The sequence below is a fragment of the Oncorhynchus keta genome, chromosome 20 (genome assembly GCF_023373465.1).
Source record: "Oncorhynchus keta strain PuntledgeMale-10-30-2019 chromosome 20, Oket_V2, whole genome shotgun sequence".
NCBI classification, from domain to species: Eukaryota; Metazoa; Chordata; class Actinopteri; order Salmoniformes; family Salmonidae; genus Oncorhynchus; species Oncorhynchus keta.
Genome location: NC_068440.1, coordinates 14,059,020 through 14,128,183, shown reverse-complemented (window position 1 = coordinate 14,128,183; position 69,164 = coordinate 14,059,020). Strand labels below are relative to the sequence as shown.

General features: G+C 41.3%; 3 protein-coding genes across 4 annotated transcripts; 2 read left to right on the top strand and 1 right to left on the bottom strand.

The window, feature by feature from the left end:
- Positions 1–3,728: 3,728 nt before the first annotated feature.
- Positions 3,729–19,927, bottom strand: LOC118399445 (LIX1-like protein). The gene is made up of 7 exons (XM_035795537.2): positions 19,388–19,927; positions 18,189–18,352; positions 13,867–14,007; positions 13,576–13,671; positions 12,556–12,633; positions 7,385–7,639; positions 3,729–6,828 (listed from the first exon to the last, which is right to left on the bottom strand). The coding sequence occupies exons 1-6, from the start codon at positions 19,707–19,709 to the stop codon at positions 7,385–7,387; spliced, it is 1,056 nt and encodes a 351-aa protein (XP_035651430.1). The 5' UTR covers positions 19,710–19,927; the 3' UTR covers positions 3,729–6,828.
- A 12,546-nt stretch (positions 19,928–32,473) lies between these two features.
- Positions 32,474–35,936, top strand: LOC118399444 (type-4 ice-structuring protein-like). The gene is made up of 4 exons (XM_035795536.2): positions 32,474–32,574; positions 34,032–34,098; positions 34,988–35,099; positions 35,362–35,936. Exons 2-4 carry the CDS (start codon positions 34,050–34,052, stop codon positions 35,561–35,563), a joined length of 363 nt encoding a protein of 120 aa, XP_035651429.1. The 5' UTR covers positions 32,474–32,574; positions 34,032–34,049; the 3' UTR covers positions 35,564–35,936.
- Positions 35,937–57,212: 21,276 nt separating this feature from the next.
- Positions 57,213–63,810, top strand: LOC118399442 (septin-10-like). 2 transcript variants are annotated; one of them, XM_052472116.1, is made up of 10 exons: positions 57,213–57,366; positions 57,910–58,018; positions 58,106–58,301; positions 58,402–58,588; positions 59,668–59,829; positions 60,221–60,317; positions 60,401–60,569; positions 60,642–60,774; positions 60,885–61,063; positions 62,986–63,810. In XM_052472116.1, exons 1-10 carry the CDS (start codon positions 57,337–57,339, stop codon positions 63,152–63,154), a joined length of 1,431 nt encoding a protein of 476 aa, XP_052328076.1. In that variant the 5' UTR covers positions 57,213–57,336; the 3' UTR covers positions 63,155–63,810. The 2 variants fall into 2 exon arrangements, with proteins under 2 accessions (XP_052328076.1, XP_035651428.1); XM_035795535.2 differs by lacking the exon at positions 62,986–63,810 and adding an exon at positions 61,276–62,682.
- The last annotated feature ends 5,354 nt before the right edge of the window (positions 63,811–69,164 follow it).

Below are 69,164 nucleotides of genomic sequence, written 5' to 3'. Positions count from 1 at the left end.
CATGAAGTTATTTAGGCTTGCTATAATAAAGGGGTTGAATACTTATTGACTCAAGACATTCCAGCTATTCATTTTTTAATTTATAAACATTTCTAAAAACATAATTCAGCTTTGATATTGTGTGAAGATCAGTGACACACATCTCAATTTAATCCATTTTAAATTCAGGATGTAAAACAGAATGTTTAAAAGGTCAAGGGGTGTGAATATTTTCTGAAGGCCCTGTATCTACAGTCTAGGAATCTAGGATTTAGGCCTATATTTATTTTTGACAACTGTTTGTCAGCTCAACAGCTCAACTGTTTTACCCTATCATAATTCCAAATAATGTTTATTATATTACTATATTGTTTACAAATAATAATAACGTGCCTAAACAGATAAAAGGGTCAAAACTGTTGTAATTAATACTCATTGAGAAAAAAAGTGTAGATTCACGCGCAGAGCGCGGCAGGTGTTTATTTCACCTTTGCAGAAGGCAAGAAACGTGGTCATACACAGGTAGGTAAACAGGCAGGCAATGGTCATACACAGGTAGGTAAACAGTCAGGCAATGGTCATACACAGGTAGGTAAACAGGCAGGCAATGGTCATACACAGGTAGGTAAACAGGCAGGCAATGGTCATACACAGGTAGGTAAACAGGCAGGCAATGGTCATACACAGGTAGGTAAACAGGCAGGCAATGGTCATACACTGGTAGGTAAACAGGCAGGCAATGGTCATACACTGGTAGGTAAACAGGCAGGTTAATAGGACTGAAGGCTATAAATGGTTTTCACAAACAAGCTAAGAAAATGATTAGTAGAGTCAAAATGAACAATACCTCACAAAGGCACAAACAAAATGAACTGAACTAAATAAGGAGCTGATGAGACCAGATAACTAACACAGGTGAAAACAATGAACAAAAATGAAAGACAGGGCTACGTTCAAGAACACAATGAAACAGGGCTACGTTCAAGAACACAAAGAAACAGGGATACGTTCAAGAACACAAAGAAACAGGGATACGTTCAAGAATACAAAGAAACAGGGCTACGTTCAAGAACACAAAGAAACAGGGATACGTTCAAGAATACAACGAAACAGAACACAAGGTTGACTAAGAACATAAATACAGAGCCTTACAACTGTCATGTGGATGAGGATGTTCTTGAATCTATAGCAGAGTGTATGAATTTGAGAGGGGTCACATGTATATGCAAATCTTGGCTTTAACATAGCATTCAATAAATACCAAATGGTCCGGATAAAAAAAAAGTAAACTACATTGGAACATTTTTCATAGGCCTATACATTTTTCTCTGCCTATTTGACAAAATGTATTATAATTGCATCTCTTATGTCTGACTTTTCTGGGTTCAGGCTATACACTTCTGTGTAACTGTTGTTCAATAGCTGTCTAGCAGTGACTGCATTTTAATGGAAACACCTGCAACAGTAAAACTTGCTCCTCAAGTTTACCTCTCACTTGAACGTGACATCCTGGATAAGATAAAGTGGCCACATATCTTGCTGTTCTGGTTTCAGAACAAGATTGTTCACTTAACTGGAACCGTAACTAGTTGTTTCAAGTCAATGTTACAGGAAAAATTAACAACTTGAGTTAAATGTACATTGAATGTAAGCACATGTGGCTTGGTGTCGTCCTATTGCCCTGCTTATTGGTTCAGTGAAAAACATGGACAACAAACAAGACAATGACTTCACCTCCAGAAAAAAGAGAGTTTAACATTTCTTCTGAGAAATTAATGTTGTTAACACATTGGACATCAATTTGCCTCTACTTTGGGCAAAAACAACTGCTCAAGGGTGAGTGGTTGCCACTTTGCGAAATACACAGTTGAAGTTGTAAGTTTACATACACCTTAACCAAATACATTTAAACTCAGTTTTTCACAATTCCTCACATTAAATCACGAGTAAAACTTCCCTGTCTTAGGTCAGATAGAGTCACTACTTTATTTTAAGAATGTGAAATGTCAGAATAATAGTAGAGAATGATTAATTTCAGCGTTTATTTCTTTCATCACATTCCCAGTGGATCAGTAGTTTACATACAATCAATTAGTATTTGGTAGCATTGGCTTTAAAATGTTTAACTTGGGTAAAACGTTTCGAGTAGTCTTCCACAAGCTCCCCACAATAAGTTAGGTGAATTTTGGCCCATTCCTCCTGACAGAGCTGGTGTAACTGAGTCAGGTTTGTAGGCCTCCTTGCTTGCACATGCTTTTTCAGTTCTGCCCACAAATTATCTATAGAATTGAGGTCAGGGATTTGTGATGGCCACTCCAATACCTTGACTTTGTTGTCCTTAACCCATTTTGCCACAACTTTGGAAGTATGCTTGAGGTCATTGTCCATTTGGAAGACCCATTTGCAACCAAACTCCAATATATCCACATAATTGTCCTTCCTCGTGATGCCATCTAATTTTGTGAATTGCACCAGTCCCTCCTGCAGCAAAGCACCCCCACAACATGATGCTGCCACCCCAGTGCTTCACGGCTGGGATGGTGTTCTTCGGCTGGTAAGCGTCCCTCTTTGTCCTCCAAACATAACGATTGTCATTATGGCCAAACAGTTCTATTTTTGTTTCATCAGACCAGAGGAAAGTTCTCCAAAAAGTATGATCTTTTACCCCATGAGCAGCTGCAAACCGTAGTCTGGCTATTTTATGGCAGTTTTGGAGCAGTGGCTTCTTCATTGCTGAGCAGCCTTTCAGGTTATGTTGATATAGGACTCGTTTTACTGTGGATATAGATACCTTTGTGTCTATTTCCTCCAGCATCTTCACAATTGAGTTATAGCTGGTGACACACAACCAAAACTAACAGAATGTATGGACCCTGGGTTAAAATGTAGTGCTTTAGAATGGAGGTGACCTGACCATCTTCTTTTTCTAACTCACTCAGACACTTTGTTGAACTAGAGGTGTCAAATTTTAAGGTGTGCTGTCATTTCTAAAACGGGAAAATAGTTAAATATGAAAATATCCTGAAAGTAAAGGTGACGTTTTGTACTGTCGCATCATGTAAAACATTTGATCTCACTTCCAAAATGCTGGAGTATAGAGCCAAATTAAAAGTTTAAGCTTCACTGTCAAAATAAATACGTAGGTGAGTGTATAGTGTGTACTATAAGACTGAAATGAATGGCAGTTTATTCATTTTTTTCCCCGCTGTACACTTTAAGAGGTAATGGACATTTGTTTCCTTCATCCTCCTGAAACAGCTTGCCAGCGGAGACGACAGTGGTACATGTTGCCAGGAAGGAGATTAGCCCTCAGACCTGTAGGCTTTCCCTGAGCCTCGACCCACCGCACTGCCAGAGCTGCATCTCCTCTGAGACTCAGCTGGTCTGCGGACACTTCAACTATGACCAGTGCAGGAGACGCATTGTTAACCAGGCTTTCAAGGACATCGAGGGCCTCTCGAGCTACCCCTGTCCTACAGTATGTGCAACTCTGTCTGTCAGTTAGGAGGCACAGTGCCTGAACCACGGATCTGCAGTAATAGCCCTCCCACTGTGTCTGTGGACTTCAACGATCCCCTCTGGGACTTGACGTAGGACAGGAGAAAGGCACTTCGGAGTCTGTTTTAGTGGAAAAACAGACTTAATCTGAGATAGTTTTTCTTTAGCAGAGCTGACTTTGTCATGAGGAAGTGTGTTCCAGCAAACTACATTTTCATTCATTCATAATGGAAGGCATTGGAAGCAGTGAGTTGTTTTTGACTGCTTTATTGCATTTTATGTATATAAATCGAAATACAAACCTACACGGAGTAAAAAAAAGTAACAATTTAAAATGGGTCATATAAAATACATAAGAACAGTATAAAACAAATAAAGGTTTATATAGATAACATTTTGTTATAATGGATTTATGAATCGTGCACATCTTGATAAACTAGAAGGCAGGGTAATAACAAAAAGATTGCTGCCTGTGTTAAAAGGAATTACACTCAAACGTTAGTCCCACGTTATATTAAGCGTCGCTTAATAACTCCGTTAGTAGAGCATGGCACTTGCAACACCAGGGTTGTGGGTTCGTTTCCCACAGGGGACCAGTATGAAAAAAAAGTCTGAAAATGTATGCACTCACTACCAAAAATCACTCTGGATTAGAGTGTCTGCTAAATGTCAAAAAAAATATATGTAATTACACAGACAGGTTCAGTGTAGGTACACATTTTATCAATCTGGATACAAATGACATGTTTGATGGGTTAAAACAGGCAACAGTACTCTTACAACAATGTGAACAATGTACCTGCCAATGTAATTACAACCAGGTAAGATTGGTAGTTTTAGTTATACTTTATATAAAAGTGAGTGGAAACCAAACATTAAACAACTTAATTCCTTAAGTACAACAGGTTTTTTTTTGACAATGTATATGTTAATGGTAGCCAGACAATTGCCATAACAACCATGGGTAACTCAGACATTTATTTTTTTGTCCTTTTTATTTATCTATGGAAGCGTATTACTGCCAAAATGCCTCAATTATTTGATTTATTTTTTTTACCTTGAGAGTAACTTGTAGTTCGGGGGAAAGTGCAATCCATATATTCCTACAAACACTTACATTTGTGCACTGTGTATGCTAGGTTTTTGTTTTGCACACAATTCTCACATTACAGAGTTGTTAACGCCAATGCACTGGTCAATCCGCATATCAGTATCGTCTAAATAATAGAGTTTAAAATGAATGATAACGCTGAACAATTAGTCATTAAGCTGCATTAAGATCAGTTTTTCCAACACTGCTGGATAACTGACATTCTTGTGAATGATCCATTCTAACAAGCAAAGCAAGGCAAATCAGTTTGAATCGGTGAAGCGGTTCTTTCTTTGCAAATAAGGCTGGCTATCACTTAAGATACTCTACAGATATAGGATCTTAATTTGACCTGTATTTTCACAGCAAAACAATCCTGCAGCAACAAGATATGAACATTTTGACCATAATATTCTTGATCAGTGGTTTGGCTATTATCTGGCCAAAAGTATGAAAAGTGCAATGCTATTAATATAACCGTGTGTTAGTTTGAATTTATGTAAATCACAAAGCTCATCTGCATTTACTGCAGTGCAGGAAAATTCTTAGCAACAAAAGAGTGATCAAATTAAGATCCAAAATCTGTATATAAGATCAGTAATGTAATAGCTATTCATACACACACACACACACACACACATACACTGTATATATATATATATATATATAAAGTCGGAAGTTTACAAACACTTAGTTTGGATTCATTAAAACTCATTTTTCAACCACTCCACAAATTTCTTGTTAACATACTATAGTTTTGGCAAGTCGGTTAGGACTTTGTGCACGACATAAGTCATTTTTCCAACAATTCTTTACAGACAGACGATGTCACATATAATTCACTGTATCACAATTCCAGTTGGTCAGATGTTTACATATACTAAGTTGACTGTGCCTTTAAACAGCTTGGAAAATTCCAGAAAATGATTTCAAGGGTTTAGAAGCTTCTGATAGGCTAATTGACATTTGAGTCAATTGGAGGTGTACCTGTGGATGTATTTCAAGGCCTACCTTCAAACACAGTGCTTTGGTGAGGAAAGTGCAAATCAATCACAGAACAACAGCAAAGGACCTTGTGAAGACGCTGGAGGAAACGGACACAAAATTATCTATATCCACAGTAAAACCAGTCCTATATCGACATAACCTGAAAGGCCACTCAGCAAGGAAGAAGCCACTTCTCCAAAACTGCCATTAAAAAAGCCATACTACGGTTTGCAATTGCACATGGGGACAAAGATCGTACTTTTTGGAGAAATGTTCTCTGATGTCTGATGAAACAAAAACAGAACTGTTTGGCCATAATGACCATCGTTATGTTTGGAGGAAAAAGGGGGAGGCTTGCAAGCCGAAGAACACCATCCCAACCGTGAAGCACGGGGGTGGCAGCATCATGTTGTGGGGGTGCTTTGCTGCAGAAGGAACTGATGCAATTCACAAAATAGATGACATCATGAGGATGGACAAATATGTGGATATAATGGAGCAACATCTCAAGACATCAGCCAGGAAGTTAAAGCTTGATCGCAAATGGGTCTTCCGACTCAACAATGACCCCACGCATACTTCAAAAGTTGTGACAAAATGGCTTAAGGACAACAAAGTCAAGGTATTGGAGTGGCCATCACAAAGCCCTGACCTCAATCCTATAGAACGTCTGTGGACAGAACTGAAAAATTGTGTGCGAGCAAGGAGGCCTACAAACCGGACTCTGTTACACCAGCTCTGTCAGGAGGAATGGGCCAACATTCACCTACATTATTGTGGGTAGCCTGTGGAAGGCTACCTGAAATGTTTGACCCAAGTTAAACAATTAAAGGCAATGCTACCAAATACTAATTGAGTGTATGTAAACTTCTGACCCACTGGGAATGTGAATAAATAAATAAAAGCTGAAATAAATTCTCTACTATTTTTTTGACATTTCACATTCTTAACATAAAGTGGTGATTCTAACTGACCTAAGACAGGGAATTTTTACTAGGATTAAAATGTGAGGAATTGTGAAAACTGAGTTTAAATGTATTTGGCTAAGGTGTATGTAAACTTCGACTTCAACTGTATTTGCGTAAATTATGTAATATTCAAATAACTTTCAATATCCTTCATGCATAAAATCTAGTGAGAGATTTAAGAGACAGACATTGGTCTATTTTGGTGTGTAAGATCTTTTCTGTGACAATATCCTTGAGATGATGTCATGTACAATCATTAGCAAAGGCAGGTCCTGGGATTTAATTCCACCCATGTGGTACAGTTGTCTACAAGTATAGAAAGGGAATGAGAAGAATGGTAACAGTTCATTATTCCATGTGAATTTCACAAACTCAACAATTTGGCAGCACAAAATGACCTCAATTACTTACATTTTTATGTAACAATTCTTCAGTCGTGGTCCCAAAGACCCATAGCATGTGCAAGACTTTGTTCTAAACCAGCGCTAACATATCTGATTCAACTAATCAACTTATTGTCAAGACTTTCATTAGCTGAATGAGGTGTGTTAGCACTGGCTGGAAAAACACTGTTTATAATTCAAAGCTCCTAAATGGCTGCCTTGTTAGCCTCTATCAAATCAATGGTATTGGCCACTGTTCCATCTCTAAGGCCAGATTCCAAACCAAATTCCTTCCATCTGCCCTTGACTCCGAACGGGCAGGTCTGTCGGACTGAATAGGTAAAAGCCATATAGTGGAAGCTATGCAGAGTTACTAGAACTTTTTCCACACCTATGGAGACTTTTGAGAATCACGAGGGGGAAGTCAATGTGGGAAGATAGAAATTAATCTAGTTATGGGGTTGTAATCCAGCATATACCTAGCAGGTTGAAGGCAGTGTGGCATTGTTGGCTGCACCCAGTTGGCCAACAGCCAGCATCAGGATGTCCTTCTTTTCCTTGTGGAAGCGCAGCTCTTGACCGGCCAGCCTGGCCTCCTCAAGTTCTTGATCTGTTGCCGCCACCTCCTGGGCGATGGTGCTAGCCAAGCCTTGCTCCCGGTTCACCCAATCAGCAGCCATTTGGGTACGCATGTCATCATCCAGCGCCCGATGGGAGTAGTGAGCCAGCACTTCCTGTTAGGGGAAAGCAAAATCAAACATTTGTTTGGCCAAAATGGGCCTTATTCACACCACGGCCTAGATCATTAGAAATTCAGACTAGCTGGGTAGGAAGTGGAAGTACTCCATTAAATCATATTTTTCAACAGTACTGGTTTCCTAGCAGTGCAGGTTTGATTGAGTTCCAGATGATGTTAAATGATCCAGAAATGCCTCAACATGAAATGACCTGGAACCACAAATTTTGTGCACAATAAGCAAGCTGCATGGCCAGCAATAACATCAATTCACATGAGGAATGTGAGACATCTGGAAGCGCTAATTACTCCAGTGGCTCAGCTCCTCTCCTTAACCACTGAGATGAAAGGCATAAGACCAGAACAAAGAGAATACCTAATCAGTCAAGGGACACACAAGGCGAGAGCACTCTGTAACCCTAGAAAAACACAATACAACTGAGTCGTATCTATCCAAATCATGGAGTTGCTGGCTGCTCTTCCTCTTCTTAAACTTCAGATCTGAATGGAGTAGATTGGCAAAAGCCAGGGTTGAGGCACAAATTTGGTTATTTAGGTGAATTAATACTAGAGGTCGACCGATTATGATTTTTCAACGCCAATACCGATACGGATTATGGGAGGGCCAAAAAAGCCGATACCGATCAATCGGACAATTTTTAGTTTTTATTTGTAATAATGACAATTACAACAATACTGAATGACCACGTATTTGAACTTAATATAATACATCAAAATCAATTTAACCTCGTAAATAATGAAACATGTTCAATTTGGTTTAAATAATGCAAAAACAAAGTGTTGGAGAAGAAAGTAAAAGTGCAATATGTGCCATGTAAGAAAGCTAACATTTAAGTTCCTTGCTCAGAACATAACATATGAAAGCTGGTGGTTCCTTTTAACATGAGTCTTCAATATTCCCAGGTAAGAGGTTTTAGATTGTAGTTATTATAGGAATTATAGGACTATTTCCCTCTATACCATTTGTATATCATTAACCTTTGACTATTGGATGTTCTTATAGGCACTTTTGTATTGCCAGTGTAGCAGTATAGCTTCCATCCCTCTCCTCGCTCCTCCCTGGGCTCGAACCAGGAACACAATGACAACTGCCACCCTTGAAGCAACGTTACCCATGCAGAGCAAGGGGAACAACTACTCCAAGACTCAGAGCGAGTGATGTTTGAAATGCTATTAGCGTGCACCCCACTAACTAGCTAGCCATTTCACATCGGTTACACCAGCCTCGTCTCGGGAGTTGATAGGCTTGAAGTCATAAACAACGCAATGCTTGACGCACAACGAAGACCTGCTGGCAAAACGCACGAAAGTGCTGTTTGAATGAATGCTTATGAGCCTGCTGCTGCCTACCACCGCTCAGTCAGATACTTGTATGCTTGTATGCACAGTCAGATTATATGCAACGCAGGACACGCTAGATAAACTAGTAATATCATCAACCATGTGTAGTTAACTAGTGATTATGATTGATTGATTGTTTTTTATAAGATAAGTTGCTAGCTCGCATTAAACTTAACTTACTGCATTTGCGTAACAGGCAGTCTCCTCGTAGAGTGCAATGAGAGGCAGGTGGTTAGAGCGTTTGACTAGTTAACTGTAAGGTTGCAAGATTGGATCCCCCGAGCTGACAAGGTGAAGATCTGTCGTCTGCCCCTGAACGAGGCAGTTAACCCACCGTTCCTAGGCTGTCATTGAAAATAAGAATGTGTTCTTAACGGACTTGCCTAGTTAAATAACGATTAAATAATGGTGTAAAATATGTATGTCCAGAAATACCGATTTCCGATTGTTATCAAAACTTGAAATCGGCCCTAATTAAACGGCAATTCCGATTAATCGGTCGACCTCTAATATATTGGAAGATGCCTGAATTGATCCTCATACTGCAATAACGATGTCAGAATGCTGCCATTTTTATATTAGCAAACATGAAGGGTGAGGGATTATTAATTATTGTCTGTAAATAAGAATTCTCTTAACTGACTTGCCTAGTTAAATAAAGGTTAAATAAATAAAAAGTTAGTGTGAATATTTTTTTTTTTGAGATCAGAAAGAAAAATGCAAACTTTTGTCAAACTGATCAAGGCTCATACTGTAGTTGACACCTTAAAAGTTGTTTGTTTGTTCAGTAAGATGCATGAGATAATGAGGTCTGCACACAAACGTTGAGGTCACACGACTCTGCCTGGAACGGAATACCTCCATAGGCATTTATTCAGCCCACACAATGTGGTTTAGAGATCCTTCAGCATGACATTCCATCCTACCTCAAGCCAGAGTGTAAATCAGACCATGTTACTCATTATCTTTAGTGAGTTTCACCCCCATTCTGTACTTTCTGTTGAACTGAGATACAGTGTTGGCTGTACCATTTGAGTTATGATTAAACACTATCACTGGCAGTGTGTAAGGATAAGTGCTATGATTTCTTCTCCAAAACTGCAGAGGGATTTAATGGAAACTGTCAATCACATTACTGTTTTTGCCCTCCAATAAATGTTTAGTTTGATCAGTTATTCTGTTGCTGAAACTCAGAGGAATGTAAGTTATGAGGATGTGTCCAGATCCAGGGCTCTGAGCTTGGTGTCAAGCTTGGAGGGAACAATAGTGTTGAATGTTGAAATGTAGTCGATGAGCAACATTCTCACATACAGTAGGTGTCCCTCTTGTCAAGATGTGTTAAGGCCATGTGAATAGCAATGGAAATGGATCTGTTGGAGCGATAGGCAAATTAGAGTGGGTCCAGTGTGCCTTGTGGGCCATGACCAGATTCTTGAAGCACTTTATAATGCCCGAGGTGAGCGGTAAGTGGCGTTTCTCATTTGGGCATGTCACCTTGGGTACTGGGACGGTGGTGGTGGACTACAGCCTGGGACAGAGTCAGGTTAAAGATGTCTGAGAAGATGCCCGGCAACTGGTCAGCACACACTCTGAGGATGCGGCCAGGGAAGCTATCTGGTCCGGCGAATTTGTGAGTATTCACTCAAGAGTTTTCCTCACATCAGCCTTGGAGAGCGAAAGCTGCTCCGGACGACCATGTGCGAGAGTCTTCCTGGATGGCTCAGTATTGTCTGCCTCGAAGTGAGCATAGAATGTGCTAAGCTTGTCTGGGATGGAGGCTTCGATGGGCACTACAGCTGGATTTCCCCTTGTAGTCTGTGATATTCTGTAGTCCTTGCCACATGCGACATGAATCTCAGTTGTCAAACATAAATTCAAGTTTGCATCTCTACTGTCTTTTATCGTCCATAATGGATTTGCGGAGCTCGTGCCTGCTTGCCTTGTACATGTTGCACATCACCAAGTCATTGTGGTTCATTCTGAGGACATTGAATGCTGCAGTACGGGCTGTTAGCACTTAACAGATATCTCTGTTCATCCAGGGTTTTTGGTTGTGGTATGTCCGGATTGTTATTGTGGGTACATCCTCATCAACACATTTCTTAATGAAGTCTGTGACTGATGATGTACAGTCAGTGGCGAGTTTACTAGGTACACCACCCGTTCACCAAAATTGTTAGCTTCTACAAACAGTGAGTCATGTGGCTGTGGCTTGCTATATGAAGCAGGCATACAGTATCTCTGAAACGTCCGGCCTCCTGGGCTTTTCACGCACGACAGTGTCTAGGTTTTACTGAGAATTTTGCGACAAACAAAAACATCCAGTCAGCGGCAGTCCTGTGGGTGAAAACAGCTCGTTGATCAGAGGTCGAAGGAGGATGGCAAGAATAGTGCAAGGTAACAGGTAGGCCACACACAGGAAAATAACGGCACATTAGAACATCGGTGTGCAGAACGGCATCTCAGAACGCACAACTCGTTGGTCCTTGTCACAGATGGTCTATTGCAGCAGAAAACCACACCATGTTCCACTCCTATCAGCTAAAAACAAAAAGAAGCAGCTCCAGTGAGCACACGATCACCAACACTGAGGAGTGGAAAAACATAGCTTGGTCCGATGAATCTCAGTTCCTGTTGCGTAAATGCGAATGGCAGAGTCAGGATTTGGCGTAAGCAGTCTATGGACCCATCCTGCCTGGTGTCGACCGTGCAGGCTGGTGGCGGTGGTGTAACGGTGTGGGGAATGTTTTCCTGGCACATGTTAGGTCTCTTAATACCAATTGAGCAACGTTTCCATGCTCTGAAGAATTCAGGCTGTTTTGGAGTCAAAGGGGGGTCTGAGATGCGTTTCGAGATGACCACCTTTGTACTGCGCCGTTATTTGCGTGTTCGATTCTTGCCATTCTCTTAGAACTCTCATCAATGATATGTTTTTGCCCACAGGACTGCTGCTGACTGGACATTTTTTGGTTAACCCTAAACACTGTCATGTGTGAAAAGTCCAAGAGGCAGGACGTTTCTGAGATAGTAGAACTTTCGCGCCTGGCACCGATGATTATACTACACTCAAAACCTGTCTGCCTGCTTTATATAGCAAGCCACGGCCACGTGTCTCACTGTCTGTAGGAGCAAACCATTTTTGTGAACGGGGTGGTGTGCCTAATAAACTGGTCACAGTGTATATTTCCACACTATGAGGAATACTTAAAATTGTGATAATGAGGATAAAGCACTAAGTGTAAGAGTTGTTTGAAAAGACTGCATGACATTTCAGCCTGTTTTGGTGGGAGGGAATTGTGGCCTTCCATGGTAACATCACCATGCGGTAAATTAGTTAAGACAAATAAGAATGTTCCAAACCTAATTTTCAGTTTTCCCCTCCTCACTCAGACCACAGCTATATAGACAGCTATTTTTGCTTTAAATTAAAATGGTCGAAAAGAAACAATCACAGTAAGGTACTTAATTGTTACCCAGAAATGATTTGATACTGAGATAAAAACAACTGCATTGGACCTTTTAATAAGTACTCTTATCCAAATGAGGTCTTACTTGACGGGAGCATTGTCTCTCTCTCATGGCCTTCAGGCTTCCATTCCAGTGCAGCAGCTGAAAGACTGTCATCAATTCCTGAAAGGAAAACACAGTTCAGCATCGACAAGAAGCAATTTTGTGTGCCTGTGCTGATGGAGAGCACAATTTCAAGTTTGATTGTCATCGCAAGAAAGCAAGTTTTTAATGTCAAAGTCACAAGATTTGTTGATGTTTTTAGGGGAAGCTAACAGGGAGAAAGGTCTATAGCTAACATTCATTTGTTTGCATGTATAGAACCATAAATCATGAGCTGTGGTTTAGCAAAGACCAATCCATACATTAGATCAGTGGATATGAATGACAAACAATGAAAGAGTAGAGGCCAGCAATACAGTTCAGATTTGTTTGGCGGACCCACAAGCTCTCATACGCAATTCCTAGAATCACAGAGAATACATGGTTTCTGCTACTATTCTCTTCTTCACGCATGATGGTCTCATCATCCCTCACATTCATGTAGCGGGTCTAATATTCTAGTCCTTGAAATCTACAGTTGATTCCTGATATGTGCACTTTGGAGTACAAACTCTAAGTGAGCTGCAGTTCTCAAGTCCCAGTTCAATGGCTGTACATTGTTAAATTTGCTCCTGAAACTGGCATGCTCTGCTTTAGTTCATGTGGTCATGAGTCTTATACCATTGCATTTATCAAGTTCTATTGTATAGTTTTTTCATTCAACCTGGGAAACCAGATGAATAGGTCATGAAGCAGAGGTGATTAAGCCAAACAACTTTGATAAACACTCAGAAATAACTTGTAGTTTTCTTTATGAACTGGAAATTCAAAGCTAAATGAGAATATAGTTATCTAGTGAGTTTGCTTAGTGTCTGCTTAGTGTAATTACCCATAGTTAGTGGCAGCAACATTCCTAAACTAGCCTCATATACAGTCCAACCTATTCATTTTCTTAAGTATCATTGCAGTAACATCCACTGTATCATTACAAGTAATCCAACTTTGCGTTCATTCTCTATTTACCTGAAACTCCAGCATTGACTTTCCTTTGTTGGACTCCAGCATGAAGCGAAACGCCCCGATACCTGTGCTGGGGTTGTCTGCCTCTTCTCGGTTTCCCTGTAATAGACAAGTAGAGTCCAATCATCCAGTCTTTTTCTCCTTAAGAGCCCAATCAGATTAAAATCTTACCCTCATAAGGACGTGACCTTTTAAGGAATAAGAGCTACAGTAAAGACTATATTAAATACCAGAGCTCACTGCTACTGTTAATGTCAGTCATTTTATCTGAAAAACACATTCAATGACACTCACATTAAAGGAGGCCAGCGCCTCACATACACTCTTCTCAATGAAGTCATCTGTGATGCGGCGGGAAGGATGCTCGTTGAAAACAGAGTTCATCAGAGCGATTTTGGCAGCACTACGTCTTGCCTCAGCCTTGGTTGGACAAAACTGCCGAAAGTAAAGCATATTTAGTACTTTTCTGAATGGTCCCCAAAAAATATATGTAGCCTATGGCACAAAGCATTATGACCCTGTGAGACATAGATACATGTAATATCATATCTGGAAGATGGTTAGGTCAAATTATTGTATGGATCTTCTGGAAGTCATTTAGAAGTGCATTTTAATAGTGACATTTTTTGTTGTTGAAAGATTATGCATTTGAAAATGTTAAAATTTTCTTATTTATATTTCATAATTACATTGAAGTAATATCGATGCTTCCACTTCATTGCTATTATCTCAAAGAAAGAAAGAGAGTTAGGAAGGATAGGGGCAAGAGAGATGAGGGGGAGAAGCTCAATGTTTGGCTCTAATAACAACCAGATGAGCCACCCACCAGATGAGTTTCCCATCCCAGTATGCATTGCAGCCAGGCAATTCGAAGAGGAAGAAATGGCAAAACATGTCATTCTCCCATGGAACATTCAGTTAGGCACAATGCTCAAGAACTCTAATATTTACTGTATGATTTAGAATTTAAAATGACATTTGAAAAAAATAAGAATGTACATTAAAGGAGTCTTTACTATTTCAATAATACTGTGGATTATTTAGCAAAGATAGGAATATGGCTTGTACTGTATGTAATTATGTATACAAGTTCATAGATAGATCATGAACTTGTCAACAGCCAAATGTGTTTTCCTACATCATGAATTCAGTTAAACTTGAATTTCCTTATACTTCCTTAAGTTTTTTTTAATGCTAAGCCTGAAGACAAGCAGGGTCCTACACCAGGGATCATCAACTAGACTCAGCCGTGGGCTGGTTTCTTCTTGAGCGGATGGTTGGGGGGCCGAAACATAATTACAAATAATTTGTAGACTGCAAATTGACCGCAAGAAGCCTAAACAGATATCATGTTTGACTAAAACAACCATTTCAAACCTTGTGACCGTATGCAAATGTAAACGGCTCTCTATTACGTGTGGGAATACTTGGGAACAGATTTCTTAAATTAAAATAACTTGGAGTTGATTTCCTGGTGTTTTTACAGTCTTTTATGTCCACCAATGAAAATCAGTTGGAGAAAGCTGTCCTACACCTTGCTAACATGTTTTTGATGGACCCAATTGCCTAGAGTTATTGATGTGGCAGTGTGTTTTACCTCAGCAAAGGTTCAGACCCAGGGATTATTATTTGAGATTTGCCAATGGTTAGCTATTGAATTTAATCTTGGTTTGTAATCCTGATGGGAGGCAGCAAACTGCTTTAATCTGGGATTCACAGTATACATAATATACCATTCACCAAGAGCAGCCTGAAGCTGGAGACTTATCACTCTCCATTTCTTTACTCTTCAGCTAACAGTTCTCTTTTTTTCTGTATACTGCAATTCAGCCATTAGCTGTGAGTGTGTTCAAGCTCCCCAACCAATAATAATAAAAACTTGATATATACAGTACCAGTCAAAAGTTTGGACGCACCTACTCATTCAAGGGTTTTTCTTTATTTTTACTATTTTCTACATTGTAGAATAATAGTGAAAACATCATCTATGAAATAACACATATGGAATCATGTTGTAATCAACAGACTGTTGGAAAAGCATTCAAAAATCCAGAAAATCACATTGTATGATTTTTAAGTAATTAATTTGCATGTTATGACGCAAGTATTTGATCACCTACCAACCAGTAAGAATTCCGGCTCTCACAGACCTGTTTGTTTTTCTTTAAGAATCCCTCCTGTTCTCCACTCATTACCTGTATTAACTGCACCCGTTTGAACTCGTTACCTGTATAAAAGACACCTGTCCACACAATCAAACAGACTCCAACCTCTCCACAATGGCCAAGACCAGAGAGCTGTGTAAGGACATCAGGGATAAATTGTAGACCTGCACAAGGCTGGGATGGGCTACAGGACAATAGGCAAGCAGCTTGGTGAGAAGGCAACAACTGTTGTGGCAATTATTAGAAAATGGAAGAAGTTCAAGATGACGGTCAATCACCCTCTGTCTGGGGCTCCATGCAAGATCTCACCTCGTTGGGCATCAATGATCATGAGGAAGGTAAGGGATCAGCCCAGAACTACACGGCAGGACCTGGTCAATTACCTGAAGAGAGCTGGGACCACAGTCTCAAAGAAAACCATTAGTAACACACTACGCCGTCATGGATGAAAATCCTGCAGCACACGCAAGGTCCCCTTGCTCAAGCCAGCACATGTCCAGGCCCGTCTGAAGTTTGCCAATGACCATCTGGATGATCCAGAGGAGGAATGGGAGAAGGTCATATGATCTGAGACAAAAATAGAGCTTTTTGGTCTAAACTCCACTCGCCGTGTTTGGAAGAAGAAGAATGATGAGTACAACCCCAAGAACACCATCCCAACCGTGAAGAATGGAGGTGGAAACATCATTCTTTGGGGATGCTTTTCTGCAAAGGGGACAGGACGACTGCACCATATTGAGGGGAGGATGGATGGGGCCATGTATCGCGAGATCTTGGCCAACAACCTCCTTCCCTCAGTAAGAGCATTGAAGATGGGTAGTGGCTGGGTCTCCCAGCATGCCAACAACCCGAAACACACAGCCAGGGCAACTAAGGAGTGGCTCCATAAGAAGCATCTCAAGGTCTTGGAGTGATTTTGGTTACTGATTACTGTATTGATCATTACGATCAACTAATCTAGGAACTTGATGGTATAGTAAATTGCCCTTATCATCACCAACACACAGGCCTATCACAGATTATTGTTCAGTATAAAGATTCAAAACACAAAACACGTACATTATACACAAAGAATAATGTTGATCTCAACATTTGGCATTAAATTGAATGAACTGAATGAAGCTGTCCGAATTGTGTAAAAAAAAAAGAAGCAAATTATTTCAATTGATGCTAAGCAAGTTGCTACACCAACTGATCTATTTTGTAAACAAAGCTTGAGTTTTGAAATATGGTCTGAGAAGAACAAGCCAGTCTCCAGACCTGAACCCAATAGAAAATCTTTGGAGGGAGCTGAAAGTCCGTATTGTCCAGCGACAGCCCCGAAACCTGAGGTTATCTGGAGAAGGTCTGTATGGAGGAGTGGGCCAAAATCCCTGCTGCAGTGTGTGAAAACCTGGTCAAGAACTACAGGAAACATATGATCTCTAATTGCAAACAAAGGTTTCTGTACCAAATATTAAGTTCTGCTTTTCTGATGTATCAAATACTTTTGTCATGCAATAAAATGCAAATGAATTACTTAAAATCATACAATGTGATTTTCTGGATTTTTGTTTTAGATTCCGTCTCTCACAGTTAAAGTGTACCAATGATAAAAAATTACAGACCTCTACATGCTTTGTAAGTAGGAAAACCTGCTAAATAGGCAGTGTATCAAATACTTGTTCTCCCCACTGTATGTAAAACATGCAACGATGCCTTTTAACTTGATTAGTTACTTAGGCCAGATTTATCAAGAGTGTGAGCCGTAAGTCCCAGCAACATCCGGGTCATGTTCATAAGGCACCAAACGGACTGAAACTCGGAGGGACTACATGGACTTCTCTAATAAGAAACGCACATTTTCGTGATTCAGAGGAATGACATACAAAAAATGCATGCACTCACTGTACAGTAAGTCCCTTTGGATAAAAGTGTCTGCTGCTGTAAGTGTCATATGCTTCCAGCAGAATATGGGTGCACATTTAGAAGTTTGCAAACAAAGACACTACATAAACATTGTTTTCAATTGCACAACGTTTTGCTTCAGTGTGCCCCAATAAACATGACCCAGGCCGAATTTTTCTCTTGCTCTCACTTGACATTTCTCAGGACAGTCCAGAAGAGGCTCCCAGTGATTGACATTTGATCTGAAAATCCGGGGCAATGTACTAAAGGAAATGAGGTCAGATTGGCAGAATTGATTTGGGTGGGAGCTTTAGTGCATGAGTAGAGTTGTATGGCCATATAAATCACTAATGTCATGTCCATATAAGGAAGTTAGGCTGATTTATGCAGCTACACCAACAGTCAAACCATTATATTGTACTGTTGTGGTGAAAATAAAGACAATTTTCAAGCACTTTCTCTAATTCAGTGATACTATACAGGGGGCCTTCCACCTGAGGCGCAAACCAACATTTTAGTGCCAACAACTACATTGAGAATACCTACGGCCACAGGTTAGCTCACCTGGAAACTCCCAAAGCAGCTTCCCCCTGGAAGACTGACGTAACAAACGTAGGGTGGGTTGTTTGATGGGACCATTTCGTACACCACCAGCGCTCCATTCCTGAGGTCTGCCCCTCTTGACTGCTTCATCTGCCAGAACTCTTGCAAGGCTTCCACCACATTCACTGGAGGAGACATAAAATGACACAGCTTAACGTTCACTGGAGGAGACATACAATTATAGTTTAACGTTCCTCTGCATGGTGTCTTAAAGGCTAACTCAGCGACATGACAGATGCTGAACGTAAACGGCATAGTGGGCTAATTTCCGCAACAGCTAAGACGGTTGAAGTGCGAGGCTCATCTTCTCCACTGTTTTGGTCCTGTGGCTACCACGCTGTGACGGCGTGAAGTGAAATCATGCACATGCGTATACCGTGTGTGACTGTGAGAGCCAAGTCTTGCATCTCACTCATGTCAATATCTCGAGTTCGAATTGCTGAGTTTACCTTTAAATATGGTCTGGTGTTCTTATTTGGCATGCAGGTTTGGATTTAGGAAAGGATAAAAGTGGCACAGTGGGTTATTACATACGAGTGAGCATTAACACTACTTTTGTACATATATGGATATAGCCAAAAACATCCTGTTTATTTTATAAGTAAACAACAAGGAACAACCCACTGACAGACACTGAACTGAATGAAGCTGTCCGAATTGTGTTGACTTTCAACACAGTTATAATAGTCCACATAAACTAAAAATGAAGAGTATGTAACATCATACTACTTCTGTAAATGAAAATTTAACAGGTCTATCTACTCACATTTAATTGATTGGGTTTTTGGATGATAGTATGACGTGTTGGCTAGGCCTAGTTTAAAGCATTGTGGGTGACTTGAAGTGTCAAATGTCGGATGGAGTGCCCAAATGCTATGTAAATTGAGCACACAACTGTATCCTGTAGTCATTAGGCTAGACATGACAAAAATATAGTCTATAATAAACTCGGTATGTTCATGTAGTCTACTGTTATAAAATGGTCAGTTTTGGTGACACAATCTGCATGTTGCACATGCACTACTAGGCTATTTTAATCCCATTTCTTATCCTAATCACAGTTCCAGTGGGTTACATTTTAACCACGACTAGTTGCATTTGAATCACGACCAGGGAAAGTCGGAGGACATACATTCTGCGACTCATTTTTTCCAGGTTACCTCTGCCATAGCCCTGCGTATGCTTAGCAAAACTCCGAACAACAGCCTCCACCGCCTCCTTCAAGACCGCCGGGTTCCCTGGATTACATAGACCGAATCCAGCCATCCCTGTTCCGAGCCCCGCACTCCCAATAGTGCCGTGAAGACTGTGCAGTTGAAGCGGCGGAGGCGGCCCAGAGGAAGCACATAAAGAGGCCGGGGGAGGCAGTAGAGGTGCGGTTGGCATTGTAACCCCAGGCCGGAGAGAAGACCGTAGGGTCCCAGTCGATCCAGCTCCAAATCCTATCCCTGGTTGAAGTCGCTGAGGGCGGATAGATTCCATTGTTGAAGCGTAAACGTCAACAGTATGGTGTAATAGAGAAATTTCGTGATGAAAATACTGGTTTCCCCGCTGATATTGTAATAGAAAATGAAAACAACGCAACAAAAAAAGACAGTGATAAATAAAATCACTGTTTTCCTCACGGAGAAAAATGTATCCTGCCAATCCCTTTAGTCTTTGTGAGGATTAGGTTTAGGCTGCTTGGCTGTCAATCTCGGAGTAGGGGCGGAGACATCAGAGACGTGAAAATGGGGAGCTGTGAATGGGCCATTTACTGTAACGGAATTCTGTGGCTAATGTGATTTAAATTGCTATACATTGGAAAAATAGTAGCTACACAAGTTTTTGGTAAATGACCGTGACAGCACGGTGGTAGATACCTTTAAATCATACCATTCTTTAACCATAAAAGCAACACACAATGTCTATCCATCCATTCATCCACCCACCCACACACCACCCATCCATCAATCTCGATCCATCCATTCATCCATCTTCCTAATTAGTCATCTTCACGATCTAGATCAACTGGGCATCTAAATATAACACAGTCCAGATCAAGCTGTGGGACTATTTTTTTTATTGAGCGGATGGTTGGGGGCAATGTTCCCTCTAATTTGTTTTGCCACTGACTGAATTTCAGGTCTGCTGATAGCAAACTTAAACGTTGTGAAAACTTCCAGCACACGTTTACTATGAACACTGAGGCTGTACCCACTTTAAGTTACAGTTTTACCTGTGGCCAAGTAGTGCTCTTGTAGGAAGTAATCACTCCCCTACTGCTGACTACAAATTATCTATAACTGGGCTAATAACTAACTAACTAGCAAAGGATATAAGCAAAATGTGCAGCTCCCACTTTGATTACAAAACAAGTGCATCTACTCATGACTGCTCATACTGTAAACACTGCCCAGTTCATAGTAAATGGCACAGATCCATATCTGGCAATGGTCTATTTGCATATAGGCCTACTGCAGCTCTGATTGTTCATGCCACACCGGTCTGTGTGGAGTATGGGCTGAGTCATGGGTGTTATTGCAATAGAATCCGACTCCAACGCATTCTGCCTACAACAAAATATCTTGCATACTTAATTTTGTTTACGATCACGTCTCTCTATCATGCGTGGGAGTACTTGGGAACAATAAATGACTTGGAGCTGATTTCCTTGTGTTTTTACAGTGCAGGAGAGGGACTCAGAAGTTGGGGTGCCAAATAAAGCCATCCGTGGTTGGGAACCCTGCCCTAGACCAACACAACATCTAACTTCCTACTGTAGATTTAGATCTACAGTACACCAACTAACCACTCCCTAAATTATAACGCTTGACCAGCACTAGACAGACCTTCTACTAACTAGACGATAGACTTAGACTAACTCGATTTTAGATCTAAACCAGCTATACCAATTATACATCTAACTAGACCATAGATCAAAGATGACTAACTTAAGCTTACATTCTCTTAAAGGACATTCACATTTTTTCAGTTCTATTTGTAGGCTATCATGCTATAATTTAAAGCTGGAGTGAACAAGCATTTCCTTCTAAGCAGTTCAAATATTAGTGCTTGGAGAACATAATGATTTAATAAGGCCTGGTCTATAGCCCAATAGGTTGAAACGGCCCTGCCAGAACCCATAATCTTTCCTCTGTGTTTTAATTATTTAATTATCTGTCACGAGATCCTATCCACATTACAATGACTCTTACCTGCCCCATATGCTGTCCCACAACCAATCGAGAACAGAAGTGAGTTAGAAGTGAGAGAGGTGAACAAGTTTTTCAAGTTCTCTGTCAGCAACGTGGTCTCAGGGCAATTTGTATTATTCTGTACGTAAATATGTGACCTGGGTATGGTAGTAGGTGCCAGGCACACCGGATTGAGTGTGTCAAGTTGTTCATGCTTAACAGTTTCCCAAATGTATCAAAAATGGTCCAATGTGACACAACTGTGGAAAGCATTGGAGTCAACATGGGCCAGCATCCCCGTGGAAAGTGTTTAACACCCTGTAGAGTCCATTCCCCAACGAATTGAGGCTGTTCTGATGGCAAAAGGGGTACAATCAGTGCACGTTATGTGAGGTTACATTATGAATGGAATAGCTGTCATACAGTATCATACGAATTGGATGATGTACCTCAAATCGGAAAAAAAGGTTATTGGTCGCATACACAGCAAGCAATGCAGATGTAGCAGCACAATAGAAAGGCAGGAACCTAGGAAGAAACCAAGAGAGGAACCAGGCTCTATTTAGACACTATTTAGGAGATGTTATTGCCGGCAAAATGCTTTTTTCCCCTAGCTACAATTGTTCAGTAATATCTAACAATTCACAAAAATACACACAAATCTATAGTAAAATAATGGAATTCAGAAATATACAAATATTAGGACAAGCAATGTCAGAGTCCGGAGTATAAATATACAGTACCAGTCAAAAGTCTGGACACACCTACTAATTTTCTACATTGTAGAGTAATAGTGAAGACATCAAAACTATGAAATAACGCACATGGAATCTTGTAGCAACCAAAAAAATGTTAAACAAAAAAACAAAATATAATTTATATTTGAGATTCTTCAAAGTAGCCACCCTTTGCCTTGATGACAGCTTTGCAAACTCTTGGCATTCTCTCAACCAGCTTCATGAAGAATGCTTTTCCAACAGTCTTGAAGGAGTTCTCACATATGCTGAGCACTTGTTGGATGCTTCAGGTGCATATTGGCAAACTCCAAGTGGGCTGTCATGTGCCTTTTACTGAGGAGTGGCTTCCGTCTGGCCACTACCGTAAATGCCAGAATGGTGGAGTGCTGCAGAGATTTTTGTCCTTCTGTAAGGTTCTCCCATCTCCACAGAGGAGCTCTGGAGCTCTGTCAGAGTGACCATCGGGTTCTTGGTCACCTCCCTGACAAGACCCTTCTCCCCCGATTGCTCAGTTTGGCCGGGGCCGGCCAGCTCCAACAAGAGACTTGGTGGTTCCAAACATCTTCCATTTAAGAATGATGGAGACCACTGTGCTCTTGGGGATCTTCAATGCTGGTACCCTTCCTCAGATCTGTGCCTCGACACAATTATGTCTACGGACAATTCCTTCGACCTCATGGCTTGGTTTTTGCTTTGACATGCACTGTCACCTGTAGGACCTTATATAGACAGATATGTGCCTTCCAAATCATGTCCAATCAATTGACTTTACCACGGGTGGACTCCAATCAAGTTGTAGAAACATCTCAAGGATACTCAATGGAAACAGGATGCACCTGAGCTCAATTTCGAGTCTCAGAGCAAAGGGTCTGAATACTTACGTAAAAAGGTATTTCTGTTTTTTTTATGGGGTATTGTGTGTAGTTTGCTGAGGATTTTTATTTTTTAAATTAATTTTAGAATAAGTTAATCCATTTTTAGAATAAAACCCATTTTGCTTATTAATTATTGGCTATTGTGTGTAGATTGAAGTCATGACTTCCGTCGTCACCGGCTATCACGGCTGTTGAAAGAACTGGACCAAGGTGCAGCGTGGTAAGCATACATTTTCTCTTTTATTTAAAATGACGCCAACGAAACAATAAACAATACAAAACAAACCGTGAAGCTTCAGGCTATGTGCCATCAAACAAAGTTAACTTCCCACAAACACTGGTGGGAAAAAGGGTACCTACGTATGGTTCCCAATCAGAGACAACGATAGACAGCTGTCCCCGATTGAGAACCATTCCCGGCCAAAACATAGAAATAGAAAATTATAGAAACACAAAACATAGAATGCCCACCCCAACTCATTCCCTGACCAAACCAAAATAGAGACATAAAAGGTCAGGGCGTGACACCGGCTTTCTAGCTGCCACCGATCCATGTTTCTGTTTTCCATTTGTTATGTCTTGAGTGTACACACCTGGTTCCCATGAAGTTGTTATTATTTCCCTATTTAACCCTCTGGTTCCCATTATGTTTTGTGCGTGATTATTACTGGTTTGTGTTAGTCGTGTGTGTCAGGGTTGTTATCCCTGCGTTGATTAAAGTACGCTATTTTATTTAGTTCTGTGTCCTGCGCTTGACTCTGTCCTCACCTCTGCACAACTGACATATGACAGAATCACGCACCATAATATGGCGTCAGCAGGTGCACCCAGTCCTCCGGTACCAGTTGAGGAACGTGTCAACTGCCATGGATCGCGTGCTGCTAAACATGGAGTGAAAAAGTGGGTTTGTCCACAACCCCATCAACTTCACTCCAACCCAACCCACACCGCTGCCCTGTTTACACACGTTTTCCAGCACTACGGGGTGCCTGATGATATAGGGTTCACAGTTCACATCAAGGGTCTGGAGCGCGTTCATGGAACGTCTGGGGGTCTCGGTCAGCCTGACCTCAGGGTTTCACCCCGAAAGCAATGGGCAGGTGGAGAGAGTTAACCAGGATGTGGGCAGGTTTCTGCAGTCTTACTGCCAGGACCGGCTGGGGGAGTGATCGACTTTCATCCCTTGGGCAGAGATGGCCCAAAACTCCCTCCGCCACTCAGTGTGTACTAGGTTATCAGCCGGTTCTGGCACCGTGGCATCAGAGCCAGATCGAGGCACCTGCAGTGGATTAATGGTTTCGGTGCTCTGAGGAAACCTGGGACGCTGCCCATGTACGCCTGCAACGGGCCAATAGGCGACAGAAGGCGAGCGCCGACCGCCAGCGCAGTGAGCCTCCGGTATATGCACAAGGAGACCGGGTCTGGCTCTCGACCACAAACCTGCCCCTTCGCCTGCCCTGCCGGAAGCTGGGTCCGTGGTTTGTGGGGCCATTTAACGTCCTGAGGAGACTGAACAAGGTATGTTATAGGTTACAGCTCCCCCTGATTATCCTATTGACCCCTCTTTCCATGTGTCTCTCCTCAGGCCGGTGGTGGCTGGTCCGCTCCAGCAGTGTGAGGTGCAGGAGGTTCCTCTGCCCCCTCTGGACTTCGAGGGCGCCCCACGTATACTGTGCGAGCCATCATGGACTCAAGGCATCGTGCGAGGGTCCTTCAGTACCTCGTGGAGTGGGAGGGGTACGGTCCAGACGAGAGATGCTGGGTGCCGGTGGAGGACATCCTGGACCCTTCCTTACTGCAGGAATTTCATCGTCTACACCCAGATTGCCCTGTGCCTCGTCCTCCGGGTCGTCCCCGAGGCCGGTTTCGGCGAGCTGCTGGTTTGTGCGTGATTATTCCTGGTTTGTGTTAGTCGTGCGTGTTAGGGTTGTTTTCCCTGCGTGGATAATTTTGGCTGATTTATTTTCAGAGTAAAATACATTATTTTACTCCATTCCGTGTCCTGCGCTTGACTCCGTCCTCACCTCTGCACAACTGACGTATGACAATAAATGAATATATATATTTTTGTATCCATTTTAGAATAAGGCTGTAACGTAACAAAATGTGGAAAAAAGTCAAGGGTTCTGAATACTTTTCACTGTATATCTGACATCGTACATGTCTATTTTTGTTAAGCCCATAACCATGGGTGTGAGGTGTATACTTTTGTTTCAAAGTACATTTGTTTAAGACCGGCAAGAAACACTCCTGATTCGGCCCACTCCAGTATATGGTTTTACGTTTAGTATAAGGGTTAGGGGAAGGGTCAGGTAAAATGCCACAGTTGTCCCCAATGCGATACGAACACGCAACTTTTAAATTATTAAACAGTCCCGTATTACGCCCACCAATCTTCCTTGACCAACCCCTCAAAAAACCTCTCTACTTTCGTTTATGTCTAAAGGAACTAGACCAGTAGTTGGTATATGTCTTGGATGTGCTCAGAAATACGTAAAGTATGTTTCATATGGCTCTCAGGCCAGGCTTTTGTCAGGCAGCCCTGCAATGCATCAGTAGAGGGCACTGTGCAGCTACAGACTGTTCCCCCCGAATGTTCATCCCATGCTGCTGCCAGCAGAAGCTAACCAAAACCCCACTCAACTGCCCCCTGCCACATCCTCTCAGTCAGGGACTTTTCTAAGTAATTTGAACCTGTGCTTGTGATGTGGTTTATAAGCTTGTTATGTCACACCAAACTGGTGTCAAATTACATAAGCCTGCGATGTACACTCAATAAGGACACATGACACAGTTGACTTCATAAAAAAAAAAAAAACCCTGTACCATGTCAGATATAGAGTTGAAATGTTTCGCTATAACAACAAAGGAGAATTATGGGGAATATGACATTCACTATAGTGTGCCTTGAGATATGTGACACAAAGCTTTATGAATTGCATTGTAGCCTCTGAAGTAGCATGTTAAAGCAGAACTGTTATTGTGTAGCCTGTGTTGACATAAGAGCACATGACAACAAAATTGCCTTTAATCTATAATGCCCATTATAAGTGCATTTATAATGTCTTACAGCAGTGTTCCAAATGTTTATGACTTCCTATGATGGATGTTATAATGTAGTGGTTATGTAGTGGTTATAATGTAGAGGTTATAATGGTTGTATGCCTGAATGGGGGGCTACTGTAAAGTTTTACCAAATATCATTTTCAAAATCTTTCCCAGAATGCATTATACTCATCATTTCTGCCTATATCAATTGGCCCTACTCTCCTCACCTGATGTATTACCTAGTGGTGGCTTATGTTCTGATGAGATTAACATAATGGTTATAAAGTATGATAAGGCACTGGGGTTGTCACGTCCTGACCTTAGTTCCTTTTTTATGTCTCTGTTTTAGTTATTTTTTTCAAGTATGATGGTGGCTGCTTCATGGTATGGGTATGCTTGACATTGACAAATAATGGGGAGTTTTTCAGGATAAAAAGAAACTGGATAGGGCTAAGCAAAGGCAGAATCCTAGAGCAAAACCTGTTTCCGTCTGCTTTACACCAGACACTGGGAGAGGAATTCACCTTTCAGCAGGACAATAACCTACATCACAAAGCCTAAGCTGCACTGGAGTTGCTTACCAAGAAGACAGTGGATGTTCTTGAATTTTTGACAGTTTTGACTTAAATCTGCTTGAAAAATTATGGCAAGAGCTGACAATTGGTGTCGAGCCATGATCCCAAACAAAGGTGTTTCTAACATATTTCTGGTATCAGGGAGCTGAATACTTATGCAACGACTATATTTTATTTATTTATTTGTTTTGTATTAATCTTTGAAAAATGTTACAATTTTTCTACCACTTTGACATTAGAGTATTTTTTGTAGATTATTGACAGAAAAATTACAATTAAATCCATGTTAATCCCACTTTGTAACACAATCACATTTTCAGTAATCCAAGTGGTCTGAATACTTTTGCAAGGCACCGCGTATCTATAACCTAGTAGATGAGGAAAAAGGCTGACCTTTGACCAAACACTTTGGCATAGCAAGAATCCTGTTCAGATCAAATGAGGTAATGAGGTTACATGATGTGATTATCTTCTGGTGATGATACACCTGGCTAGTCCAAAGAGAGGCAATACACTCAGCGGTCCGGTTCTGTGAGCTTGTGGCCTACCACTTCGCGGCTGAGCAGTTGTTACTCCTAGACATTTCCACTTCACAATCACAGCATTTACTGTTGACAGGGGCAGCTGTAGAAGGGCAGACATTTGATGAACTGAATTGTTTTAGAAAGGTGGCATCCTATAACGGTGCCACGTTGAGAGTCACTAAGCTCTTTAGTAAGGCCATTCTACTGCCAATGTTTGTCTATGGAGAATGGATTGGTGTGTGCTCGATTTTAGCAACAGGTGTAGCTGAAATATCCCAAACCACTCATTTGAAGGGATGTCCACATACTTGTGTATATATAGTGTATATTCTTCCAAAATCTATATCATATATTAAAAAGAAACAAAATCAATCCCAGTTTTTGTTAACATCAATGTTATTTACAAACAATTGAGCAAAGCAACCTTACATTTTGGGTTATGACGGGGAAAGACGGTTATTTTCTTCAATAATCGGTGGGTATATGTCATTAATTGGAGTATCAAGAAAAATCTATGATTGTGCCTTTAACGTTCCTGAAGATTCTGTACAATTTCAGAAGCAGATCATAGCATGTCTATTTAAAACACATGTGGAATACATGAGATATCTAGCATATCAGCCCATATCAGCTCCATGTTGGTGATATAAAGGTAATTGCCAAAATAATGGAAACACTTGAGTAATTGATGGATACAAAGTTTAATGAAAACAGGTTTCTGAGTTAATTAAGCAATTCACATCCCATCATGCTTAGGGTCATGTATAAAAGTGCTGGGCAGGCCATTATTTTGTCTATTTTGCCTACCATGTCTTGTCTATCCTCAATAGAATAACAATGCCCCCCCCACCCACCCACCCACCCACAGGGCACGAGTGGTCTCAGTCACCAGGTCTCAACCAAATTGAACATTTATGGGAGATTCTGGAGCGGTGCCTGAGGCAGCGTTTTCCAACACAAATGATTGAATTTCTCATGGAAGAATGGTGTCGCATCCCTCCAATAGAGTTCCAGATACTTGTTGAATCTATGCCAAGGTGCATTGAAGCTGTTCTGGCTCGTGGTGGCCCAATGCCCTATTAACACGCTTTATGTTGGTGTTTCCTTTATTTTGGCAGTTACCTGTATCTATAACCTAATAGATTAGGAAGAAAGCTGACCTTTGACCAAACACGTTGTTTTAGCAAGAATCCTGCTCAGATTAAATGAGGTTACATGACTCTTTTCTGGTGATGATACACTTAGGTAGTCCAAAGAGAGCTTTCATAGCATTGTCAGGATGGGGTCCAAACAGTAAAATAATACTTTTTAGATTCATTGTACATTGCCCTTTCAAATACCTTTTTAGCTCCGTAGACAATTTCCATTTTGTTACTAGCTGCCACAGCAACCAAAATCTCTTAAGTATTTGACATAATATCACAACAGATCCCAAGAACGCAAGCTTTTACTACATTGTCACTACTTTCTCTGCATTTTCCCCTGTTTCTGTTTGTCATCCTGGACTTGCATCTTCACCAAATACCCAGTGGCGATTTTAGCATGTAAATCTTGGTGGGGCAAACACATTTTTTTAGATGCATGCAAGCAAAGCCCCTACACAACACAACACTAACCAATACATGAATTACACTATAACGGTGACAAACAGTGCCCACAAACTGTTAGGGCCTACATAAAGCTGTCCCAACAGCAGAGCTTTCTTTTCAGCACCATGGAGTGAATCCTTACCACTGCTACACCTGACGATCAGCAGAGCTTTGTCTGGCAGTGAAACAGTTCATTTAGCCTCATTTACTGCCTTTCAAAAAAACATAGCTGATATGGCTGACTTGCTTAAACAAATGTGGTTTCTACTGACAATTGACATGTACAAACTATGGCATAAGGGGACGATGAGCAGATAAGAGGCAATCTGTAATTTCAATTAAGACATTTATGACCAAGCGAGGAAGGACGTAGTCAATTTGTTCAGCACTTTTGAAATGTACAGTGACAGAATTCAGAACATGGGCCATTCTTATAGTATTCTCCCTGTACATCAAGTTAGAACCATCAGATAAATAAAGGGGGCGAATATGCAGACAATGAAAGCTCTTACAATATTCAATGATTATATTTCTCTGAAACAGGCTAAGTAGGCTAAGTTATGAGGGTGAAAGATACCAACTTATTAGGGTGAGGGACATGGGCTACTAACAGCATACCACCCTGCATACCACTGCTGGCTTGCTTCTGAAGCTAAGTAGGGTTGGTCCTGGTCAGTTCCTGGATGGGAGACCAGATGCTGCTGGAAGTGGTGTTGGAGCGCCAGTAGGAGGCACTTTTTCCTCTGGTCTAAAAAATCTCCCGTATTTAGGATGGGGCGTTAAACGGGTGTCCTGACTCTTTGAGGTCATTAAAGATCCCATGGCACTTATCGTAAGAGTAGGGGTGTTCACCCCGGTGTCCTGGCTAAATTCCCAATCTGGCCCTCAAACCATCACGGTCACCTAATAATCCCCAGTTTACAATTGGCTCATTCATCCCCTTCCTCTCCCCTGTAACTATTCCCCAGGTTGTTGCTGCAAATGAGAACGTGTTCTCAGTCAATTTACCTGGTAAAATAACGGATAAATAAAAAACAAAATAAAAAACAGCGTATTACATAACATACACTTAGTATTACTTTCTTAGCTTCAGTATACATATCTCCCTGGCATATTACATCATATATGCAGCAGCATACAATACATTTTTGGACTCAACTTGTTGTGCGGTGCTCACTTGAACAGGAAGCTGGTGCGGCGGTCCTTCATTTTATCATCAAACATTGCCATCAAAGTCTGGCATTCCCTGGATTTAAGGTGCATTCAAGACAACTGCAAACTCAGAAAAAAAACAAGGTTGAATCATGACGTCAGTGATCTTCAGGTTGGAGCTCAAGAAAGAGGCCAGAGTTCCTGACTTGGAATTCCGAGTTAGATGACCGTTCACTACGTATTTTCCCAATTGGAACTAGTTTTTTTCAGAGTTCCCAATTGTCTTGAACTCACTGATGTCTGAGATTTCCCAGTACCAAGTTTCCAGTTGTTTTGAACGCCTCAGATGTCATGTTGGATTGACTTCTGCGGATTGTCCAAACTTTTGACTGGTACTGTCTGTCTGTCTGTCTGTCTGTCTGTCTGTCTGTCTGTCTGTCTGTCTGTCTGTCTGTCTGTCTTCCTTCCATTTGGAAGACCCATTTGTGACCAAGCTTTAACTCCCTGACTGATTTCTTGAGATGTTGCTTCAATATATCCACATAATTGTCCTTCCTCATGATGCCATCTATATTGTGAAGTGCACAAGTCCCTCCTGCAGCAAAGCACCCCCACAACATGATGCTGCCACCCCTGTGCTTCACGGTTGGGATGGTGTTCTTCGGCTTGCAAAGCTCCACCTTTTTCCTCCAAACATAATGATGGTCATTATGGCCAAACAGTTCTATTTTTGTTTCATCAGACCAGAGGACATTTCTCCAAAAAGTATGATCTTTGTTCCCATGTGCAGTTGCAAACTGTAGTCTGGCTTTTTTGTGGTGGTTTTGGAGCAGTGGCTTCTTCCTTGCTGAGCGGCCTTTCAGGTTATGTCGATGTAGGACACGTTTTATTGTGGATATAGATACTTTTGTGTCTGTTTCCTCCAGCATCTTCACAAGGTCCTTTGCTGTTGTTCTAGGATAGATTTGCACTTTTCGCACCAAAGTACATTCATATCTAGGAGACAGAATGCGTCTCCTTCCTGAGCAGTATGACGGCTGCGTGGTCCCATGGTGTTTATACTTGCATACTATTGTTTGTACAGATGGACATGGTACCTTCAGGCATTTGGAAATTGCCGGATGAACCAGACTTGTGGAGATCTCCCATTTTTTCTGAGGTCTTGACTGATTTCTTTTGATTTTCCCATGATGTCAAGCAAAGAGACACTGAGTTTGAAGTTAGGCCTTGAAATACATCCAAAGGTACACCTCCAATTGACTCAAATTATGTCAATTAGCCTATCAGAAGCTTCTAAACACTTGACATCATTTTCTGGAATTTTCCAAGCTGTTTAAAGGCACAGTAAACTTAGTGTATGTAAACTTCTGACCCACTGGAATTGTGATACAGTGAATTATAAGTGAAATTATCTGTCTGTAAAAAATTGTTGGAAAAATGACTTGTGTCGTGCAAAAAGTAGATGTCCTAACCGACTTGCCAAAATTATAGTTTGTTAAAAAGAAATTTGTGGAGTGGTTGAAAAACGAGTTTTAATGACTCCAACCTAAGTGTATGTAAACTTTTGACTTCAACTGTATATAGCATAAAACCTACATGTAGCTTTAGTTTGAAATTCCTGATTGTGTAATACTCAACATGTGTAACCAATTATAACACTCCTCTTAGTGTGTCAAATGAGACAAATATTGAGTATTAAATATTATGTATAAGTATAAATTCTACATTAGTATTGAACTCAAGGTCCTGGGCCTTTTCTTAATTAATGTTGCAGTTGGTATAAATGAGTCAGATTTTACCCTGCAAAGTCTCTATTTACCAAGGGAACAATTTCTACACACACAGCAACATTTGCAACTAGTTGTTCATATTCAATGGAACATAACAAACTTCCTATATCTCCTCTCATAAGTCACACAATTTTATGTCATGGAAACTGACTAACATATTCCATGGCTTGGAACTTCAAAAGATAAGTCATTTTAGTCATTTTCTTTTACAGCACATTACTTTTATTGTAATTTTACTATTACCAATTTATCTTTATTACCAATATATTTCAATCGATTTACTTTTATCTATTCGATTTGGAAAAATTGGGAAAGTTAATCTGTATATTCGTAGATGATCTGGTTTAAAGCAGTACACACACCTGAAATAGAACAGAAAACAGAAATAGCTAACATGGTATTCACACAGACAGTCAGAAACTGCTTAACTTAGTCATTTTCAGGCTGACCCATCTAGACTGTGTTGTGGCTGTTGTGGTTGTGTTGTGGCCATGTTTCTATACCATCGCAATTATTGTTGTGTTTGAACAACTTGGTTGTCATTCTCTCCGTTTTGTGTTATTTCTCACGAGGAAATGTCCTGTGTACATTTTCTTTAACCAGATGCTTTGACAAGACGCCTACTGCATTTGAGCAATCAGCACTCCTACGCAAGAGGGGGACTCTTGGACTTTAGAGTGGATCACACCAGTGGCAAGCTGAGCAGCAAGGGTCAGCCTGCAGTCACATGCTAGAACAAACATCCAATGATAGTCCAGTACTTCAGCCTACGAAGCCATGGGGCTTGATCTGGGGTGGCCCCAATCGTTCCTGAAGGACTATAAGACCTTTGGGAGGCTCAAGGAAAGATACCGTCCGGCCTAAACTGTCCTGCAATTCAGGTGAGTGGTCCTCTCTCTTTCTCTGCCAAGGAACTCTTATGTTTGATATGGTAAAATATTTGATTTTCTTGCAATATGTTGTTTAGTAGTAAACACATAATAACTGATGTGCATTCAATTGAAGAGGGACATTTCTTCCCAACCAGATTGTAAGCTGCTCATTTAAATGGTGTTGTTATCAGCAGTAGTTGAGAAGGTGATCTTTAAAGTGCTTGATAGATGTTTCATTCCTGTGTTTTAAGAGGTGAACTGTCAATATGAATCAAGATGCTTCTTCTCAGTGAATTCAGAAAGGCAAATAAAGATGTAAATGAAACAGAGTCCATGTTTAATTCCATTACAAATTTGCTCAGACAGGCAGAAGTTGCAATTTACTAGGGAGTTAGGGATATGGGGTATTTTTCTTTTCTTTATTTAAACCTTTATTTAACGAGGTAAGTCAATTAAGAACAACTTCTTATTTACAATGACGGACTACCCCAGCCAAACACTAACAACGCTGGACAAATTGTGCTCCGCCATATGGGACTCCCAGTCACAGCCGGTTGTAATACAGCCTAGAATCGAACCAGGGTCAGTAGTGACACCTCTAGTACTAAGATACTGTACCTCAGACCACTGCGCCCCTCAGGAGCCATTACTATTACTCCATTACTATTAAACCAATTAATTATGATTTGAAATCTTCCTGAATTAACTGAGTGGCAGGTTTGATCCAAAACCTGCCACTGAGTGCCCTTATTTGTTATACCAAGATAAATGCCTTGAAACCACAAAATGCTTTAGGGATGGCAATCCTACCACCCGGGAGTGGTGGGAAAAGTACTCAATTGTCATACATGAGTAAAAATAAAGATACCTTAATATAAAATGACTCAAGTAAAAGTGAATGTCCCACAATAAAATACTACTTGAGTAAATGTACTAAAGTACAGTGGTGGAAAAAGTAATCAATTGTCATAATTGAGTAAAAATATAAAAAGTAAATACTATGTGTCTACATAAAATTCCTTATATTACACAAACCAGACAGCACGATGTTCTTGTGTTTTAAATATACGGATAACCAGGGGCAAACTCCAACACTCAGACATAATTTACAAACGCAATATTTGTGTTTGGTGAGTCCACCAGGTCAGGGGCAGTCGTGATGACAATGCGTTGTGTGTGAATTGGACCATATTTCTCTCCAGCCTGAGCATTTGAAATGTAACAAGTACTTTTATGTGTCAGGGGAAATGTATGGGATTACAAAGTACATCTTTTCCTTAAGAATATGGTGGAGTAAAAGTACAAGTTGTCAAAAAATATGAATAGTAAAGTAATGTAAACATACCACCAAAAAACAACTTAGTAGTAATTAAAATTATTTTTACAAGACAGCCATACGGTGATCAAACCATGCCTCCACAGACCTATGGGGTCAAGCTTATCCTAGCACTTTCTTCTCTCCTCAGGTGCCATACTCAGCAGCCATGAAGTTCTCCCTTGCCGCCCTAGTTGTCGTGCTCGCTCTGGCACACGGTAAGTGAAAAATCTTCATAAGTTAAAGGAACACTCTGTCGTTAGCTTCTCCCCTGTGGTAGCACTCAGAATTAAATACACAATCATAGCTGAAACGAAAACACGTACACACACAGTCTCATAGATTGCATTCTGTATGGAGATTATGCGGTTCTATAACTATATTTCATACATGTGCACGATACACTGAGTGTACAAAACATTAAGAACACCGTCTCTTTCCCTCACATAGACTGACTAGGTGAATCCAGGCGAAAGCTATGATCCCTTATTGATGTCACTTGTTAAATCCACTTCAATCAGTGTAGATGAAGGGGAGGAGACAGGTTAAATAAGGATGTTTAAACCTTGAGACAATTAAGACATGGATTGTGTATGTGTGCTATTCAGAGGGTGAAAATATTTAAGTCCATTTGAACGGGATATGGTATAAGGTGCCAGGAGCACCGGTTTGTGTCAAGAACTGCAATGCTGCTGGGTTTTCACGCTCAACAGTTTCCCGTGTGTATCAAGAATGGTCTACCACCCAAAGAAAATCCTGCCAACTTGACACAACTGTGGGAAGCATTGGAGTCAACATGGGCCAGAATCCCTGTGGAATGCTTTCAACACTTTGTAGAGTCCATGCCCGATACATTTGGGCTGTTCTGAGGGCAAAAGGTGTTCCTAATGTTCGGTATACTCAAGTGTATAATTCAACAATACTGAGAGTTATGCAACATATAGGAATCTTATATTGCAGAGTTGGTGGATTTATTTATAACTCATGTATTTTAAATGACTGTATGTAGAGAGGGTCTTGTATGTGCTGTCGTATGCTGTGTGTGCATAAATGGTTTGAGTACAATGTTGGAATATGTTAATGAAGTTGTCCTCTGGCTACCCATAGGAAGCCAAGCAACACAGTCCCCCGAGGTTGAGAAGCTGGCACAGTATTTCCAGGATCTGTCAGCTCAGCTGACCTCCACCACTCAGGAGCTAGTGCAGAAGATCCAGTCAGAGTGAGTAACATTTTTTAAACAATTATCTGTGGAAAAAAACCACAACTCATCTTCATTCATTTGCATAATTTACAATAAACAGCAGTCAAAAATAATGATAAAGAATGGATGCTTTACAACAATCATATACATTAGATAAAAAATGCTAATGACCAGCAAAAGCTTTAACAGGCAATGTGTTTCGATCTTATTTTCAAATAATATTTATGGCACTCCCTCTGTCAATATTCAGACCACTAACCACCAGCTTCCTTCCAAACAGGACCTTCGTAGAGGATGGAAAGGCCCAGATGCAGCAGATCCAGGCCCAGCTGGCACCCCTGGCCGATAATATGCAGGCCCAGCTGAAGCCCCTGGCTGAGAACATGCAGGCCCAGCTTAAGCCTCTGGTCGACAACTTCCAGGCTCAGATGGAAGACCTCTTCCGCAAGCTGATGGACCAGACCAAGTCCCTCGGCCAATAAAGCAGTTATTTTTCAATAACCTTATCACCTCGGACCGAATCAACAGCTCCATGGGCTTACAATCAGTCAAAACCAATCCAACAAGAACCCGACAAGCTTTCAACCCTCTGCTTAAGTCAATCAATCAATCAATCAATCAATCAATCAAATGTATTTATAAAGCCCTTCTAACATCAGCTGATGCCACAAAGTGCTGTACAGAAACCCAGCCTAAAACCCCAAACAGCAAGCAATGCATGTGTAGAAGCATGGTGGCTAGGAAAAACTCCCTAGAAAGTATTTTTGTGCCAAGAAGAATGTGCCAAGACGAATGTTGTTGACATGCAAAGACAGACAGTAGTAATCCAGAACATCATTAAAACTTGGAAACAAACTGGTTCTGTGGTATCTATTGTAATTTGTAGTCAATTTATTAATTTGTAGTCTATTAATTGTATTAGTTTCCAATCATACATCAATTCACATATTTGTTTGGTGTACGATTATTGAAAATATGTTTAATTCCTCAATTTAGGAATTCTAGTTTCAATAACCCATTTTACTCCATCACAGGTCATACACTACCAACCCATTCCCTCGATTAAAACATCAATAGACTCCCCTCCATATTTATTTGGACAGTGAAACAAAAATGTATACTTTTGGCTCTTCTCCAGCATTTTGTATTTTAGAGCAAATGTTTCATATGAGGTGTCAGTACAAAATGTCACCTTTCATCTGAGGGAATTTTCATATATATCGTTTTTACCGTTTTGAAATAAAGCAGTGGAGAACCGGGTTGTCGCTACATGGTATACAGCTACATAATCAGGAATCAAGGTAAGACCCAGGTGCAGACTGTCGCGGTAACAATGTTTATTGTTGCAACAGGGGCGGGCAAAGACAGGTCAAGGTAGGAGGGGTCGAAAATCCAGGGTAAAGCAAAGGTACAGGATGGCAGGCGGACTCAGGGTCAGGGACAGGCAGAGTTCAGTCATCCAAAGGTGGAGCAACGGTACAGGACGGCAGGCAGACTCAGGGTCAGGGTGATGATAAGCAGAGGTCAAAAACCAGGAAGATGAGGAAAGAGAGGCTGTGAAACTGTAGTCGCTGACAGGAAACCGCTGGTTTGCTTGAACGAACAAGACGAACTGGCAACAAACAGACAAGGAACACAGGTATAAATACTCAGGGGATAATTGGAAAGAGAGGCGACACCTGGAGGGGGGTGGAGACAAGCACAGGTGAAACAGATAAGTGTGTGACACGACAGATGGAAGTGACACCAACGTTGCATAAATCGTCTTTTTTTTTTTTGTTTCGGGCAGAATATTTAAATTTTAATTAAGCATTAACCTAAGCAGTGTCCTAACCTTTACCTAATTATTTTAACCTGCTATGTTAATTATCATAACCTGCTGTGTAAGTTCTAACCTATGAAAAGTAAATTCTGTTCGTAGGGGTATACCATCTAGTCCTCACCGCAAAACCATGGCGAAAGTAACACGGTGCAGAAGTAACACGCCCATTTTCTCAAATAACACAGAATGCTAGAATAACGTAATGACACACGCATGTGCCTAACGAGGAAGACAACCTCCCAGCAAAAAACCTGTACGCTTGCAACAACATTTCAACCAGTTATATACAAAAGTTGTTTTGAGCGAGGGAAAGTAAAAAAAGAAAGACGTGTTTTTTGTAGAATTATGTTTATTTTTTTTACGGTTCCAGACATCAAATCAAATTTTATTGGTCACATACACATGGTTAGCAGATGTTAATGTGAGTGTAGTGAAATGCTTGTGCTTCTAGTTCCAACAGTGCAGTAATATCTAACAAGTAATATCTAACAATTCCCAACAACTACCTACTACACACAAATCTAAAGTGTTGAATATATGGATGAGCGATGGCAAAGTGGCATAGTCAAGGTGCAATAGATGGTATAAAATACAGTATATACATGTGATATGAGTAAAGTAAGACATGTAAACATTATTAAAGTGGCATTGTTTAAAGTGACATTGTTTAAAGTGACTAGTGATGCATTTATTAAAGTGTCCAGTGATTGGGTCTCAGTGTAGGCAGCAGCCTCTCTGAGTTAGTGATGGCTTTGAGATAGAAGCTGTTTTTCAATCTCTCACGAAGCATTGTCTTCAGTCCCAGCTTTGATGCACCTGTACTGACCTCACCTTCTGGATGATAGCGGTGTGAACAGACAGTGGCTCTGGTGGTTGTTGTCCTTGATGATCTTTTTGGCCTGTTACATCGGGTGCTGTAGGTGTCATGGAGGGCAGGTAGTTTGCCCCCAGTGATGCGTTGTGCAGACCGCACCACCCTCTGGACAGCCTTGCAGTTGAGGTCGGTGCAGTTGACGTACCAGGCTGTGATACAGCCCGACAGGATGCTCTCGATTGTGGATCTGTAAAAGTTAGTCAGGGATTTGGAAGACAGGCCAAATTTCTTCAGCCTCCTGAGGTTGAAGAGGCACAACTTCACTACACTCTCTGTGTGGGTGAAACTTTTCAGTTTGTCTGTGATGTGTACGCCCAGGAACTTAAACTTTCCACCGTCCCTACTGCTGTCCCTTCGATGTGGATAGGGGGTGCTCCCTCTGCTGTTTCCTGAAGTCCACGATCAAATCCTTTGTTTTGTTGACGTTGAGCAAGACTTTGTTTTCCTGACACCACACCCCGATTGCCCTCACCTCCTTCCAGTAGGCTGTCTCGTTGTTGTTGGTTATCAAGCCTACTACTGTTGTGTCATCTGCAAACTTGATAATTGAGTTGATGATTGAGTTGGAGGCGTGCGTGGCCACGCAGTCGTGGGTGAACAGGGAGGACAGGAGAGAACTGAGCACACACCGTTGTGGAGCCCCAGTGTTGAGAGTCAGCGAAGTGAAGATGTTGTCTCCTACCTTCACCACCTGGGGGCGGCCCGTCAGAAATTCCAGGACCCAGTTGCACAGAGAGGGGTTGAGACCCAGGTCCTCCAGCTTGATGATGAGCTTGGAGGGTACTATGGGGTTGAATGCTGAGATGTAAATGAACAGCATTCTTACATGCAGTGGGGAGAACAAGTATTTGATACACTGCCGATTTTGCAGTTCTTCCTATTTACAAAGCATGTAGAGGTCTGTAATTTTTATCATAGGTACACTTCAACTGTGAGTGACGGAATCTAAAACAAAAATCCAAAAATCACATTGTATGATTTAAGTAATTAATTTAATTAATTAATTATTATATGTAATTCAACTAATTATTCAGTACTACACAAATTGGTTTAATTATTCATTTACGAGCTAATTAAATGGGAACGCAGGATAAACATACACACTTTGCAACGGTTATTGATTGGATACTTAATATGCTGAAAACAGATCCCTAGCGGAATGACAAAAACATGGCTGCTTGAAAGAAGAGATGAAGGGAGAGAGGGACAGAGACACTACCACACATTGGTACATTCAGAAACTACTCTCACCTACAGTAACCATATACTTTGCACACGAACCGCCGCCCACTTTAAGTAAGAAATCATAAATGTATTTTCGTGAAATGCATGGGTTCGCCGGGGATCTCTCTGTGAATAGGGCAGCCTTGGAAAGGGGATTGGGCCTTTTCGCGGCCCGCTTGTAAGGCTCTGATTGTCCGAAATGGTTCCAACAAGTCTTCTACTGTTGTCCTTCTTTGTCGTTGTCCGGTATCCTGTGACTTGCCGTGTAGTCCTGAAAAGAACTACAGAGTTGACTTTCCATCCATTCACTCTTGAAGAGGCTTCTTTGAAGATAGGCTAGCCAGCTATATCGATGGTTCCCCAGTGGGGTGATGAGAGTAGCGTAATGATGGTTTGAGCAGAGTAACAGGATGGTCCTACTTAAATTTGCTTTCGAAGATACTTGCAGCTGTACCAGATATTGCCCGGGGAGGTAAGTTTATCGTGTCCACCTCGTGTTGAGATTCAAAGTTCAAAACATCTTAAACGTGCAGCTGCCGCTTCACGCTTTTTCCGGTCTAATGTGTTTTTTTTTTCTTAACACATAATTTATACCTTTTGCTCGAAAGGGGCGGTTCCGGCAGGCTGACTGGCACTCTGACCTCACTTCAGGGCGGTTACTAGTCACAGTGCAAAGTTATAGAAAACAATGATTTCTTACAGCTTCTCACATCACATCCCTCTCTTAACAAAAACACTAATCATTTTTCATATTACATGCACAACGCATAGTATGGAAACTTCATATATGTACTGTAGTGGGTATACTTTCCAAGTAACTTTATTTCCTTTATAACATTTTTAATGACATCACAAAATAACAAACAAAATTACATTGGTGTTCTATAGATCGCCTCTGACCGTTCCCCATGTTCTACATTAGAAATGTTGTTCCAGTATTTGCTTTTGAAAGTGTTACGATTTTCAGCGGGAAAAATGTTTGTTGAGACAAAGCACATTCCTTTGGTGGATTTGGAGAGCACAGGCCTGGATCTTCTCCCTTGATTTACAACAGTATGTGAGTTGTTAATCCCCAGATATTGTGCACTTCTCGCAAGCCCTTCTGACAAAGCCTGTGTTATTTTGGCCCGCAGTAGGTACAAAAGTAACGTTGTGGTAGTTCTGTTCTCTGTCTATTTCATTTGAACTCCTTTAACCTTGAAATTAAATTAAAGTTGCTAATGGTTGAGGACATGTATAAATGGTTTATCGTAAAATATGATGGCTCTAGCTCTATCAATCTCTGAGTACGTAAGAAAATCGTGTACCTTTCATCCCAGTTCTTCCCCACTTTATGTATCTCTCCCCCAGATTTTAAGAAGTTAAGTATTTGAACAAATGTACTTATAATGTATGACATAAGTTACATTTTTAGTATTTGGTCCCATAGTCCTAGCATGCAATGATGACATCAAGCTTATGACGACAAACTTGTTGGATAATAATAATGTTACACAACTCGATTCTGGAGAAATTGGTTTTCAAACAGCTAAATTATTAATGTTCCAGTAGGTCCTCCAGGTCCTTTGGCACTGGCCTTTTAACTATTCCAAAGTTAGGACCAAGAAGCAGGGAGAAGTATTACATGAACAACAATCCTCAGAAATCTACACACTACCCATAATGACAAAGCGAAAATATGTTTTTAGAAATGACTGTAAATGTATTCAAAATGAAAAACAGAAATTCCTTATTTACATAAGTATTCAGACCCTTTGCTATGAGACTCGAAATTAAGCTCAGGGGCATCCTATTTCCACTAATCATCCTTGAGATGTTTCTACAACTTGGAGTCGACCTCTGGTAAATTCAAAAGTCTATTGATTGGACATGATTTGGAAGGCACACACCTGTCTATATAAGGTCCCACAGTTGACAGTACATGTCAGAGCAAAAACCAAGCAATGAGGTCGAAGGAATTGTGCGTAGAGCTACGATACAGGGTTATATCGAGACACAGATCTGGGGAAGGGTAGCAAAACATTTCTGCAGCATTGAAGGTCCCTAAGAACACAGTGGCTTCCATCATTCTTAAATGGATGAAGTGTAAAGTGTAAAGTGTTGGTCCCATGTTTCATGAGCTGAAATAAAATATCCCAGAAATGTTCCTTACCCACAAAAAGGTTATTTTGCTCAAAGTTTGTGCACAAATTTGTTTACATCCCTGTTAGTCAGCATTTCTCGCATTTCTCCTTTGCCAAGATAATTCATCCACCTGACAGGTGTGGCATATCAAGAAGCTGATTAAACGGCATGGTCATTACACAGGTGCACCTTGTGCTGGGGAAAATAAAATGCCACACAACACAATGCTACAGATGTCTCAAGTTGAGGGAGCATGCAATTGACATGCTGACCGCAGGAATGTCCACCAGAGCTGTTGCCAGAAAATGTTATCTTCATTTCTCTACCATAAGCTGTCTCAAAAGTCATTTTAGAGAATTTGGCAGTATGTCAAACCGGCCTCACAACCGCAGACCACGTGAACCACACCAGCCCAGGACCTCCACATTCAGCTTTTTCACCTACGGGATTGTCTAAAACCAATCACCCAGACAGCTGATGAAACTGTGGGTTTGCACAACCAAAGAATTTCTGCACAAACTGTCAGAAATCAGGAAAATAATCTGTGTGCTAGTCGTCCTCATCAGGGTCTTGACTTGACTGCAGTTCAGCACCGTAAACCGACTTCAGTGGGAAAATTCTCACCTTCGATGGCCACTGGCATGCTGGAGAAGTATGCTCTTAACAGATAAATCCCAGTTTCAACTGTACTGGGAAGATGGAAAGCAGCATGTATGGTGTTGTGTGGGCGAGTGGTGTATTGATGTCAGCATTGTGAACAAAGTGCCCCATGGTGGCAGTGGGGTTATGGTACGGGAGGACATAAGCTAGGACAATGAACACAATTCCATTTTATCAATGGCAATTTGAATGCACAGAGATACCGTGACGAGATCCTGAGGCCTATTGTTGTGCCATTCATCCTCCGCCATCACCTCATGTTTCAGCATGATAACGCACGACCCCATGTCGCAAGGATCTGTACATAATTTCTGGGAGCTGAAAATGTCCTAGTTCTTCCGTGGCCTGCATACTCAGACATATCTCCCATTGAGCATGTTCACATACTGACTGGTTTACTGATCCGCGCCCCTACCTTTTTTTTTTATGTGTCTGTGGCCAACAGATGCATATCTGTCATCAAAAAGAAAGGAGGACCAAGGCACTATTCATGCAAGTAATTTAAATGCCTTTATTTGTTCAATGGAAACAAAGTTTAAAAACTGACGCGTTTCGGCTGCATGGCCGAAACGGCTGCATGGTACAAAGAAATTATAATACAATGTTCTCTTTTGAACAGCTTTTTCCAATCAGTCCTGATTTGAAGAGGGAGTGGTTACAGCATTCATTGGACAACACCTATTAAGCAATACTATAAACATTAAAAAGTGAAATACTGTAAATATGTTATCAAAAATGCAAATCCAAGCTAGAAGCATTAGAACCCATAGAAAGGTAGTTCCAACCTTGAATATGACTGGACAAAGTGCCAAGAATAGGAGAGCGATCTATTCCATAGTACCTTAAAACACAGTAAACATGGACAACAACAGTCTAAACATAGCTGAGGGAAATAGAGCAAAAATGTCCACTAGATGACAGCAAATCGACCTATCACAACCCCACAGAAAATGTGAGAAATCTTCATTTAAACCAGGGTACTTAATGGCCTGTAGTTTGTACATCTTAAAACGTTCCCTTTGTTTTAGCTGTTTAAGACGGTCCCCTTTTCTAATAGAGGCTGGAATATGATCAATACCCATAGCTTGTAGGGAGGCAGGGTTACCATGGTGTAAGGACTTGTAGTGCCTTGCCATGGGGTAGTCTTCATTGCCTACCCGTATGGGGTACTTGTGTTCCTCTAAGCGGTCTTGAACTTGTCTTTGTCCATCCAATGTAGAATCTCTTTTTCTGTACAAAATATCTGCAATGGTTGCATTTAAAAGAGCCCTTGGGTTTGTGTGCTAGCCAAGTTTTTTGACTGTCACCAGGAAGATAGCTGTGAACTAATTTGTCATTAAGGTAGGACATCTCTTAAAGCTTATGACTGGTGCCTCTGGGAAGAATCAGCTTGGTAGCGTATCACTTTGGATGATCCCACCAATTATTTTTTAATGTTCTCTGCTTCAGTACTGTATTTTGTAACAAAGTACTCTCTCTGATGCGTCACGATGCCCAAGAAGTTCTCTCTGTCAAGTCGTCTGGCCCTTATACCTGCATCATTCCATCTGGCCCTTATACCTGCATCTTTCCGGACCTGAGCGCTGAATCCCTGATTGAAGAAGCGATTCTCCAATTAGGCAGATTAGACACTGTAGTCTGTTGCCTGATCGTAAATGCTGCGGACTCTTTGGAATTGGCCATATGGAATGTTCTCTTTTAGCCTTTTGGGGTGAAAACTGTCTGTAGTCAGAATGGTATTCCCATCTGTAGGCTTCCTAAAGATCGATGTGTACAAACAACCTTCGTCATTTTTACTGATGTTAAGGTCCAACAAAATGCATGTTATCCTTGCTGTACTCCATAGCTAGTTTGATGTTAGGATTAATGCTGTTAAGGTATTGTTTGAAGGAAATAAGTTCATCTTCTGAGCCAGACCAGAACAGGCAAACATCATCAAAATAGCATCCCGCCATATAATCCAGTCAAATAACTGTTTTTTTTAAGGATCCAAAATGAAGTAATTTTCCCATTTACCTAAGTACAAACCAGGGCTGTAAGCAAGCTCCCATGGCACATCCTTTCACTTGTTTAAAAATACGGTCCTGAAAGACAAAGATGTCATTAAGAGTCCATTCAGTCAGTGAGACAATGAATTCTGTAGGAGGCATCTCAGTCACAGGCCGGGTACTCAATAAATGGTGCATAGCTGCCAATCCTTGTTCATTCATGTCCAATAGTGGTGTATAGAGACTCCACATCCATGGTGACCAAAAAGGAACCTATATTGTTAAATTCCTTCATTTTGTTCAACACATCTGTGGTATCTTGAGATAGGTGGGCAGTGACAGCAGAAAAGGCATAATAAAGTTATCAATGTGCTTGGAGATGGGTTCTGTCAGACTTTCAATTCGTATTATACATTACCAGTTAAAAGTTTGGACACACCTACTCATTCAATTTTTCTTTATTTTTACGTTGTAGAATAATAGTGAAGACATCAAAACTACAGATGAAGTCGGAAGATTACATACACGTTAGCCAAATACATTTAAACTCAGTTGTTCACAATTCCTGACATTTAATCCTAGTAAAAATTCCCCGTTTTAGGTCAGGTAGGATTGCCACTTTTCTTAAGGATCGGCGTTCCGTCAACGGGACAGTTGTAAATTGTAACAGTTGTAAATCATGCAGCGCGTTAATATCAAGATCTCAGATTTTAGAGTAACAACAAATGTCGTGCAAAGAAGTGTCTTACAGTGTATATTAATATTTTAGGGGGTAGATCAGCTTTAATATTGAAGGTAGATTGTGGCTTCCATCAATGTAATTGTCTGCATCATTTCCAATCCCCCATATTTTTTCTCAGTCTACACACAATACCCCACACTGACAAAGCAAAAGTTTTTTAGTTTATTTTGCAAATGTATATAAAAAAAACAGAAATATCACATTTATATAAGCATTTAGACCCTTTACTCAGTACTTTTTTGAAGCGCTTTTGGCAGAAATTACAGCCTTGAGTCTTCTTGGGTATGAAGCTACAAGCTTTGCACAACTGTAGAGTTTCAGAGTTTCTCCCATTCTTCTCTGTAGATCCTCTCAAACTCTGTCAGGTTGTATAGTCAGGATTACTGCCCAGCTATTTTCAGGTATCTCCAGAGATGTTCGATTGGGTTGGGCCACTCAAGGACATTCAGAGACTTGTCCCGAAGCCACTCCTGCGTTGGCTTGGCTGTGTGCTTAGGGTCATTGTCCTGTTGTATGGTGAACCTTCGCCCTAGTATGAGGTCCTGTTTGCTCTGGAGCAGGTTTTCATCAAGGATCTCTCCTCGATCTTGACTAGTCTCCTAGTCCCTGCCACTGAAAAACATCCTGACACCATAATGCTGCCACCACCATGCTTCACCGTAGGGATTGTGCCAGGTTTCCTAATGACGTGACGCTTGGCATTCAAGCCAAAGAGTTCAATCTTCGTTTCATCAGACCAGAGAACCCTGTTTCTCATGGTCTGAGAGTCCTTTAGGTGCCTTTCGACAAACTCCAAGTCAGCTGATATGTGCCTTTTACTGAAGAGTGGCTTCCGTCTGGACACGCTACCATAAAGGCCTGATTAGTGGAGAGCTGTAGAAGTGGTTATCCTTCTGGAAGGTTCTCCCATCTCCACAGAGGATCTCTAGAGCAATGCCAGAGTGACCATTGGGTTCTTGGTAACTTCCCTGATCAAGGCCCTTCTCCCCTGATTGCTCAGTTTAGCAGGGCAGCCAGCTCTAGGAACACCATCCGGTTATGATTTCTATTTGCCATGTATTTTTCTGCTGTGCTGTTTCACAAAATCTGAACCTATATATATTTTACAGACACAATATATGTAACATTAGTTATCTTGTTTCTTTGTACCATCCTTCAGCTCCACTCAACCCCTCCCATCTATCTCTGAACACCATCCAGTTTCTATTTGCCATTGTTACGTCCTTCGTTAGGAGACCAAGGTGCAGGACGGTAGGCGTACATTTGACTTTATTTTCAACTGACACCAAAAAAGAACAAAACACGAACGTAAAGCTCTGTAGCTCTAAACAGCAAATATACAAAGACAAGATCCCACAAACTATGGTGGAAAACAGGCTGACTAAGTATGATTCCCAATCAGAGACAGCTGCCTCTGATTGGGAACCATACCCGGCCAACAAAGAAATAGAAAACTAGAATGTCCACCCAAAGCACACCCTGACCGAACCAAATAGAGAAATAAGAAGGCTCTCTAAGGTCAGGGCGTGATTGCCATATATGTTTCAACTGTGCTGTGTTGTTTCACAAAAGCTCTGAACATTTATTTTCTCATCGTTTCCACAGGTAGTAAACTAAAGATACACATTTTTGCTAAGAGTATTATTATATTATTGATCGATTGACTATGACTTTTTAAAATCACCCATCAGTGCTATTTGTAGAATTAGCTCTATGTAAATGTTGCAATTCTTCAGCCATTCCTAAACCTGTGACCAAAAACAAGCTGCATACGGTCAGTAACAAAACAAATGATCTAATGATTCTGTCTCTTCGCAGCAAAATCTGCAGAGCTGGGATGGTTGTATCCCTCGTATATATAAACATTTCTATTAATTTCAAGAATTTTGTATAGTCATTTAAATGGAAAAACGTCAATGTTTTATATGTTATATATTATATTATTATTATTATATTATAATGTTTTGAATCCAACTCAAAACAAATTTTATTTGTCACATGCGCCAAATACAACCTTATGGTGAAATGCTTACTTAACAGCCCTTAACAATGCAGTTAATTAATAAAAATATGTTTTAAGTGAAAAATAGAAAATAAAAGTAACAAATAAGTAAACAGCAGCAGTAGCGAGGCTATATACAGGGGATACTGGTACAGTGTCAATGTGCGGGGGCACCGGTTAGTCGAGGTAATTGAGGTAATATGTACATGTAAGTAGAGTTAAAGTGACTATGCATAGATAATAAACAGAGAGTAGCAGCAGCGTAAAAGAGGGGCCTAGGTTGCCCTTTGATTAGCTGTTCAGGAGTCTTATGGCTTGGGGGTAGAAGCTGTTAAGCCTTTTGGACCTAGACTTGGCGCTCCAGTACCACTTGCCGTGCAGTAGTAGAGAGAACAGTCTATAACTAGGGTGGCTGGAGTCTTTGACAATTTTTAGGGCCTTCCTCTGAAACCACCTGGTATAGAGGTCCTGGATTGCAGAAAACTTGGCCCCAGTGATGTACTGGGCCCTACGCACTACCCTCTGTAGTGCCTTGAGGTCGGAGGCCGAGCAGTTGCCATACCAGGCAGTGAAGCAACCAGTCAGGATGCTCTCGATGTTGCAGCTGTAGAACATTTTGAGGATCTCAGGACCCATGCCAAATCTTTTCAGTCTCCTTAGGGGGAATAGGCTTTGTCGTGCCCTCTTCATGACTGTCTTACTGTGTTTGGATCATGATAGTTTGTTGGTGATGTGGACATCAAGGAACTTGAAGCTCTCAACCTGCTCCACTACAGCCCCATCGATGAGAATGGGGTCATGCTTGGTCCTTTTCCTGTAGTCCACATTCATCTCCTTTGTCTTGATCATGTTGAGGGAGAGGTTGTTGTCCTGGCACCGCACGGCCATGTTTTTGACCTCCTCCCTATAGGCTGTATCATTGTTGTCGGTGATCAAGCTTACCACTGTGTTTCATCGGCTAACTTGACGATGGTGTTGGAGTCGTGCCTGGCCATGCAGCCATGAGTGAACAGCGAGTACAGGAGGGGACTGAGCACGCACCCCTAAGGGGCCCCCGTGTTGAGGATCAGCATGTCAGGTGTGTTGTTACCTACCCTCACCACCGGGGGTGGCCCGTCAAGAAGTCCAGGATCCAGATGCAGAGGGAGGTGTTTAGTCCAAGGGTCCTTAGCTTAGTGATGAGCTTTGAGGGCACTATGGTGTTGAAAGCTGAGCTGTAGTCAATTAATATAATTCTCACATAGGTGTTCTTTTTGTCCATGTGGAAAATGGCATTGTTGAGTGCAATAGAGATTGCATCATCTGTGGATCTGTTGGGGCGGTATGCAAATTGGAGTGGGTCTAGGGTTTCTGGGAAAATGGTGTTGATGTGAGCCATGAGCAGCCTTTCAAAGCACTTCATGGCTACAGACATGAGTGCTACGTGTAACGCAGGTCATGCTGAATACTTATCGTTTCTAGTGAGTTTCCAGTAGCCAGTCATATTATATTGTGATATGTTTAAGTTGACAGCTATTACAAATCAGCTGTCAGAAGCTGCATGATGAGCAGTTTATTTTGAGCCAATCAAAACTCAATATTCTCTTAGTCCCTCTCCTAACCTCACGTTATACACCAGTTGGCGCCAACATGCTAAAAAAGAGCTAGAACGGAACGAAGAGCTACCGCCATTCCATGGAAGGAAAAACTAAGTTTCAAATCATTGAGAAGTTGTATAAAACTAAACTAAAAAGAGAGAACTGGATATTAACACTCACCTATCTACACGAAGGTGCTGTGAAGGGATTGAGGGAAAGATTGACGACAGGATTTGGTGAGTTTTTGTATGGAGAACAAGCTGCTTGCGATTAGGCTAGCTAAGCTATTGCTAGCATTTTGTGCATGTTCATACTGAACGAAGCATACGCACAAGCCGTTAACATTTAGGCTAGCTCAGCTATCGATCAATTGAAATAGCAAACGTTAGTGATCATGCTAATCATGCATGACAAACTATTTTAGTTTTCATACTTTTATACAATGTGATTAGCCAGTATCATAATCCATTTTGGTACACTGTTATGTTTAAGATTACTTTCTAAGAAATTACGGTGTAAGCACTAGTACTTTTCATTTGCCCGGGCTAGTCTATTCAGTCCAGGTGAGCCTGGTGCTGTAGTTGTGTAAAGTCCTTTGCATTGCCCAGGCTAGTTATTATTGTTCAGACCACGTGAGATTAGTGCTGTAGCTAAAGCATTTTGACTAAGTTTTATTTTCTTATTTCTTTAATTAAGCTAAGCACTATATTAATGTTTATATGAAAAGGTATTCATGGTATATATATTGTGTTTCCCCCAGCGTGTGTGTGTGTACTATATTAATGTTTATAAGAAAAGGTATTCATGGTATATATATTGTGTGATCCTGTTTGTAAAACAGGTCAGGTGTTTTTAAGTATGGATTCAGTTACACCAAGGATGACGAGCCGCCCGAACCCAGGATATTGATAACTAGATTTGCATGCAAAGATTTATTTTCCCTGTAGAACACTGAATTTGCACTGCCATTCTACGGTGTGGTAGGATTTTTCTTGCAAGACATCATTGCATCATACATTGTAGTGGGTTTGTTATAAGCACATGCTACACTTAAACCCTTTACAGTGTTTATTGATTGGCACAGTCACTCACATTTGATTCCATCTCATAGTGGTTTATAAGTCAGTTGGTTTGTGTTATTCAATACATCCAGCGTTGTTTTGTGTATCAGTTCATAAACCGTGTGCCATGGAATCGGTATATATGCACAGCTGTCAATGTGTTGGTCCTTAAATGAAACTGGTATTGTAAGGGTTGTGGAACTGGTTGCAGTGAAGTCAGACGCAGGAGAGCAGAAATAGGAAATAGCCGGAGCAGATTAATTTCAAAACCAACGGCAATAAAAAAAAAAAACCTACATGGGTACAAAAACCCGACGCGCACCAGTAACATAGTGCACAAGCACTTACAAACAAACAATTCCACACAAGGACATGGGGGGAACAGAGGGTTAAATACACAACACTTAATAATGAGGGAAATGGAAACCAGGTGTGTAGGAAAACAAGACAAAACAAATGGAAAATTAAAAGTGGTTCGACGATGGCTAGAAGACCGGTGACGCCAACCACCGAACACCGCCCGAACAAGGAGAGGAAACGACTTAGGTGGAAGTCATGACAGGTATACCTTTTTATTTATCACAATTTTCTTTAACAAATTTTGGTGTTTAATAATTCCCCTTCCACTTGCCTCTTCCATTTTTGCAGTAATGCTGCAATTAGTTGGTTGTCATTTTGAGTAGAGCAGACATTTCCATATATTTTTGTTAGCTGCATGTGTGCCATAACTCCACCAGTCCTATTTATGAAGCAATTTACAAAGAATATACTGTTTTATACAATTTTTTTGTTGTTGATCAATTACTATATTTGAGTGTAACAATAATATTGGTCGTGATAATTGTTCTGTCTTTTCTGGTGGATTAAACTGAAATTGAAAACAACTTTTTATGACTTGTTTTAAAAATAGCAATATTTTTTATTATTATTTCATTTTCAAATAACAGAAAGTGAGAGGTTGTAATCTGAATAATGGGAGAAAGGCCATTCTTGAACATGGGTGAGACATTCTTACTAATCTAATCTGCTAGAGAACCAATTCGGATTTAAGTATAACTTTTGTATGACTGAAGCCTTTAGTGAGAGGTTTAATACTTTTATATTTAATCATTTCTCCCCTCCGAATTCATATTCATTATGTTAATGAATATGCTAAATTAGCTCAATTAATAAAATGTTAAAAAAAACAAGTCGCTAGGTGTAGGCAAAGCCATAAGCAAATAGGTAAACAGCTATGATTTAAGAGTTAATCAGGGGAATTTTTCCACAAATAGGCAGGTATTTTCATTTCCATTGTAACAAGATCTTATCTATTTGGTTAACTTTCTTTAAATAAGTATTGTAGAGAGATCCTTTTTTCCTTTCAGGATATGAATACCGTGTATGTCCACTGCCCCATCAGACCATTTTATTAGTAAACTACACGGTAATGCAAAAGTTGTACTTTTTAGCAATCCAATACTTAATATAGTAAATTTATCATCATTTGGTTGTAATCCAGAGTGGTTCGAAAAAAGTATCTGGCTCTTCTGAGGCTGTGCAGGGATCCAAATTGTGAATTTAAAAGAACATGAATCAGCGTACAATTACACCTTTATTTTTAAGCAATGTATTTCCAGCCCCTTGATATTATTGTTGGATCTGATTTGAATATCTAACAATTCGATGGCCATAATAAATAGATATGCCAATAGTGGACAACCTTGTTTTACTCCTCTTGACAGTTTAATACTTTCTGATAAGTATTTACTAATTTTCACCTAGGGTTACTATACATAACATTAACCCATTGTGTAAGAGATTCTCCAAAATTGAAAGGGAAATTATTATCTAAAAGGGTTAAGGTTAAGGTTAGGGGAATGGTTAGCTAACATGCTAAGTAGTTGCAAAGTAGCTAGAAAAGTAGTAAGTAGCTGAAGTTGCCAATTCACAACCTTTGGGTTGATAGGCATTCACGTTATATGCCCAAGCTACCACCCTACCATTGTTTTTGCCTTAATTGTTATGGCTGCAATCCCCCTATCGGGATAAGTGCACTCAACAAACACTGAATAGCATAGCGCTACATTCAATAAATATTACTACAAATATTTATATTCATGAAATCACAAGTGCAAAATAGGAAAACACAGCTTAGCCTTTTGTTAATCCACCTAGCATAGCATAGCATTATGTACACTTAGCATCAGGAAGCTTGGTCACGAAAATCAGAAAAGCAATCAAATTAATTGTTTACCTTTGATGATCTTCGGATGTTTTCACTCACGAGACTCCCAGTTACACAACAAATGTTCCTTTTGTTCCATAAAGATTATTTCATATCCAAAATACCTCTGTCTGTTTGTCGCGTTATGTTGAGAAATCCACAGGAAAGAGCGGTCACAACAACGCAGACGAAAATTCCAAATAGTTTCCATAATATCCACAAAAACATGTCAAACGTTTTTTTTAAATTATCAATCCTCAGGTTGTTTTTAATATATATAATCGATAATATATCAACCGCAAATGTCTTTCACAGTAGGAGAGGGAAAAGCAATACCGATCCAAACTCTGTTGCACGAGCAAAACTCTTGACGCGATGTTATCGTTCTGGCTAATTTTTCAAAATAAAAGCCTGAAACTATGTCTGAAGACTGTTGACACCTTGAGGAAGCGATAGGAAAAGGAATCTGGTTCATATCCCTTTAAATCCAGCAAAGGGGGGCTATGGAACATGGAGTTTTCAAAATAGAAGCCACTTCCTGTTTTGATTTTCCTCAGGATTTCACCTGCAATATCAGTTCAGTTATACTCACAGAGAATATTTTGACAGTTTTGGAAACTTTAGAGTGTTTTCTATCCAATACTACTAATAATATGCATAAATTAGCAACATGAGACTGAGGAGCTGGCCGTTTACAATGGACATCTTTTCATCCAAGCTACTCAATACACTGCCCCTGCAGCCATATGAAGTTAAATAACCATCTGTCTTATGTAACCATACCAAACGTAACATAACATAATAATTTGAGCATCCCGGCAAAAACTAAAGTAGAGTGGTAGATCATACCATGCCAGAGAACTTGAAAGGGGGTCCAAAACTGTGGACATTTTTTAAAGACATCTTAAAACCGTTTTAGCTTTTCCTTAGGGTGCTCTTAGGCTTTTAGTCATTCAGTTCTTTTAGCTCATCTTTTATATTTTGCTTATTCTTTTATTACATTTCAGCTCTTACCATGAATTAGCTACTACATTCCTCACTCGTTCTATGCTATTAATGTTTGAACTCCCATGGCTGTTATCTATATGTATTTTTATCCTCCTATACTCTTCTTGTGGTATTTTTATTGTTTTTATTCATTTTGCTGTAAAGCGCATTGCGTTCCCTCCGGGTCTAAAAATGTGCTATTTAAATAAAGTTTGATTTGATAACAATAAATCATTTCTGAACACTACATTAATGTGGAAGCTATCATGATCAACGATTATCATAAATTAATCACGAAGAATGATGATCATACCCCCAACATCATGAATAAAGTGCTAACTAAATGCATTTTTTGGAGGGTATGATCTTTATTCATTGCGATCCTCTTTACAGAAACATAGTGTTCCTCTCCTCTCCAAAGGTTATTTTATTTGGCTCTTCTGATGACCAGGTGGCGAATCGCATCTCTGCATGTCTGGCAGACATATCAGTGTGGATGACGGATCACCACCTCAAGCTGAACCTCAGCAAGACGGAGCTCCTCTTCCTCCCGGGGAAGGACTGCCCGTTCCATGATCTCGCCATCACGGTTGACAACTCCATTGTGTCCTCCTCCCAGAGCGCTAAGAACCTTGGCGTGATCCTGGACAACACCCTGACGTTCTCAACTAACATCAAGGCGGTGTCCCGTTCCTGTAGGTTCATGCTCTACAACATCCGCAGAGTACGACCCTGCCTCACACAGGAAGCGGCGCAGGTCCTAATCCAGGCACTTGTCATCTCCCGTCTTGATTACTGCAACTCGCTGTTGGCTGGGCTCCCTGCCTGTGCCATTAAACCCCTACAACTCATCCAGAACGCCGCAGCCCGTCTGGTGTTCAACCTTCCCAAGTTCTCTCACGTCACCCCGCTCCTCCGCTCTCTCCACTGGCTTCCAGTTGAAGCTCGCATCCGCTACAAGACCATGGTGCTCGCCTACGGAGCTGTGAGGGGAACGGCACCTCAGTACCTCCAGGCTCTGATCAGGCCCTACACCCAAACAAGGGCACTGCGTTCATCCACCTCTGGCCTGCTCGCCTCCCTACCACTGAGGAAGTACAGTTCCCGCTCAGCCCAGTCAAAACTGTTCGCTGCTCTGGCCCCCAATGGTGGAACAAACTCCCTCACGACGCCAGGACAGCGGAGTCAATCACCACCTTCCGGAGACACCTGAAACCCCACCTCTTCAAGGAATACCTAGGATAGGGTAAGTAAGGGTAAGTAATCCTTCTCACCCCCCCCAACAAGATTTAGATGCAAGTGGCTGTTCCACTGGTTGTCATAAGGTGTATGCACCAATTTGTAAGTCGCTCTGGATAAGAGCGTCTGCTAAATGACTTAAATGTAAATGTAAATGTATAAGTCGCTACAAGATGTTCAATCAAGTTAAGTCAAAACACGGTAATCAAAATGAATACATCCTTACTTAAAAAATTAAATAAATAAGTCATCTAATCAAAGGAAAATGGGTAGATCAAAACATGGCGAAGTGGTTGACAGTGAAATCTTAAAATAATTCATGCAATCTGAAGAGATATCAGTGTACTGACGAGCAGAAAACACAGGAACGGGTTGGCAACCCTAGGACTCCCAGTAGCATGTAACAAAACAATGATTTCAATCTGGGAGAAATGTACAGGGCAATATCAATCCATGTAATATGGTTAGCCACATATAGAAGAATAAACATCAGTGGAATGCTAGGTAGAATAAATCAGAATGGAACTTAAATATTAATAGAATGCATACCTGAAGAATAGAATGACAAGAACATTTGTGGAGGGGGTGAGAGCTCATTTCGCCCTGATGATGTCTTTGTGTCTGTTGGAAGTGGCGGGTGAGGCTACGCTGTTCCATACTGTTGTGCTATGATCAGTGGTCAATTAAACGTCTATTCCACGTTTGTTCAACGTAATTTGATTGAACCCGTGTGTAGTGAGGAGATGGTGACTGTGTCTCTGTCTGTGACGACACGGATAATATAAAGCTGGCTCCCTTCTCCGGGTTTCGTCAGGACAGAGCAGCTACGTCTGGTAAGACGAGGGGCGGGGGTGTGTCTATTTGTCAATAACTGCTGGTGCGCGATGCCTAATATTAAAGAAGTATTGAGCTATTGCTCGCCTGAGGTAGAATGCCTCATGATAAGCTGTAGACCAGACTATCTACCAAGAGAGTTCTCATCTATATTATTTGTAGCCATCTATTTTACCGTCAATACTACTCGCCAACGTGCAATCATTGGACAATAAACTAGACGAGGTAAGATCATGAAAATCCTACCAACGGGACATCAAAAACTGTAATATCCTATGTTTTGTGGCTGAATGACAACATGGAAATTCAGCTAGCGGGATATACGCTGTACCGGCAAGATAGAACAGCACACTCCGGGAAGACGAGGGGGGGCGGTCTGTGCATATTTGTAAACAACAGCTGGTGCACGAAATCTAAGGAAGTCTCTATATTTTGCTTGCCTGAAGTAGAGTATATTGTGATAAATTGCAGGCCACACTACGTACCTAGAGAGTTTTCAGCTATACTTTTCATGGCTTTTTATTTACCACCACAGACAGATGCTGGCACTAAGACCGTACTCAATCAGCTGTATAAGGAAATAAGCAAACAGGAAACCACTCACCCAGGGGCGGCGCTCCTAGTGGCCAGAGACTTTAATGCAGGGAAACTTAAATCAGTTCTACCAAATTTCCATCAACATGTTTAATGTGCAACCAGAGGGAAAAAAATTCTAGATCACCTGTACTCCACACACAGAGACGCGTACAAAGCTCTCCCTCGCCCTCCATTTGGTAAATCCGACCACAACTCTATCCTCCTGATTCCTGCTTTCAAGCAAAAATTAAAGCACGAAGCACCAGTGACTCGGTCTATAAAAAAGTGGTCAGATGAAGCAGATGCTAAACTACCGGACTGTTTTGCTATCACAGACTGGAATGTTCCGGGATTCTTCCGATGGCAATGAGGAGTACACCACATCAGTCACTGGCTTTATCAATAAGTGCATTGAGGACGTCGTCCCCACAGTGACTGTACGTACATACCCCAACCAGAAGCCATGGATAACAGGCAACATTTGCCCTGAGCTAAAGGGTAGAGCTGCTGCTTTCAAGGTGTGGGTCTCTAACCCGGAAGATTCTAATAAATCCTGCTATGCCCTGCTGTGAACCATCAAACAGGCAAAGGATCAATACAGGGCTAAGATTGAATCATACTACACCGGCTCCGACACTCGTCTTATGTGGCAGGGCTTGCAAACTATTACAGACTACAAAGGGAAGCACAGCCGCGAGTTACCCAGTGACACGAGCCTACCAGACGAGCTAAATCACTTCCATGCTCGCTTTGAGGCAAGCAACACTGAGGCATGCATGAGAGTATCAGCTGTTCCGGACGACTGTGTGATCACGCTCTCCGTAGCCTACGTGGGTAAGACCTTTAAACAGCTCAACATACACAAGGCTGCGGGGCCAGAGGGATTACCAGGACGTGTGCTCCGGGCATGTGCTGACCAACTGGCAGGTGTCTTCACTGACATTTTCAACATGTCCCTGTTTGTCTGTAATGCCAACATGTTTCAAGCAGACCACCATAGTCCCTGTGCCCAAGAACACAAAGGCAACCTGCCTAAATGACTACAGACCCGTAGCACTCAATCAATCATTGACACGAACTCCAACGTGTAGCACCATTCATGGCGATTTATTCTGATAGGAACAGCACAAAATTGCACGTCATGCAATGCACGGCTCACCATCCAACTCTGCACTCACGCACGCGGTTTGGTGCTTGTTCACTGGGCATGTAGTTACCAAAATAATACAATTACAATATAATATCTTTAACAATGTACCTGATAGGAACAGCACAAAATTGCACGTCATGCAATGCACGGCTCACCATCCATCTCTGCACTCACGTACTGTACAAAATATATGAACCCCCCCACCAGACACAGTAAGTTGCTAGCTAGTACTGGCAGGAATTCTTTACAACAAAATGCACAACAAATATTCTCCAAAAAACGCTGCACCTTATGTGTGATGTTCGAATAACATTTACAAACAAATTGATATAAATTGTACATTTAAATCATCACTTGGGAGTATAAAAATCACTTTTGACGTACAGTGCTTTGCAACCAACAACTTACCGCTGGTAAGCAAGCTACGCCAACCAGCCAATAAGATGCCATTTTGAGTAGGTGAAGGCAAGACAAAACTAAAACCAAAAACCCATTGGCTTAACAATAATGTGGCAAGGGGAATCACCAATATAACCCTGTTACATAGAGATGGCAGGAGACGTGGAACAGAGACACAAAGGACAGGCATCTATCACAAGTACAGAGGAAAGAGTAGGAGGGGAGGACGGCAGGAAGAGAGGAGACCATCTTTACAAGGCTACGTTTTTGACACAACCGGCTGAATAAAACATACACAAATTATAGGAAAGCATCTAACAAGAAGGTGTGATTACTACCCAGGGAACAGTGACCGGAACATGTACTGAACAGTGGTGTAGGGTAAACGCAAGTAATCGCAGTTTACCCACATTTTTTATTTAGCACAACAGTTTATCCACCTTTTGTGGAAAAATGCATTGAAAGTAAAGGGAGCGTAACGTTTTTCCACTGGGACCGGCAGTATGAGAGCCGAGAGAGGGAGTGAGATCCATTATGAGGGAGAAGGGGATACTGAGTCATCATTCGAATCAAAAATGTTATATATTTTTTTATTAAAACGGGGTAGGCAGGTCGAATTTCCTCCCTGTCTCTGGCGCACACTCCAGTACAGTAGGTGGCGTTAATGCAGCATAACGTTGGATGCCAACCCCCTATAAACCCCACTGAAGAAGAAGCTAGCTATAAGTCTCCTCCGTTTATGACATCTACTTTGTTTTGAGATTGCTTTCTAAAAATATATATCCAAACTATGTCTTCCTCTGATGTTGCTCGGCAGCTGGTACGTCATAAAGTAGTTTTTGTGTGTATTCCCCAGTATTTAGAGTTAGCTATCGGAATAGAAACTTTACAGAACATAACGAACAAGTTTAGGACGTCTGAGTCGAGTCAGACATGCCAGGGAGTGTCCCTTGCTAATTCTAACTAGCTTGTTTGTAAAAGTAACCAGCAGTGTTTTGAAGTTGTTAAATTGGCTAGCGAGCTAGTCGTGTTAACAAACGTTAGTAACGTTGTAGCCTCCTCCGCTATTTTCATAGTCGGCACTGGCTGTTTAACTTCGTTAAGCTGTCGTTAGATACTGTAACGTTAAGTAGCTAACTTTAGATATCGCTGTTTTGCGAACTGTGTCTTGAGATCAAAATAATGCCATGATTTAACGTCAGCTGCTTTCAAATGATTATATTTTGTTACGTTTCAAATGGCATTTCTTGTTCACTACACTAGAGCAACAAACAAGAGGTTCAGAGGCTTATATTTGGTGTTTGAACAGACATTACTCTGGAGGAGAGTCTGTTGATGTGTTATGTTGTGTTCCTGACATAAGGGAGCACATCCCCTCTCTCTGTCTGGCCATGTTGGGTTTGACAGCCTTCCAGACCAGCTGGTCAACAAGTCCACCTGCCAAGGCTTCTGTTTCAACATCCTCTGTATAGGTAAGACAACAACCGTCTCTCTCCAACCAGGCCTATCCCCTTGCTGCCTCTCACACTCCATCTCTCTCTGTGTGTGTGTCCCACCAGGTGAGACTGGTATTGGTAAGTCGACCCTGATGGACACACTGTTCAACACTAACTTTGAGAACTGTGAGTCGTCCCACTTCGAGCCACAGGTGAAGCTGCGAGCCCAGACATACGACCTGCAGGAGAGTAATGTCAAACTCAGACTCACAGTAGTCAACACTGTTGGCTTTGGAGACCAGATGAACAAACAGGACAGGTAGGGAGAGGGGTGTGTGTCACATCACTGTCAGCTTTTAAGACTAGCTGAACAAACTGGGCAAGCGTGTGTATACTAACCTTGTGTTTCTCCTTACTAGCTACCAGCCGGTGGTGGACTATATAGACCGTCAGTATGAGACGTATCTCCAGGAGGAGCTGAAGATCAAGAGAAGCCTCCATAACTACCACGACTCCCGGCTCCATGCCTGTCTCTACTTCATATCGCCCTCCGGACACTCCCTCAAGTCCCTGGACCTACTCACTATGAAGAAACTAGACAGCAAGGTGTCTGTCAAAGGCTTCTGGTCACTGGCCCAGTATAGTCACTGACCCTGCTCATATCACTGTACTGAGGTCACAGCTCTCAGATCCTTGTGGCAGTCAAACACTGAACCAACTGTAGGAAGGAGATATTAAGCTCCAGATGTCAGGGTATTTTTTTAGCGTCTCGAATCTGAGTGTTAATGTGTGTAGTTGTGTATTCACATGATGTATGTGAATGCACATGACTGAGGCCAGGATTCAGTCTGTTCATGTTTGTACGTTTACTTTTCTATCATTTTTATTTTTTTTAAATTTAGCTGACCCTCTTATCCAGAGCGACTTACATTAGTGAGTGCATACATTTTTGTACTTGTCCTCAAGCGCCATGCTCTACCAACTGAGCCACATGGGACCACAATGCGTCTTTTAAAGGCAATGTTACTGAGTTTGTGGAGATCACATTCAAGGTAATTGCTGCAGGTGACTGCTCAATTGGAAGTCAAGTACGCTATAGTGTGGTTTCAGAATTTATCCCTGCCTGACTGTGTCGTAGTTTAGTTTTACCCTAGATGTGTCCACTCTGGAGTGGTCTATAGTTCCTCTGCACGCTGTCTAGTCACTCACAGTAGCTGGCATGAGCTCAGCTGTGTGCCCACCCCAGTGATTACCATCTGAATGGGGTTGTTTTCTGTGGAATGCTGTCTAGCTTTCTTTGTCCTGTATGGATAGAGAGATGTAGTGACTCTGAAAAGATGGGAGAGCGAGAACAGTAAGAGTAGAGGACTGATGCAGTGAGACAGAGAACAGTGTGTTTGTACCAGGCGCAGAGAGTATATACTTAGCTGTGGTGTGTGTGTGGGTTGTTGGCAAGAAGCTAGTGTAGGCTGGGTGGGATTCTGTCAACACTACGAATCTGAGTCTGCAGCTTGCAAAGTACTATGAGTTGCATGGGCCTTGTAGACAAGCTAGCATGCTAATGTCATGTAGAATGTGCACCTTCAAAATGGTTTCTTTCAGTACTAAAATAAATATTGTGTAATTCTCACCATCCTTATTTGCACAGAAATAGCACATTTTGTCTATGTGCGTGTTTGTTCCAGGTGAACATCATCCCAGTGATAGCTAAGGCGGACACCATCTCTAAGAGTGAGCTGCACAAGTTTAAGCTCAAGATCATGAGTGAGCTGGTCAGTAACGGAGTTCAGATCTACCAGTTCCCTCTGGACGATGAGACTGTAGCCAAGGTTAACACTACCATGAATGTAAGTACACGCACACTCATCTGCTGCTGCACATGTTTATGTAGTTATTGTTGACAGAGCGTCTCACAGATGGTATTCACATGAGTAACTTAGTGTCTGTAATGTGCAGTCTACATCTCAGGGCTATGTCACCAAGCCAGCTAGAGATATGCAGGATCGTCTAACACTAGCTAGCTTCACATTCTAACTAAGGCTTCATCCATGTCACAAAGGGTGGGTATTGATCAAACGCCTGCCGCTAATTCAAACCAGGCTTTAAACTGCACATGCATGTCACACGTGGATGGCTCAGCGAGTCAAAAATGGATTTCAATTAAAACGATGCTTGCATACCCTGTCCTGATTTGGGACAGTTCCTCAACTGGAAGTGTGTGTGTGTGTCTGTGTGCAGGGCCACCTGCCGTTTGCTGTAGTGGGTAGTACAGAGGAGATGATGGTGGGGAACAAAATGGTGAAGGCTCGCCAGTACCCCTGGGGCGTAGTGCAAGGTAAGAGTGAGTGTGTGTGTGTTTGGGTCCCTCTGGGCAGAAGAAAATTGGACAAATCCACTGTTGTGCTGATTGTGTTTCAGTGGAGAACGAGAGTCACTGTGACTTTGTGAAACTGCGTGAAATGCTGATTTGTGTGAACATGGAGGACCTGAGAGAGCAGACTCACACACGTCACTATGAACTGTACCGCCGCTGCAAGCTAGAGGAGATAGGCTTCAGAGACACAGACCCTGAGAGCAAACCTGTCAGGTACGATACACACACATAGACTCTGGCACTAGTGAAATTGAAGTGTGTATGACCTTTGAAATGTGTGCACAGCCTTCAGCAGACATATGAAGCAAAGCGTACAGAGTTTCTGGTGGAACTTCAGCGGCGAGAGGAGGAGATGAGACAGCTGTTTGTCCAGAGAGTCAAAGAGAAGGAGGCTGAACTCAAAGATGCTGAGAGAGGGGTACACACCACATTCACAAATACACATATATTACGATACTTAGCAGAACATGTGTTTTATGTGAAGGTATCCATTGTAAGTCTCTAACCATTTTGCTGCTGTGTGAGTAGCTGCAGGGAAGGTTTGAGCAGCTGAAGCGGTTGCATGCGGAGGAGAGGGGTGCGTTGGAGGAGAAGAGACGAGTTCTAGAGGAGGAACAAAGTTCCTTCAGTAAGAGACGAGCTGCAGCCCAGCTATTGCAGGCCCAAAACCTTAATGCTAACGGGAAGAAGGACAAGGACCGCAAGAAGTGAGTTACAGTACCTCTGACCTCTAGGGCCATACTCTAAATAAATGTTATCTCTTTTTAATGTCTCCATTTGAGCAGCTTAGATTTTTTCTATAGATGTTTGATATCAGTCTGTGCTCTGACTGAGGGCATTTCCTAACACATTATTGTCCAGCTCTCTTCTCTTATTCTCCCCCACTTTCCTTCTTGTTCCCCATCTCTCTCCGTCTCAGCTCTGGGTTCATGTGAAGATCAGCGTGATTTGGATCAAAACAACCACTGGCATCTAGTGCTCTATTCTGCCCTCGTTGGCTAGATTCTGGCGCTAAATAGAAAGTAATTTCACAGAGCCTGCTTACTTCAAATGTCTTACTTTATAAAGAAAGGAACAACAATAAGCATTTTAAAACTGACTGTACTGTCAACAGCCCATAAGACATCAGTCTTCAGATGTAAGTTATGAGGCTCACGTGTTATTCCTGTTCGGTTTGCTTCAGTGTTTCTCCTATGATTTCTTTCAGCAGCGGTGGCAAAGTTATTCGGGGGTGTGGCCAATGGCGTGGTTTTAGAGGCCCTCTTGGCATCAGATAATTTTGCTGTTTTAAAGTTAATTTCCTACAATTCTACACATTTTGCTATGGCTTATGCCATTTTATGCAATCTGAGTGACTCCAACATTGTAACAAAATCAATGGGTGACATGTAATTTTACATTCTCCCTGACTGTCAAGTTTATTTTGAGTGTTAGTTCTCAAAGACCTTACTGGGAGAAAAAAATATATTGCTTATAGCTGTTGCTATTCTGGTTTTGGTGGTTTAAGTTTATATAAAAAAAAAATATATAAAATAATATTGTGCCACTGCTAAATGCACACGTAGGGGAAACACTGCGACAAATTATAAAAACAATATAAAATGACATTGTGCCACTGCTAAATGCACACGTAGGGGAAACACTGCGACAAATTATTATGTTATTTTGTACTTCATTTTAGTGGCATTTTGCTTTATATATCCCTGTATTTTATATCTCCCTCTATTAACCCCTGCAACTATAGGTCACCAGTAGCCTTGCAGTTTTGCCAATGAATTCCCTTTTTACTTGCTTTACACTTTACTGACTGTTTCACTACCATTTATGAGTAAAGAATTATTAATTGGGTTGTAATTTATTTAGGAATTGGATGGGATTTATGTAAATTTACACTCGTTAGGTATATTCATTTTCCTTCTTAGGGAGAGTTTAACTAATGATTATTTTCCAGTGAAACATAATGCTATGCCAAACTGAAACACTTGAGTGCTTAAAGTCTGTGTGCCTTACATGTGATATTTATATGGACTCACTATAGACCAGCATGTTTACATGTTTTAACTACCCCAGTCTGACTCCTCTTCATTCCACTGTCCCTTCACTCATTTGGCATGCATTTGATAAACCGTGTTATTGAGGAAAGATTTTAATGTTTAACAATTGTATTTTTCATAAGTTATCTTTTAAACCAGTGTCCTATGCATTGTGTGCAATTTGTTCTCAGTTTTAAATAAATAAATAGTCTATGTAGTGAAACTGACCTGCAGTATTATACATTTTTCCAACAGTATTTCTCATTATTTATATAAAATCAGTTAAAACTCTGCCTCTTTTTCTTTTGTTGATGTCTAGGCTACTTAAAATGTGTTTTCTGCTCTAGTACTGACTGAGGTGATACAGTATCTGCAGTGTTTTTTGTTTACTTGCCATTTTATTTACTCTCTCCTGACACCCTGATCTAGAAGTCTTTTCACTTCCCAAAATTGAGATCTGAACCGAATTGACCCTGACACAATCCGGTCATAAAAATAAATCAGATTCGGACCTGAGGTGGGTATGACTTCTTTGGTATGATGTTACAAACTTGGCCCACCTGTATTTAGGGAGTTTCTCCCATTCTTCTCTGCAGATCCTCTCAAGCTCTGTCAGGTTGGATGGGGAATGTCGCTGCACAGCTATTGTCAGGTCCCTCCAGACATGTTCAATCGGGTTCAAGTCCGGGCTCTGGTTGGGCCACTCAAGGACATTCAGCGACTTGCTCAGAAGCCTCTCCTGTGTTGTCTTGGTTGTGTGCTTAGGGTGGATGTCCTGTTGGAAGGTGAACCTTCGCCCCAATGTAAGGTATTGAGAGCTCCGGAGCAGGTTTTCATAAGGATCTCTCTGTACTTTGCTCCGTTCGTCTTTGCCTCGACCCTGACTAGTATCCCAGTCCCTGCCGCTGAAAAACATTCCCACAGCATGATGCTGAAACCACCATGCTTCATTGTAGGGATGGTGTCAGGTTTCCTCCAGACATGATGCTTGGCATTCAGGCCAAAGAGTTCAATCTTGGTTTCATCAGACCAGAGAATCTTGTTTCTCATGGTCAGTCATTTGGTGCCTTTTGGAAAACTCCCAAGTGGACTGTCATAGGCCTATTACTGAGGGGTGGCTTCTGTGTGGTGTAATTGGTGGAGTGCTACAGAGATGGTTGTCCTTCTGGAAGGTTCTCCCATCTTCAGAGGATCTCAAGAACTCTGCCAGAGTGACCATCAGGTTCTTTGTCACCTCCCTGACCAAGGCCCTTCTCCCCTGATTGCTCCAATCAAGTTGTATAAACATCTGAAGGATGATCAATGGAAACTGGATGAACCTGAGCTACATTTCGAGTCTTATACCAAAGGGTCTGAATACTTATGTATTCAGGAATAAGGAATTTCTGTTTTATTTTGAATAAATGTGCAAAAATGTCTAACCCCGTTTTCGCTTTGTTATTATGGGGTGTTGTGTGTAGATTGCTGAGATTTAGTATAAGGCTGTAACATAAAATGTGGAAAAAGTATTTTTTTTACTGCAACTGCCAACCACCTGAGGAATCAGGAGCCAGCTCTCAGTGACTGTAGACAGCCTGCTGCTGCCTCTGCTAAATGTTAGATGGCGAAGGAGAGGAGCTAGGGGGCCCACGTGGGTAACTGGGGGACCCACGTGGGTAACTGGGGGGCCCTATATTGATTGGGTAACTGATTAATATAAAGTATACTGAACAAACATAACATCTTAAAATATTTGACTGAGTTACAGTTCAGGGGCGGCAGTGTAGCCTAGTGGTTAGAGCGTTGGACTAGTAACCGTAAGGTTGCGAGTTCAAACCCCCGAGCTGACAAGGTACAAATCTGTCGTTCTGCCCCTGAACAGGCAGTTAACCCACTGTTCCCAGGCCGTCATTGAAAATAAGAATATGTTCTTAACTGACTTGCCTGGTTAAATAAAGGTTAAAAAAAAAATATATATATGGAAATCATTCAATTGAAATAAGTTCATTAGGCCCTAATCTATGAATCAAATTGTATTTGTCACATGAACTGAAATCAACCTTACAGTGAAATGCTTTCTTACAAACCAACAATGCAGTTTTAAGAAAAATGTGATAGGTAAAAAAAATTATACAAATAGTTAAAGAGCAGCAGTAGAATAACAGTGAGGCTATATACAGGAGATACCAGTACAGTGTCAATGCATGGGGGCACAGGTCAGTCGAGGTAATTGAGGTAATATGTCCAGTTGAAGTGGGAAGTTTACATGCACCTTAGCCATTATTCAGTTTTTCACATTTCCTGACATTTAATCCTCGTAAAAATTCTCAGTTTTAGGTAATTTATTTAAAGAAATTGAAATGTCAGAATAATAGTAGAGAGAATGATTTATTTCAGCTTTTATTTCTTTCATCACATTCCCAGTGGATCAGAAGTTTACATACACTCAATTAGTATTTGGTAGCATTGCCTTTAAATTGTTTAACTTGGGTCAAACACTTCAGGTAGCCTTCCACAAGTTTCCCACAATAAGTTGGGTGAATTTTTGCACATTCCTCTTGACAGAGCTGGTGTAACCGAGTCAGGTTTGGAGAACTCCTTGCTCGCACAATATTTTTCAGTTCTGCCCACACATTTTATATTTGATTGAGGTCAGGGCTTTGTGATGGCCACTCCAAAACCTTGACTTTGTTGTCCTAAAGCCATTTTGCCACAACTTTGGAAGTTTGCTTGGGGTCATTGTCCATTTGGAAGATCCATTTGCGACCAAGCTTTAACTTCAGGAGATTTTCCTCTCTCATGATGCCATCTATTTTGTGATGTGCACCAGTCCCTCCTGCAGCAAAGCACCCCCATAACATGATACTGCCACCCCCGTGCTTCACGGTTGGGATGGTATTCTTCGGCTTGCAAGCCTCCCCCTTTTTCCTCCAAACATAACAATGAACCCACCACAGTTTCTCGAAAGGTACACAAAACAGTCCCTGTTCTCCTGCATTCTTGTTTTACTTTTGTAAGTAAAGAAATGGGTTGTTGGGAAGAAGAACATCAAGGAAATATTTCCTAGCTAGCTAACGTTAGCTAACTTAAGTTAGCTGGCTGATTTTAGCTAGCGAACGTTAGTTCTCTGACTAATCCTCCATGGACATGTTAAGTTTTAATATTCAACTCTTGTAGCTAGCTAGCTAAGGTTTTGACATTTAAATCTCTGTTGTGTGTGTGTGTGTGTGTGTGTGCATGTGAGAGAGAGAGACCCCCCCCAATATGGATTTGAAGTTTTCCTTTTCTTCATTCAACAGGGATCCTTGTATATTTGTGTATTTTGTATTTGACAATAAAATACATTTAGCCTATCCCTGCTCCCCCTCAACAGTCATTCTAACGTTACAACTCTCAAATGCGGTTTTCAATTATTGATTCTCTTTTTTTTTTCAGAAATCTTCTAGCTTGGATGAAAGGATGGAGGAGGGAACGAAGGGAAGGAGCACAGAAACTTATCCAGTCTTTTGATTAATAAGTGTAAATAGCCTATGTTTTGCTGTCTAGCTCTCTATCTCTCTGCATATGTCTGCCTGACTACCAGATTGCTAAAGGGCAACATAGTCAATGTACAGTACTTCCTAGACTTACACTAATGATTACCTTAGGTGATGGTTCATCATGATTCATCTGTCTTTACAGTTCCTGAAACATGTAGATGACATGATGCATGGCCTCTACAGCAGTGCTTGGCCACCCATTCATTCTCCAGTGACCTTTTCTGCCACATCCCAGGTAAACGAGAGGGCAGAATCACCCCTCCTTAAATCCACAGTCATTGACAGTAAGTTTTGTGTGCAAAATGTTTTTTGTTCTTCTGTTTGATACTTTGATATTCAATGTGTATTGATTCCTACTAACCAGCTAGGTACGTACACTCTCCAAACGGAGCTATTTCAGCAAGCCGCTTGGCTTATGTCAGTGGGACCTTTCGGGACACCAGCAAGTGGCACAGAATATGAGCACTCAAAAGGTATCGCATGGCCAGTACAGAGATCGAACCTACGACCTTGGCTTAAATAGCACAACAGTCAATTGTTACCAGCCATCGTGGCTCAGCAGGTGCTAGCGAGTAATCTACCAAGTAAGGATAGCCTGGCCAGGGCTAGAGCCAGGACAAGAGCCTCTTGACTGCTTCTCGTGGCCACTTCAAGCAGCTGGGGACTCTCTTAGCAAGCAGGAGGTAGTGGGATTGATGCCCACATTCTCCAACACACGTTGTTTTGAGGACCCAAGAAAGTGCACGGTCAGAGTGCCTGCAGCTCAGTCTTGTGACAACCTACTGTGATGTAATCATGATGTAACAATGTCAGCCTAAAAAGTAGGAATATTACTTTTAATCCGTCTGTCTGCATATTTCAGGACATGGCAAGATAGCCTACAGTTCAGGCTTGTGTAGTGCGACACCTGATGGGTTGGACAATTCTCTTCTCATCACTCATCTTGAAAATAATCAATCAATCTGCTATCATTAAAACAATGGAAAAATCAAATGATTTATCATTTAAATATTTAAAGTGCATGGGCTACGGAGAGAAACAAAATGTTGCAGTTTCAGGCCCCCCAAAAAAGTGTGGCAGATATATATTTTTAAGTAGAACAATCCTCACTTTCTGTGCTGTGCAGTCTCCTGGTGGTCAAAGGATTGAACCAGGGACCTTTAGTCTTAACACTCTCCCAACTGAGCTATTTCAGCAGGACCTTTGGGGACACCTGCAAATGGCACAGAATTTGGGCACTCAAAAGGAATGTTGTAGCCAGTACAGGGATCAAACCTTTGCGTTCTTAGCACCGCGCTTTTTATTAGACTGAAGATCTAAAGGTCCGGGTTTCGATCCCGGGATTCCGCATTAGTTATTGTTCTTCCTTTATGCTCTGCTTTGGCTTCAAGGAAACTGCCCACAGCTTTCTTTGTGGGCCACAATGGTGTGTGCTACTCTGCTCCTCTGAAAGTAAGTAATGTCTTCTTTTTCACCTGACATTGTGACATCAGTGTTACATGAAAGTTGCTTGTCATTGTTACACGAAAGTAGGTTGCGTAAGACAAGGCTGCATGAAGTGTGAACTGGAGCTTTCTTGGATCCACAACAAAATGTGTTATTGGAGAATGCGGGGATCGATCCCGGTACCTCTCGCATGCTAAGCAAGCACTCTAACATTTGATCTATTTCCCCAGCCGGTTGTAATTGCCACAAGGAGCAACCAAGAGGGTCCAGTCTTGTCAGGCTATGCTGTTGGTGGACTTGTTAGTTTACACGACAGAACTTGCAGAGGCTCTGTGCATGTCAACAATTGTGCTCCGTAGCCAGCTGCCGGTTGGCTCAGTTGGTTAGAGTTGTGTGCTATGCTGCTCTTCTGAAAGTCAGTAATGGCTTTCTTTTTCATCTGACATTGTGACATCAGTGTTACATGAACGTTTCTTGTCATTGTTACATGACAGTAGGTTGTCGTAAGACAACGATGCATGTAGTTTGAACTCAAGCTTTCTTTGATCCTCAAAATCAAAGTGTTTTGGAGAATGCGAGCATCAATCTTACTACCTCTCGCATGCTAAGCTAGCACTCTTAAATTTGGCTAATTCCCCAGTTGGTTGGATTTGCCACAAGGAGCAACCAAGAGTGTCCAGTTTTGTCAGGCTATGCTTTTGGTGGACTTGGTAGTGTACACGCCAGCACTTGCAGAGGCTCGGTGCATCGCAACAATTGTATTCCATACCAAGTGGCTGGTTAGCTCAGTTGGCTAGAGCATTGTGTCAACAACTCCAAGGTCATGGTTTTGAACCCTGTACTGGCCATGAGGTACATTTTGAGGGTCGTTTTTAACCTCTTGGAACTACCGCTCTCGGATCCGGGAGAATTGTCATCAACTGACACTAATTAGCATAACGCAACGGACAAAAAATATTACTGGAAAATATTAATATTCATGAAATCACAAGTGAAATATATTGAAACACAGCTTAGCCTTTTGTTAATCACCCTGTCATCTCAGATTTTGAAATTATGCTTTACAGCCAAAGCAAGACAAGCATTTGTGTAAGTTTATCGATAGCCTAGCATAACATTATACCTAGCTAGCAGCAGGCAGCTTGGTCACGAAAATCAGAAAAGCAATCAAATTAAATCGTTTACTTTTGATGAGCTTCGGATGTTTTCACTCACGAGACTCCCAGTTAGATAGCAAATGTTCATTTTTTCCATAAAGATTATTTTTGTAGCCGAAATAGCTCTGTTTGTTCTTCACGTTTGGCTGAGAAATCGACCGGAAATTGTGGTCACAACAACGCCGAAAAACATTCCAAATTAGATCCATAATATCGACAGAAACATGGCAAACATTTTTTATAATCAATCGTCAAGGTGTTTTTCAAATGTCTATTCGATAATATATCAACCGGGTCAGTTGGCTTCTTAGTAGGAGCGAGAGAAACAATGGCCGCATTTGTCTATTACGCACATATCACTCTTGAGAGCCACCAGCTGACCACTGACTCAATGTTGTCGCTCACGCTCATTTTTCAAAATAAAAGCCTGAAGCTATGTCTTGTGACACTAGACACATTAGGGAAGCCATAGAAAAAAGGAATCTGATTGATATCCCTTTCACTGCTCAATAGGGACGCATAGGAACGCAGATGTTTCCAAATAAGAGTCACTTCCTGATTGGAGTTTTCTCAGGCTTTCGCCTGCAATATCAGTTCTGTTATACTCACAGACAATATTTTTACAGTTTTGGAAACTTTAGAGTGTTTTCCATC

What these genes read in the sequence shown, in the direction of transcription:
- LOC118399444 (XM_035795536.2), top strand. Translation starts at nt 34,050, where the DNA reads ATGAAGTTCTCCCTTGCCGCCCTAGTTGTCGTGCTCGCTCTGGCACAC. An exon ending in CGTGCTCGCTCTGGCACACG is followed by an intron (nt 34,099 to 34,987) that starts GTAAGTGAAAAA and finishes GGCTACCCATAG; the next exon opens with GAAGCCAAGCAACACAGTCC. An exon ending in GTGCAGAAGATCCAGTCAGA is followed by an intron (nt 35,100 to 35,361) that starts GTGAGTAACATT and finishes CCTTCCAAACAG; the next exon opens with GACCTTCGTAGAGGATGGAA.
- LOC118399442 (XM_052472116.1), top strand. Translation starts at nt 57,337, where the DNA reads ATGTCTTCCTCTGATGTTGCTCGGCAGCTG. An exon ending in TTTCAACATCCTCTGTATAG is followed by an intron (nt 58,019 to 58,105) that starts GTAAGACAACAA and finishes GTGTCCCACCAG; the next exon opens with GTGAGACTGGTATTGGTAAG. An exon ending in CCTGAGAGCAAACCTGTCAG is followed by an intron (nt 60,570 to 60,641) that starts GTACGATACACA and finishes ATGTGTGCACAG; the next exon opens with CCTTCAGCAGACATATGAAG.
- LOC118399445 (XM_035795537.2), bottom strand. Translation starts at nt 19,709, where the DNA reads ATGGAATCTATCCGCCCTCAGCGACTTCAACCAGGGATAGGATTTGGA. An exon ending in TACGCAGGGCTATGGCAGAG is followed by an intron (nt 18,353 to 19,387) that starts GTAACCTGGAAA and finishes TGTCTCCTCCAG; the next exon opens with TGAATGTGGTGGAAGCCTTG. An exon ending in GCTGCTTTGGGAGTTTCCAG is followed by an intron (nt 14,008 to 18,188) that starts GTGAGCTAACCT and finishes TACTTTCGGCAG; the next exon opens with TTTTGTCCAACCAAGGCTGA.